Consider the following 72089-nt stretch of genomic DNA (forward strand, 5'->3'; position numbering starts at 1 on the left):
TCCTGTTCATGTTGCCAGCTATTTTACTATGTTCCCTCCATTTCCTTGTCTAAAAACATCTTCTGGTTTAATACTCATTAAAAATGTGTAAAACAGGATGGATATCAGGTAATTTTAAATGAACTCCTGTATGGAACAATGTATATTTGCCAGCAATTATGACATTTGTGGAATTTTAAGAATTGAAGCGGGTAGGAAGAAATAGGGTAGAGCACCTAATTTAGTGATTGATGGTTGGGATATGTTGGCAAATCAATATGGCTTGGGAATGGGATAAAAATTTGGATATAACCAGATTAAAGATACATTTTATAAGTTAAAGAGAAACAGATTTGATATTTATTTACATGAATTAATTAAATTTATTTGGAGGAACACATAGGAGGAAAAAGATTTTGAAGAACACTTACATAGATTGATAGCAATCAGTAGAAATGAGAAGTGCTGAAGCTTGTCCAGCTTTCTTTATTAGATGCAGGTGTAACACATAAACGACAATCCTTTCACTTTAACTAGCTTTTTCATAGCCTCACAAAGTGAGGGCCTCTCAGCAAATGGCCTAATCTCTGCGCATGGCTGGTCGCAGCCACTGATTGGCTGAGTGGCAATGTGACGCATTAAGCCTTGGTACTGGTCTTCTTCATGGGGCCTGTGCTCAATATGTCACACTGCTGCTCAGCAATCACTGGCAGAGGTGGCACACTGTTGTGGCCAGCAATTTGCTGAACTTCACTGTGACCTTCAAGGCCCCAGAACCAGTAGGAGGATCACACTGGAGGCCGTGACAGTGATACTGGGAGGTACCAGGGTATCGCGGGAGGTAAGTAAAGGTTTATTTTCTTCATGAAGGCAGTCTAGGCATATATATATATATTATATATATAATTACAAATACTTTTTGTACCCCTATAACTTATCTCAGCAACCCTTTTGTAATACATTTGCTTACAACAGCCCTATGACCACACTGACATATAATACTGTATATATTCATTATTTATTTTTGTTAAAGTTACAAACTTTTAATTAAAAACTTTATTTAATATGAAATGTAGATGTAAATGAGGATAGAAGTTATCCTCAAGCTGTTATTTCTGTTAACCCTACAGAGATTTAATCAACTGGGTAATGAAGATTTACATTTGTTAGATGACTTAAAGACATTTCTATCTATAACCTTCCTTAGAGTGTTAGCCTTTATATATGACTACACACCCCATAGTATAATCAGAGCTATACGTCAGATATCTCAGTGTGGGTTTCATAAGCTGTTTGTCATGCCATAGAGGAAATTTCCTGGACTCTGGTAGGAAACAACATTGGCATCAATCATTTATAAAATCCAAAACACTTTCTGAATGTCTGAAACTATATTTAAGATTTTTACAGAGGTGACGTTTTTATTTCCACAATGTTTTCATCATTTCTATTGCCGAACAAGTGATCTATACACAACTGGAAGTGTCTGCTTACTGTTAGGATAAAGATGTGAAAAGTGAAAGATTTCAGAGTAATTTTTTTATATAGATGAAGACATGGAATATTAAAAACATCATCAAAAATTCCTAAACAATTGTTTAAAAAAAAACTTGATTTAAACAAGAAGATCATATTTTGTTAACACATGCTATGGTTGTCTGTGAAGGACATATGCAAGGAAGAAATTCTTTAGGGGTATCTGTGCTTGCTTTTAGGGTTAATTTACATGTAACAGATTTGTTGCAGAAATTTCTGGACAAATATGACATATGTGAATTCAGATTACTTAACACTGAGGGAACACTGTGGTGATGTGTGGCTAATAATAAATGTAAAGTAACTATTATCATGGAATTTAGAACAAAGTCCAGCTTGGTAACTTGTTCTCTCCTTCACTATTGAGGGACAGTGGGGAGGCCACCTATCACATGTGATTGTTAGCCAATTCTGCCAAGATCAACAGGTTAGGCTTACTTTATTGTAATGAAAGTAGCCAGATTAAGAGGAGCAGCAGCTGAAAGGTCGAAACGTTCTGATTACATGTCAGGTTTTGGATCTGTTCAAAACTTTTTTAATGTTCCACCACCACAAGAAGCAAACTGGGGTTGCCTTGTCTCTTTGTTTTAATGTGGGAGCAGTAGTTTTAGATGGTGAGATGAAGGTACCAGTAATCTTTGCAGTAGGTGGCTCTTTAGGCTCGATTAGAAGAACTGTCATGGCAGGGATTTGATGGAATGGATTGTACTTTGTGATGACTGCAGCACATTAGCCCCATACACAGTTAGAAGAGATGCATGCTATGTGTGTCCTTCCTATCACAGCCAGCATTTACTTTTTTAGTAACTTGTGTTACAGTAGCTTTTCAGAGGGATTGGATCACATGGCTTGCCTTCTCTCCCCATGAATGTCAATAGGCTTTGGGTGTCCATAACGCTGTTGCCACTTTTTGCAGGAACTAACAAGTGCATAGTAAGGACAACTTTTAATACCTGAAATTTTGGAAGTGCTGTGGTCCAGTTCAGTATCCAGACCATTTTTATTAATTTTTATAATTTTTTTATTTTCAGGAATTCTGTGATAACCATTCCAATCTAACCATCACAATTTAGCGTCAACGTTGGTTAAATTCTTACGCTTGTCCATTTTTTACTTCCAACAAATCAATACCAAGACTGCCTGTTTCATACCTGTCTAATATATTTCACCCATTGACAGGTAGTGAGACTGCATGAAACAGACTGTCACCCGAGAACATCCCCTTTTCCATGCACCTGTCCGCTTCCCCATACTGCATTAAGTCTTCTAATATGAAATAAAAGAAGTCTTCCTGCAATTCTATGTGTGGTGAGTGTTCTGCTGTTATTCCTATGCTGAAAAAATTGTCCCTTACATACACCTAATACTGTTAGTAAGTAATGATTATGATAATCTGACTGCACAAAGTGGAGTGTGAATTTAAGTATATAAGTATTCCATTACACCATAAGTAACAGTGCCAAGTTTATGTTTTGTTTAAAAGGGAGATAATCAGCGTTATTCACTTTACCTGTCAGTGGTTTTAATGTCATGGCTTACTGATGTGTCTATACAGTAAAAGGATTTATAGTGTAACTCAGATTTACTAACATAAAGTTTTATCTAAGCATTACAAATGTTCAAAGTGATTTCCATTGGTGACACACTAGTTGTCTAGGCAGTAGTCCAGTTCTGTCCAGATGTGTGCCCGAATTTCCTCCGGTATATACTTCAATCTTTCAGATGCCTTGTTTCAGGTGGTTCAAATCTGGCGATCATGAAGACATGCACAACATTAGTGAATCATTGTTTCTGAAATGGCTGATTCAACGTTTCGGTAGAGTTTCATTTAAGTAGCGGAGAACATCCAAATAGAAATGTGGAAATGCACCATTCTGCTGATAAGGACAGATCTGCCAAACATAACCTACAGTATCTGTGGTTTAGCCATTCCTTGAACAAGTCCAGGAAGGAGGAATGTGCATATTTACCGAAACATTCTTGACAAAAATCTGCTGTCATCTACCAGGATGATGACGATGAAATGAGGGCGGGCATTTTAGCAATGGGGGAGATTTATTAAAACCTGAGTAAAGGAGGAGTGGTGCAGTTGCCCATAGCAACCAATCAGCTTGCTTCTTTCATTTTTAAAGAGGCCTGTGAAAAATAAAATACGCAATCTGATTGGTTGCTATGGGCAACTTCACCACTCTTCATTTACATAGGAGAGCAACACCTCAGCAGCAGTCCTGAAAAATGACCTCCAGCAGGCCACAAATGTGCATTTGTCCACTCAAACGGTCAGAAACATACTCCATGAGGGTGGTATGAGGGCCTGACGTCCACAGGTGGGGGTTGTGCTTACAGGACGTTTGGCATTTGCCAGAGAACACCAAGATTGGCAAATTCGCCACTGGCGCCCTGTGCTCTTCACAGATGAAAGCAGGTACCCACTGAGCACCCGTGACAGACGTGACAGAGTCTGGAGACGCTGTGGAGAACGTTCTGCTGCATGCAACATCCTCCAACATGACCAGTTTGGTGGTCGGTCAGTAATGGTATGGGGTGGCATTTCTTTTGCTGGCCGCACAGCCCTCCATGTGCTTGCCAGAGGTAAACTGACTTCCATTAGGTACTGAGATGAGATCCTCAGACCCCTTGTGATACCATATGGTGGTGCAGTTGGCCATGGGTTACTCCTAATGCAAGACAATGCTAGACCTCAGGTGGCTGGAGTGTCAGCAGTTCCTGCAAGAGGAAGGCATTGATGCTATGGACTGGCCCGCCCATTCCCAAGACCTGAATCCAATTGAGCACATCTGGGACATCATGTCATGCTCCATCCACCAATGCCACGTTGCACCACAGACTGTCCAAGATTTGGCAGATGCTTTAGTCCAGGTCTGGGAGGACCTCATCAGGAGCATGCCCAGGTGTTGTAGGGAAGTCATACGGGCACGTGGAGGCTACACACACTACTGAGCCTCATTTTGACTTGTTTTAAGGACATTACATCAAAGTTGGATCAGTCTGTAGTGTGGTTTCCACTTTGATTTTGAGTGCTACTCCATATTCAGACCTCCATGGGTTGATAAATTTGATTTCCATTGATAACTTTTGTGTGATTTGGTTGTCAGCACATTCAACTATGTAAAGACGAAAGTATTTAATACGATTAGTTCATTCATTCAGATCTAGGATGTGTTATCTTAGTGTTCCATTTATTTTTTTGAGCAGTGTATTTATTGAGAAAAATGGTGACGTGTTTAATACTTATTTTACCTGCTATATATATATGTATGGTAGACCTATAAGAGCATACATACAATATGTAAAGTATCACTGCTGCAATGTTTGAACATTTAGTAACATCAAACCCTTGTTGGATATGCCTGTTACACTACCCTTAAATTATACCTGTTGTTTAAAAATATTTTAAAATCAAGCATGACTTTATTAGATTAAAGGGGTACTCCACTGGAAAACAGATTTTTTTTAATCAACTGGCTCCGTAAAGTTATACAGATTTGTAAATTACTTCTATTTAAAAATGTTAATCCTTCCAGAACTTATTAGCTGCTGTATGTTCCACAGGAAGTTGTATAGTTCTTTTCTGTCTGACCACAGTGCTCTCTGCTGACATCTCTGTCCATGTCAGGAACTTTCCAGAGCAGGAACAAATCCCCATAGCAAACCTCTCCTGCTCTGGACAGTTCCTGACATGGACAGAGGTGTCAGCAGAGAGCACTGTGGTCAGATAGAAAAGAACTATACAACTTCATCTGGAAATGAATGGAGAAGGTGTCATCTCCTCTCATAGAGCCAGGGTCCAATTTTGGAGATCACGGGGGTCCCAGCGGTCGGGCCCTCCCCAACCATCAGACACTTATTCCCTTTGCTGTGGATAGTGGATATGCTTTCTTTTGCTGGAGAATCCCTTTAACTATTGACATGGCACATAGACATGTCAAAAGTCAAGATCAGTCATAGTCTCATTGCAGAAACCAAATTGGAAAGTTGTTTTAGCTGGGTGAAGCCCATGGCAGCACACATCCCTCCCTGGCTTGGTGCATGCTCCGACTGATTACAGGAGACAGACTTCATTACATCTCTTCTTAAATTGCTCGGACTGTGCACCAAGCTGGGAAGTAAAGCATGCTGCTACATGCTTCCCCTGAGATCATGTCTGTTAAGTTAATTTAAATGACTAACGCTTAAGAAAAACTGGTGTTTTTAATGCAAAACTGACTGGAAAAAAAAGATACATTTAAAATGGACCTGAAACCTTTTTGGATTATTGCTTTTGGTAAAGGGGGGGGGGGTTCTTGAGGGGGACATTACATACACGGACTTCATAGAAACGTAGAATGTGTCGGCAGAGAAGAACCTTTAGGCTATTCCATGCATCCACTCTCAGTAAAGTAATACTTCCTGATATTACAGCAGAAACCTTTGCCCCTCTAATTTAAAACTATGTCCTCTTGTGGTAGTTTTTCTTCTTTTAAATATGCTCTCCTCCTTTACCGTGTTGATTCCCTTTATGTATTTAAAAGTCTCTAGAATATCCCCTCTGTCTCTTCTTTCTTCCAAGCTATACATGTTAAGGTCCTTTAACCTTTCCTGGTAAGTTTTATCTTGCAATCCATGTACTAGTTTAGTAGCTCTTCTCTGAACTCTCTCTAGAGAATCTATATCCTTTTGGAGATACGGCCTCTAGTACTGCGCACAATACTTCAAGTGAGGTCTCACCAGTGTTCTGTACAGTGGCATGAGCACTTCTCTCTTTCTACTGCTTATATCTCTCTCTACACATTCAAGCATTCTGCTAGCGTTTCCTGCTGCTCTATTACATTGTCTTCCTACCTTTAAGTCTTCTGAAATAATTACTCCTAAATACCTTTCCTCAGATACTGAGGTCAGGACTGTGTCAAATATTCTATATTCTGCCCGAGGGTTTTTACACCCCAGGTGCATTATCTTGCACTTATCCACATTAAATTTCAGTTGCCAGAGTTCTGACCATTCTTCTTGTTTGTCTAAATCCTTTTCCATTTGGCGTATCCCTCCGGGAATATCAACCCTGTTACATATCTTTGTGTCATCAGCAAAAAGACATACCATACCGAGACCTTTTGCAATATCACTAATGAAGATATTAAACAAAATTGGTCCCAGTAGAGATCCCTGAGGTACCCCACTGGTGACAAAACCTTGCTCTGAATATACTCGATTGACTACAACACTCTGTTGTCTGTCACTCAGCCACTGCCTAATCCACTCAACAATATGGGAGTCCAAGCTCAATGGCTAGTTTATTGATAATTCTTCTGTGTGGGACAGTGTCAAAAGCCTTATTACCTTTTCCTTTTCTGGCCAATCACACAGAACAACACATACTCCTCTCTGCTATGCCATATCAGCGATAAAAGTGCTGGAGAAGCTGCACTGAACTGAACAAGGTGATCCTGTGCTGAGCTAATAATTTACACAGTACAGTACAGTAATACTTATCCCACCCCCACTTCTAGTATTTTGTCCTCTTCTATCTGTTATTAGAGGCAGATTTTCCCTGACAACCAACAGACATCTTGTAGATAAAACTTCAGAGCGTCTTTCTGAGGTAAGGAGTCATTTTTGGTTAATACAGTGATTTACACATAAGTTAGGAATCATGTTGGCTATCAAATAAAGGGAATTTGTCCATTTAGAGGGTTAATCCACCCACAGACATCTCATCCTCCTATCGGTGATGGTGGGTGTCCCACTGCTGGGACCCCCCGCATTCTCTGTGCAGCACCCTTGCCACACCCGACATTCTAAACAGTATGTTTAGAATACTGGGTTTCCACAGCCGTAGACGTGATGTCATGCCACGCCCATTCATTTCTATGGAAGGGGGTGTGGCAGGATCCCTTTAAATGGTGTACTATAAAAGGGGCACAAGTAGGTATACTTGCTTTCATTTTGCTTGTTTTTTTCTGTCTATTGTGCTAAGCATATTTACTGTACATGCATTATGCTATTTCTATAAAATGCTTTGTAGTAAGAAAACACATGATTGTGTATTCTTCCAGGAGAAGTTTTTGGCTATGGAAGGTAAAGGAAATCTGACAAAACCCCTCAGTAATTTTATTATTATAGGATTCCCTTCATCTAATCCTGTTCAGATTCTGCTCTTCTTTATTTTTCTCTTCATGTACATCTTGACCACAGTTGAAAATGTTCTTGTCATCGTCATCATCTGGAACAGTCGAAATCTCCATAAACCCATGTATTTCTTTCTTGGAAACTTGTCATTCTTGGAGACATGGTATGTAACGGTCACGGTTCCCAAGTTGTTATCCATATTTCTTACAAAGAGTAAACAGATTACATTTAATGCCTGCATGACACAACTCTTCTTTTTCCTCTTCTTGGGCTCTACTGAATGCGTGGCCTTAACAGTTATGGCATTTGATCGATATGTAGCTATCTGCAACCCTTTGCATTACGTCACTATAATGAACTGGCATTTTTGCTTTGCCCTGGCAAGCGGCACCTGGATCACTGGCTTTGTGATAAGTATTCTTAAGATTTACTTCATTTCCCAGCTTACTTTTTGTCAGTCAAACGTGGTCAACCACTTTTACTGTGATGTGTCTCCAGTACTCAATCTTGTCTGCACAGACAGGCAGCAAACTGAAGTCGTAGACTTTATCCTTGCCCTGCTTATCCTCCTAGTGCCACTCCTGCTTACTTGCTTTTCCTATATGTGTATATTGGCAACAATTATTCAAATCCCACATTCTAATGGGCGTAAGAAAGCTTTTTCCACTTGTGCTTCTCATTTGGTTGTTGTTGTCATCTTCTTTTCCACCACTCTTTTCATGTACGCTAGGCCAAGCAGGGCTCAATCTGTTAACTCCAACAAACTGGTCTCTGTTGTATACACGGTGGTGACACCTTTCCTCAATCCGATCATCTATTGCCTAAGAAACAAGGAAGTGAAGGAGGCCGTCTATAAACTTCTCTTTAGAATATGAATGGACAATAATTTTCCTGATAATGTCTGTAATAACCTAATAGATCCAGATTTATCAAACTGTGTGAGAGGAAAAATGGAGTGATTTTTCCCCAAGAACCAATCACAGCTCAGGTTTCACTTTACCAGAGCTCGTTAGCTGAGCTGTGATTGGTTGTTGTGGGAAAATCACTCCACTTTTTCTCTCTCACAGTTTGACAAATCTTGGCCAATGTGTTTAGGATTCTAAATTTGCAAAAACATAGTAAATGTACAAATGATTTACTGTCTATAACTACGTTGAATTATACTTGAAAGTACTAAAAAAAAAATCTACGATCTTATCATGATAACCCCACCCCCCCTTTTTTTTATTTTTTATAAAGCGTGGCTATCAGTATAAATATATGTAAGATGAACTATACAATAGGTGGCTCTGCCATGTCTGCAATGGTGAGATATATACTTTGATAGTAATTTTCCAGTTTGATCTAATGCATTACAAAGCGATAGGGATATTGCATGTTGACATAAGGTGTCTTTGCAGTGTGCTTTATTACCGTTCTTTATAACTACTGTAGGTCTAGTATTAACACAGTTTTGTTCTGGCTTTTTCTTAGAAAACTGCCACTGTAGTTTTGAGCCAAAGAAGTGGATTCAGTAGAAATGGATAATATAAAGAAATAACTTCTCCTTCCCGCTGGATACATTTCTCACTTTGGCTCAGAAACTGCAGTGGCGTTTGTAAATAAATAAATAAAAACAAAAAAAAACACAAATGTGTGTGGAAACCTTCCATTAGTGTTGCTCCCACAACAACTAGTGTTATAGTGACATGGTATATTGTTTTATAATTTCTTCCCTAGAATCAATGCTCTAATAATAAAGCATCCAGTGAAGTATTTCACAATCAAATCCAAAATGAATCTGACAGAAAAATCCTCTGTATCCCTGAATATGAAATGAGAAGCAACCCAGTGTAAACTGGGATGACTATGAGCATCATCTTATGGCTTTGTATACTGTATCTCATAAGTTACAGTGGGCCTTAATATACTAGTCTGGTTAATATTGTAATAAAGCATTTAATCCCTCTCCAACATCTGATATACATGTACATTAAAAATATGTGGCAGCCAAGATGGTACAATAGAGGGGACTCTATGGGATGGCTGAGGCTCGTCCTCATACTTGTTCTGATATCAATAGTCACAATCGGGGAGATTTATCAAAAAAAAATGAAAAAATGAAAAAGAGGGTGCAGCTCAGCTCACCTTCATATAACTTACAGTGTTACTGTTACTGTCTTGGCCCCTATACCCAAGGAGTAAGACTATGTAAACAAAAAACAGTCCTCTAAGTTATGTTGAAAATCCCTTTTCATGAATATTTAATCTTAATAATATTACAAATAACAAAAAAAACATTTGTTAACCCCTAAACGACGCCGCAGAACGTAAATGTACATCCTGGTGAGGTGGTACTTTGCAGATAGCAGCCAGGGACCCACCAGTAATGGTCGACATCCGCAATCACGCGGATGCCCACCATTAACCCCTCAGATGCCATGATCAATATTGTTGAGCGGCATAGGCCATATTCGAATTCGCGATATTTCGCGAATATATGGACGAATATATTTGCTAAATTCGCATATTCGTAATATTTACGTTTTTTTTCCGCATATGCGAAATATTTGCATATGCAAAAATCTGCATATATGAAAATTTGCATATGTGAAAATTTGTGAACTTTATAGCAAGTATACCAGTGTAACTTGATAGAAGCAGCAGAAGGGAGGGATCAATATTCGCGAATATTCGCATTTGCAAATATTCGCCCAGCAGTCTCACACAGTATTATTAGAGCCTTCTGTTGGCCACACAAGCTGGAAGCAAAGAGGGATGATCACTGTGATGTGTACTGTGAAAAAAAAAAAGGGAATATTCGTAATTTCGAATATATAGTGCTATATTCGCGAATATTCGCGAATTCGCGAATATGCGATATTCGCGAATAAAATTTGAATTGCGAATATTCGCGAGCAACACTAGTGATCAATACAGATCACAGCATCTTTGGCAGTGCGGTCACTAAAATAGATGATCGGATCGCCCGCAGTGCTGCCATGGCGATCTGATCATCCAGAACGGCAGCCGGGGGTCCCCTCACCTGCCTCCGACCATCTCCTGGGGTCTTCTGCTCTGGTCTGAGATCAAGTAGACCAGAGCAGCAGAAGTCTTTGCATATCCACCATTGAAAAAGGGGATGCTGCTTTCCGAAACGCGTCTGGTCCAAGACTGCCTTTGCACAAGAAGTCGGGACTATTTTGATTATACGTCCACCACTATTGGTCTTTTAGTGCCCTCTCAGCTTCTACCCGCGCCGTCGGGGTAGAGAGGGATCCCACACCAAAGACCTCCAGCGCTGCCACACACTACAAACGAACGTTACCTTTTCCAGCGGACTACGCAATAACCATCTGTACCGGACATCTTCACCTCTCCTACACCTTCCCCATGCTGCCCGGGCTGAGAGGCATCAATCCGGATCACCGTTAAGCGCTGTTATGCGCATATGACTGCTTTCGCCGGAGCCGGTTAGAGGCACTAAGTGCCTGACTTTGATCTATTTTCCCTCTTGTACTTTGTCTCCGTGCCGTCGGGGTATAGAGGATAGATCTTTAGCGCTACTATGCACACAAGTATACTCAGTGGGCTCGTAACTGCAAGCCTCCAGTGCTGCAAAAACTGTTTATTGGACATATACTATGACAAACTTTGGACTATAAACCCCCGCCATTGTCCCACCGTTTAAGTGCAATACTATTTTAACGTCATGTTTTAAATGTTTATAACTAACTTTTACCATTCTATTTTAGTGAGCTGTCTGCGGCAAGGGCCCTGCCCCAGACCTCACAGTATTATTCAATAAATGTAATTATATTTTATATCTTATTATCTTATTATCAGACACTTCCTTTCTTTCTTATTTATCCCTACTTATTCTGTCTTATTCTAAATTTTCTTCCTAGCCTAGTAGGACTGCTATTTTTCCAGTTTTTTAGATCAGAGCAGAAGATAGCTGATAATACTGATCAGTGCTATATCCTATGCATAGCACTGAACAGTATCAGAAATCGAATGATTGCTATAAATAGTCCCTTATGCTGACTATTAAAGTGTAAAAACAAAAGTAAAAATAGCAAAAAATATAAGTAATAAAATGTGAATAATCCCCTTCCCCAATAAAAATGTAAATTGTCAGTTTTTCCCCATTTTACACCCAAAAAGTGTAATTTTCTTTTTAACCTTTTAAGGACCAAGGACATATGAGTATGTCCTTGGTCTTGCTCCCGTGATATAACGCGGGGTCCCACGGTGACCCCGCATCATATCACGCCGGAACCCGCCGCTAATAGTGCGCGGCACTAATCGCGGTGCCGCGCGCTATTAACCCTTTAGCCGGGCGCTCAAAGCTGAGCCACGCAGCTAAAAGTGAAAGTAAAAAGTGCCGGTTAGCTCAGTGGGCTGTTCGGGATAGCCGCGGCGAAATCGCGGCATCCCGAACAGCTTACAGGACAGCCGGAGGGTCCCTACCTGCCTCCTCGCTGTTCGATTGCCGAATGACTGCTCAGTGCCTGAGATCCAGGCATGAGCAGTCAAGCGGCAGAATCATTGATCACTGGTTTCCTATGAGAAACCAGTGATCAATGTAAAAGATCAGTGTGTGCAGTGTTATAGGTCCCTATGGGAGCAAAAAACAAATAATAAAGAATAAAGATAATTTAACCCCTCCCCTTTTAAAAGTATGAATCACCCCCCTTTTCCCATAAAAAAAACACAGTGTAAATAAAAATAAAAATAAACATATATGGTATCGCCGCGTGCGGAAATGTCCGAATTATAAAAATATATCGTTAATTAAACCGCACGGTCAATGGCGTACGCGCCAAAAAATTCCAAAGTCCAAAATAGTGCATTTTTGGCCACTTTTTATATCATGAAAAAATGATCAATAAGTCCTATCAATGCAAAAATGGTACAGTTAAAAACCTCAGATCACGGCGCAAAAAATGAGCCCTCATACCGCCCCATACGCAGAAAAGTAAAAAAGTTATAGGGGTCAGAAGATGACAATTTGAAACGTATTAATTTTCCAGCATGAAGTTATGATTTTTTCCAGAAGTACGACAAAATCAAACCTATATAAGTAGGGTATCATTTTAATTGTATGAACCTTCAGAATAAAGATAAGGTGTCATTGTTATCGAAAAATGTACTACGTAGAAACGGAAGCCCCCAAAAATTACAAAACTGCGTTTTTCTTTCAATTTTGTCTCACAATGATTTTTTTTCCGTTTCACCATAGATTTTTGGGCAAAATGACTGATGTTATTACAAAGTAGAATTGGTGGCGCAAAAAATAAGCCCTCACATGGATTTTTAAGTGCAAAATTGAAAGAGTTATGATTTTTTAAAGGCAAGGAGCAAAAAACGAAAGTGCAAAAACGGAACCCCCCCGGTCCTTAAGGGGTTAATAAACAAATTTGGAATCGATACATGCATAAATATCCAAACTATTAAAATATAATGTCAATCATGCCGTATGGTGAACGGCGTGAACGTAAGAAAACATATATATTTATATCATTTTACTCCAAATAAAATTGATTAAAAAAGTATTAAAAGTTTTATATATGCAAATGAGGTATAAAAAAAATTACACTTCATGGCGCAAAAAATGAGCCCTCATACCCCAGCTTATACGGAAAAATTAAAAAGTTATAGGTCAACAAAATAGAGGGACTTTAAAGGGGTACTCCTGTGGAGAACTTTTTTTTTTTTTTTTTTTAAATCAACTGGTGCCAGAAAGTTAAGCAGATTTGTAAATTACTTCTATTAAAAAATCTTAATCCTTCCAGTACTTTTTAGGGGCTATATACTACAGAAGAAATGCTTTTCTTATGGGGATTTCTCTGATGTCACGACCACAGTGCTCTCTGCTGACCTCTGCTGTCCATTTTTGGAACTGTCCAGAGCAGGAGAAAATCCCCATAGCAAACATATGCTGCTCTGGACAGTTCCTAAAATGGACAACAAAGGTCAGCAGAGAGCACTGTGGTCATCTTGACATCAGAGAAATCCAAAAAGAAAAGCATTTCCTCTGTAGTATACAGCCAATAAAATGTATTGGAAGGATTAAGATTTTTTAATAGAAGTAATTTACAAATCTGTTTAACTTTCTGGCACCAGTTGATTTAAAAAACAAAAGATTTCGACGGGAGTACCCCTTTAAACGCACAAATTTTGTTAAAAAGTGTGCGATTTTTTTTAAGCAGTATAATAATAGAAAAGTATGTAATCATGGGTATCATTTTAATTGTATTGACCCACAGAATAAACAAAACAAAAATTAGCAAAATTGCGGTTTTCTTATCAATTTCCCCACACAAATAGAATTTTTTTCGTTGCGCCATAAATTTTATGGTAAAGTGAGTGATGTTATTACAAAGGACAACTGGTTTACGCAAAAAACAAGTCCGTGGATGAAAATATAAAAGAGTTATGATTTTTAGAAGGCGAGGAGGAAAAACAAAAACGTAAAAAACCCCTGAAGAGTCCTTAAGGGGGAAAAAAAAATGTATTATGTTGAAAGGTTTTATTGTGAGTGATAGACCACAGGGCCCTTGAGGTCGATTCAATCACCAATATGTATATGACAAACAAAAAATAAAAAGATGAAATAAAAAATTTGGAAAAATGCTCCTATCAATAAACTACAACAGATATATTAGTATACAAATAGATTTAAATAATAGTGCACAAAGTTCTGTTGCTACAATAAAGTTTATCAAAATAAATATTGCAGCAATATTATTTACATCTATTTATATATTGATTTATCCATATTTTATTGTTAGTAGCGTTTTTCCTCATTTTTCATTTTTTTGTTTGTTTGTAACATATATATTGGGGATTGAATCGACCACAAGGGCCCTGTGATGTATCATTCACAATAATTCCTTTCAACATAATATATTTTTCAACAAATATTTTATTATTTGTCTTTTTATAAACAATACAAATTTGTGAAAAAAGGATTTTTCATATAGCTTAGAGGACTGTTTTTTTTTTGTTTATAGAGATTTATTAAGACCTGTGCAGAGGAAAATCTGACCAGCTGCCGAAAGTAACCAATCAGATTGCTCCTTTCATGTTCCAGGGACCATTTTAAAAATTAAAGCAATCTGATTGGTTGCTATGGGCAACAACACCACACAGTTTTTGTTCAATCTCCCCCAATGGTTTAAAGGGGTACTCCGGTGAAAACCTTTTTTCTTTTAAATCAACTGGTGGCAGAAAGTTAAACATATTTGTAAATTACTTCTATTAAAAAATCTTAATCCTTCCTGTACTTATCAGCTGCTGAATACTACAGAGGAAATTCTTTTCTTTTTGGAATGCTCTCTGATGACATCACGACCACAGTTCTCTCTGCTGACGTTATTATAATAATAATAATAACGCTTTGTTTATTATTGTCCTTAGTGGGATTAGAACCCAAGTCCCCAGCACTGCAAGGTAGCAGTGCTAACCACTGAGCCACCATGCTGACCTTAGCATACATCTGCTATGCACGGTTGCTGAAATGGAAAGAGATGTCAGCAGAGTGCACTGTGTTCGTGATGTCATCAGTGTTCCAAAAAGAAAGGAATTTCCTCTGTAGCATTCAGCAGCTAATAAGTACTGGAAGGATTAAGATTTTTTTAATAGAAGTAATTTACAAATATGTTTAACTTTCTGCCACCAGTTGATTTAAAAGAAAAAAGGTTTTCACCGGAGTACCCCTTTAAGGGCTTCCAAAGGGATTGGACTGAAGTGCTGGCAGAATGTTTTGGGGTGCCGTTGATGGTTCTTTGCAATGATGGAGATGGACATAGTGGTTAACTGTAACATCTCATGTTTTTTTTTATGAAAATAAGCAAGTTCCCCTAAAAAGGGGGTACAATTCCTGAACAGAAAACAGGAAAGCTTTGCAATGGAGCAGGATAATCCAAAGTGTTGGATCTCTAGGGTACCTTGACCTGGTCCCCTTTATGTAATATGTCAGCAATACAGTGGATATGAAATGGAGGGAAGTTGTTTGAAACTTAAATGATGATTTAAGTATGTTTATGTTTATATACAAAGTTATACTTTTCATCACTCTTTCTATCAAGGGATTTGACTTTTGAGACAAAGGCATTTTGGAAATGTGCGTAAACTTGCAGCCTATGACAGTGTACCCCAGTGACCATGTTACATTACAGTGAGATAATAAAATTTTCTTACAGTAATTCTGTATCCAGTAGACCAGGAACATGAAGATTGTGTACAAGGTGTAAACCCCCTATTTCAGGTAAAATAGCTTACACTTACATTACATGAATATATATAATATCAGATTTTTGTTTTTTGCATGGCTATAATCATAAACACTTTATATTTTAAAGATGTCTTCATATCAAATATTATTCTGTAAATGTAAATCAGGAAGAAGGAACAAATACTGAGGAGCGTTATGAAGACATATTAGACTTGTCAGTGAGATGTATTGAGAACTATTTGTTCCATTGATCATTACTTCCCTGAAAATATTGGACTGACTGAAACCTTTAGAATGTTTTGTAATCACTAAAGTGTGAACATAAAACGTGGTGCATAATATTTCTGTATATATCATCATTGTTGATCCTCATTATCCTGCTATATACATATATATGGTTGTAGCTATAAGAGCTCTGCAGAGGTCGCAGCCACCCAACACTGCCCCCACGCACATGAAAAGACATCAGTATAACTGTGAATGAAGGAGATTTGCTGCAAAAATGATTTATAGTTGTGATTTGACTGTACAAATCAGTCGCATGCGTCTTACATTGACGACACGTGTGACTTAAGACCAAAAACTATACAGTAACTCCCAAAAGTGAGTACCAGTGAGTACATATCTGTTCATGTGACAACACTGAAGGAAGGATACTCTGCTACAATGTATAAAGTAGTAAGTGCACAGCCTGTATAACAGTGTTTAATGTTGTGTCCCCTAAAAATATCTCAACACACAGCCATTAGTGTATAAACCCTGCCAAGAAAACTGAGTACAGTGGCCACCATTATTTTCCAACACTGCCTTAAAGGGGTACTCCGCCCCTAGACATCTTATCCCCTATCGCGTCTGATCGTGGGGGTTCCCAGATCTCTCCTGCAGCACCCCTGTCATCTGGTGCACAGAGCGATGCAGGGGCCGGAGGATCGTGGTGCCACGACCCTGCCCCTTATCATGCCTTAATTCAAGTCTATGGGAGGGGCGTGGCGGCCGTCATTCCCACCCCCATAGTCTTGCATTGAGGGGGCGGGCATGACATCATGATCCTCTGGCCCCTGCATCGCCAGTCATCGGGCACGGAGCGTAGCTTGCTCCATGCACCAGATGACAGGGGGTGCTGCAGGAGAAATCGCGTCAGAACCCCACACGATCAGACAATTAATCCCTTTTCCCCTAGCCCCAGACTATGAAACTCCCACCACCATGCATGACTGTAGGCAAGACCCACTTCTCTTTGTACTCCTTACCTGGTTGCTGCCAAGCATGCATGACACCCTCTGAACCAAATAAGTTTATCTTGGTTACAGTAATCCATGTCTTTAGTCTGCTTTTCTTCAGCAAACTGCTTGTGGGCTTTCTTGTGCTTCATCCTTAGAAGAGGCTTCATTAAGGGTTGACAGCCATGCAGACCAATTTAATGTAGTGTATGGCATATGGTCTGAGCACTGACGGCTGAACACCACTCCTTCAACCTCTGCTGCAATGCTGGCAGCACTTCTCTATCTTTAGATATGATGCTGAGCATGTGTGCTCAACTTCTTTGGATACCACTATTATATATCTGACTGAAAACACTACACTATGAACATTTAAATACAGCTTAGAAATTCCTCTTCTGTAGCAATATTGTAAGGGGTGACTGGACAATCCTCCTGGTATGTAGCAGACATTTTATGGTGCAAACAGGAAACCTTTATTTTTTTTTTACATAGAGGCACAACACGTGATGGTTTCTGTTAAAGATGTAATGAATATTGTCCATAGAAAAGGTTACACAGCTGCTTCAGAATAGTTTTTGAACAGCAGAACAGAAGAAAATGTTTCTCCAGTCTTTATTATGCCTTAGCTGAAGTTCTGCTCAAACCATTTGTCTAAATGAGGCTACCCTGTAACATGCAACATGTCATGCCTAGGCATTGTTCATGGGTTTGTACCACCAACCTGTTTGGGATCCTACATGACTACATATTGCTGGAGTCACCTTGGCTGCATACAATAAAATGTGCATATATACACATGTAGAGAATGGTCTCTTTAACACAGTCCAGGCCCACAGTCTATGAAAGGGGGGGGGGGGGGGGCAGGAGGGTGAGGTAGGGGGACACTGCTTACCAGTACTACTTGAGACAAAATTCTAAGTTCAACTTAACCATGATATTCTTCTCACAACTCCGCTCAATGCTACGTAGGCACCTCCCAGTCCAATGGATAACCAATCCTTTTGCAAAGCCCTTTGCAAATGATTCTCTCAGCTTCACCTAACTCTGTGGCTTTCTCACAATCTCTATGGACTTCTTTCTCCAAGTCTCTAAAGTCAAATTCTCTGGCTTTCCGTCTCTCAAACCTCTCTGATTAGGCCTAGACCTCTGTTACTCTAGGCCTCTCTCTCTCTGCTACTCATGCTCTTGCTGTTCACACACACTATTGAGGTGCCAAAATCCTCATGACTATATGGATGCAGCTCAACCCCACCTAGAGGATGCTGCAACATAGCTCTGTAATGTCCATCACCTAGTCAGATGCAAGGCACAGTGTAATGGCCCATCCTGGCTGTCATCATCTCCTCATGCAGGATGGCAGGCATGGAACAATGATCCTAGTGTCACCAACTAACACAAGAATGGTGATACCATTCAAACGAAGGCTCATTAGTTCTGATGTGCCAGGGGTTACCTCAACTCTGACCATTATAATATAGTCACATTCAATTAACATTACCATCTCCTCACATTAAAAGCACAGAACACATTTCTCAGCAATTTTTCGCAACATAACAACATTGCAACTCAGAGAGGTGCAATAACAGATACTTACAGTTCACTTCTCTTACAATATCTTGTTCTTCCAGTTACCATAACACGAGATATTTCGAGGCTCTATATGGATATACAAAACATATTAAATAAATGTTGTTAATTTGGTGGCACTTTATGGGCACAAACTATGGTGCAGTTAATAGTGCCCTATGCTTTCTTGGCATAAATATTAAAATATTGAAATCTGCTATGTTATGTCTGTGTGACACACGCTCCGTGCCTGGCATAATACAAAAAGATTCTCACTGAAGCTTTCAGCTATTTTGTCTGGACCTGAGACATATTCTCCTTTCATGTAACCATCACAGACGGCTAATGATCACAGCGGACTTGAGTCATATGTTCAGATATCACCACAGTACTGCTTATTAGAAAGGTATAGTATAGAGTGTTTCATTTGCATAATTTAGTAAAAAAAAGCTCATATGCTACCATTTAATCCCTACTTTAGTGCTGCTGATGCTCCATATTCTTACACTGTTCTCGGTTGTTATGCACTTTAACCTTCAGTTAGTAGGTTATTTAATTACTGCAGGGGATAGAGTCACTTGCTGGTATAGAATGTCATATCTCCAGATTGTATGTGAACACATGCCAAAGAGAGCACATAGGGGCAACACTGGAGCTACAGGGGATTTTTTTTTTACATCAAATTATACCACGTGCAGGTCTTTTTTTTTTTTTTTTAAAGCCTAATATTATGATAGGCCATCAAAGTTGATCATTAGAGTCACACATTGCATACCTGTCTTTGTTTATACAGGCACAGCAGGTCATCTCACACAAGGTACCGCAGTCATGTTCGTTTTAATCTTTTGGAATCTCTGATCCCTTGACAAAATGAGCCATATATATATATGCGGTGAGTTTGTCATCAGGGAATATGAAGTAAGCTCAGGAGCTGAGCTCACTTCATATACATTGAGTACTGTCTGCCATCAGCAGCTGGGACTCACTGCTAATGAAGGACATCAGAGATAATGCTGATATCCATCATTTGATCCTTTAGATGCCATGATCAATGTTGACCACTGCATCTTGACCAAGTAAAAATGGCAGGTTCCAGGGGGTTTTGGGCTCTCATTGGACCCCTGCAGCATAATGGTGGGTGTTCAATAATTTAAGATGGCTGCCGAAGACCTCCTGTATACCCCAGTGCCAGGCCAGTCACTCCGCTAATACAAGCACATAAAACAAGCCATGAAATGAAAGAGTTATATCACATGAGATGGAGGGAAGGGAAAACTTAAATCTCAAAAAAGAACATTCGCTGTATCTTAAGTCCTAGAAAACCCTTTTGATCCATTGTTTTTAATATTTTTGACAATTTTTCCACTTCTCTGTTTCTTAGGAAATTAGGACAGTTGTTCTGTTGCTTTTCAGGAATAATGCCATTTGATGTATCTATATATGCTCATATTCATAGATAATAAGGTGCGACAAGAACACTTATTCATAACCGATTAGTTGACGACTTCTGGATATCTTGACAGTCTGAAGAGTTAACGATGAATATGACAGAAGGTGTGAATAACTTTTTTCTTTTAGGCTTCCCCACAAACAGGCCTATACAGGTCTTACTTTTCTTTATCTTCTTTTTAAGTTATCTTTTAACCACGCTGGAAAATCTCATTATTGTTGTCATCATCTGGAATGGTCCAAAGTTGCACAAACCAATGTACTTCTTCCTGGGACAGCTGTCATTTTTAGAGACGTGGTATGTCACAGTCACAGTCCCAAACTATTTGCAATATTTCTACTAGAAAGTTGAAAAATCTCATTCACTGCTTGTATGTCACAATCTTACTTCTTCCTTTCATTGGCCTGCACAGAGTGTGACTTGTTGACTGTTATGGCTATTGATCGTTTTGTTGCTATTTGTAATCCATTATGATACATTAACACTATGAACTGGAATTTCAGCAATTCATGTATGCCAGACCCAGCAGAGCCAAAGCATTAAGTTACAACAAATTAGTTTCTGTATTATACACTGTGGTAGCACACTTGCTACACCCCTTCATTTACTACCTAAGAAATAAAGAAGTAAAAGAAACTATATAGAAACTTTTTATTAAAATATAATCTATATTATCCATTCACTCACAAATGGTCACACTGCCCATTGACTTTTTTTCTCTTCTTATTGTACGTTAAATACCGAATCTTCAATTTTAAGAAATGACTAAAATACTAACTGAAAACTTCTAGAGCCTCTAACAACTCTTGTCATGCAGACACTTTGTATAAATGTATTCCTGCTTGTTACGCCGAGCGCTCCGGGTCCCCGTTCCTCCCCGGAGCGCTCGCCTCATCCTCGTTGCTGCAGCGCCCCGGTCAGATCCACTGACCGGGTGCGCTGCGGTCCCGCCTCCAGCCGGGATGCGATTCGCGATGCGGGTGGCGCCCGCTCGCGATGCGCACCCCGGTCCCCGTACCTGACTCGCTCTCCGTCGGTCCTGTCCCGGCGCGCGCGGCCCCGCTCCCTAGGGCGCGCGCGCGCCGGGTCTCTGCGATTTAAAGGGCCAGTGCACCTATGATGGTGCCTGGCCCAATCTTCCAATTAGCTTAATTAGTTTCCACCTGTGCACTTCCCTATATCACCTCACTTCCCCTGCACTCCCTTGCCGGATCTTGTTGCACTTGTGCCTAGTGAAAGCGTTCCCTTGTTTGTTCCTAGCCCGTGTTCCTGACCTCCTGCCGTTGCCCCTGACTACGATCCTTGCCGCCTGCCCCCGACCTTCTGCTACGTCCGACCTTGCTTCTGCCTACTCCCTTGTACCTCGCCTATCTTCAGCAGTCAGAGAGGTGAGCCGTTGCTAGTGGATACGACCTGGTCACTACCGCCGCAGCAAGACCATCCCGCTTTGCGGCGGGCTCTGGTGAAAACCTGTAGTGGCTTAGAACCGGTCCACTAGCGCGGTCCTCGCCATCCCTCTCTGGCACAGAGGATCCACTACCTGCCAGCCGGCATCGTGACAGTAGATCCGGCCATGGATCCCGCTGAAGTTCCTCTGCCAGTTGTCACCGACCTCCCTACACTGGTCGCCCAGCAAGCCCTAAAGATCGCCCAACGAAATCAACAGCTGGCATACTTGACCTCCGTGACACTGCATCTTCAGTCACAGATACAGCAAATTCAGTCACAGCTACAGCTGCAACAACCATCTCCTCCGCCGGCTCCTGCAACTCCTCCGCAGCAACCGGCCGCTCCTAACCCCTGCTTGTCCCTGCCGGACAAATTTGATGGGGTCCGCAATGATCCTGCCACAGCCACAGTCCAGTCCTACTTCGCTGAGGTCCGTGGTGTCTTCGAGGAGCCTGCCCGAGCCTCTTCTGCCAAGACTGCCCTGCTGAACCTGGTCCAGGGTGTTTCTTCCGTTGGCGAGTACGCCATTCAGTTCCGTGCTCTTGCTTCCGAGTTGTCCTGGAATAGTGAGATTCTCTGCGCGACCTTTAAAAAAGGCCTATCCAGCAACATTAAAGATGTTCTGGCCGCACGAGAAACTCCTGCTAACCTGCATGAACTCATTCATCTTGCCACTCGCATTGACATGCGTTTTTCCGGATGGCGTCTGGAGCTCCGCCTGGATATGGACTTTGTTCGCACGAGGCGTTTTTTCTCCCCGGCTCCTCTCTCCTCTGGTCCTCTGCAATCCGTTCCTGTGCTTCCCGCCGCGGAGGCTATGCAAGTTGACCGGTCTCGCTTGACACCTCAAGAGAGGACACGACGCCGCATGGAGAATCTTTGCCTGTACTATGCCGGTACCGAACACTTCCTGAAGGATTGTCCTATCCGTCCTCCCCGCCTGGAAAGACGTACGCTGACTCCGCACAAAGGTGACACAGTTCTTGATGTCAACTCTGCTTCTCCACGCCTTACTGTGCCTGTGCAGATATCTGCCTCTACCTTCTCCTTCTCTACTATGGTCTTCTTGGATTCCGGATCTGCAGGAAAAATTTTTTTGGCCTCTCTTATCAACAGGTTCTACGTCCCTGTGACCAGTCTCGCCAGACCCCTCTATAGCTATTGTATTAACAATGAAAGATTGGACTGTCTCATGCGTTTCCGCACAGAACCCCTCCTAATGTGCATCGGACCTCATCACGGAAAAATTGACTTTTTTTTCCTCAGGTTCTTTGGCCCCAAGAAGAGGGGGAGACCCAAGGGGGGGGGGTACTGTTACGCCGAGCGCTCCGGGTCCCCGTTCCTCCCCGGAGCGCTCGCCTCATCCTCGTTGCTGCAGCGCCCCGGTCAGATCCACTGACCGGGTGCGCTGCGGTCCCGCCTCCAGCCGGGATGCGATTCGCGATGCGGGTGGCGCCCGCTCGCGATGCGCACCCCGGTCCCCGTACCTGACTCGCTCTCCGTCGGTCCTGTCCCGGCGCGCGCGGCCCCGCTCCCTAGGGCGCGCGCGCGCCGGGTCTCTGCGATTTAAAGGGCCAGTGCACCTATGATGGTGCCTGGCCCAATCTTCCAATTAGCTTAATTAGTTTCCACCTGTGCACTTCCCTATATCACCTCACTTCCCCTGCACTCCCTTGCCGGATCTTGTTGCACTTGTGCCTAGTGAAAGCGTTCCCTTGTTTGTTCCTAGCCCGTGTTCCTGACCTCCTGCCGTTGCCCCTGACTACGATCCTTGCCGCCTGCCCCCGACCTTCTGCTACGTCCGACCTTGCTTCTGCCTACTCCCTTGTACCTCGCCTATCTTCAGCAGTCAGAGAGGTGAGCCGTTGCTAGTGGATACGACCTGGTCACTACCGCCGCAGCAAGACCATCCCGCTTTGCGGCGGGCTCTGGTGAAAACCTGTAGTGGCTTAGAACCGGTCCACTAGCGCGGTCCTCGCCATCCCTCTCTGGCACAGAGGATCCACTACCTGCCAGCCGGCATCGTGACAGTAGATCCGGCCATGGATCCCGCTGAAGTTCCTCTGCCAGTTGTCACCGACCTCCCTACACTGGTCGCCCAGCAAGCCCTAAAGATCGCCCAACGAAATCAACAGCTGGCATACTTGACCTCCGTGACACTGCATCTTCAGTCACAGATACAGCAAATTCAGTCACAGCTACAGCTGCAACAACCATCTCCTCCGCCGGCTCCTGCAACTCCTCCGCAGCAACCGGCCGCTCCTAACCCCTGCTTGTCCCTGCCGGACAAATTTGATGGGGTCCGCAATGATCCTGCCACAGCCACAGTCCAGTCCTACTTCGCTGAGGTCCGTGGTGTCTTCGAGGAGCCTGCCCGAGCCTCTTCTGCCAAGACTGCCCTGCTGAACCTGGTCCAGGGTGTTTCTTCCGTTGGCGAGTACGCCATTCAGTTCCGTGCTCTTGCTTCCGAGTTGTCCTGGAATAGTGAGATTCTCTGCGCGACCTTTAAAAAAGGCCTATCCAGCAACATTAAAGATGTTCTGGCCGCACGAGAAACTCCTGCTAACCTGCATGAACTCATTCATCTTGCCACTCGCATTGACATGCGTTTTTCCGGATGGCGTCTGGAGCTCCGCCTGGATATGGACTTTGTTCGCACGAGGCGTTTTTTCTCCCCGGCTCCTCTCTCCTCTGGTCCTCTGCAATCCGTTCCTGTGCTTCCCGCCGCGGAGGCTATGCAAGTTGACCGGTCTCGCTTGACACCTCAAGAGAGGACACGACGCCGCATGGAGAATCTTTGCCTGTACTATGCCGGTACCGAACACTTCCTGAAGGATTGTCCTATCCGTCCTCCCCGCCTGGAAAGACGTACGCTGACTCCGCACAAAGGTGACACAGTTCTTGATGTCAACTCTGCTTCTCCACGCCTTACTGTGCCTGTGCAGATATCTGCCTCTACCTTCTCCTTCTCTACTATGGTCTTCTTGGATTCCGGATCTGCAGGAAAAATTTTTTTGGCCTCTCTTATCAACAGGTTCTACGTCCCTGTGACCAGTCTCGCCAGACCCCTCTATAGCTATTGTATTAACAATGAAAGATTGGACTGTCTCATGCGTTTCCGCACAGAACCCCTCCTAATGTGCATCGGACCTCATCACGGAAAAATTGACTTTTTTTTCCTCAGGTTCTTTGGCCCCAAGAAGAGGGGGAGACCCAAGGGGGGGGGTACTGTTACGCCGAGCGCTCCGGGTCCCCGTTCCTCCCCGGAGCGCTCGCCTCATCCTCGTTGCTGCAGCGCCCCGGTCAGATCCACTGACCGGGTGCGCTGCGGTCCCGCCTCCAGCCGGGATGCGATTCGCGATGCGGGTGGCGCCCGCTCGCGATGCGCACCCCGGTCCCCGTACCTGACTCGCTCTCCGTCGGTCCTGTCCCGGCGCGCGCGGCCCCGCTCCCTAGGGCGCGCGCGCGCCGGGTCTCTGCGATTTAAAGGGCCAGTGCACCTATGATGGTGCCTGGCCCAATCTTCCAATTAGCTTAATTAGTTTCCACCTGTGCACTTCCCTATATCACCTCACTTCCCCTGCACTCCCTTGCCGGATCTTGTTGCACTTGTGCCTAGTGAAAGCGTTCCCTTGTTTGTTCCTAGCCCGTGTTCCTGACCTCCTGCCGTTGCCCCTGACTACGATCCTTGCCGCCTGCCCCCGACCTTCTGCTACGTCCGACCTTGCTTCTGCCTACTCCCTTGTACCTCGCCTATCTTCAGCAGTCAGAGAGGTGAGCCGTTGCTAGTGGATACGACCTGGTCACTACCGCCGCAGCAAGACCATCCCGCTTTGCGGCGGGCTCTGGTGAAAACCTGTAGTGGCTTAGAACCGGTCCACTAGCGCGGTCCTCGCCATCCCTCTCTGGCACAGAGGATCCACTACCTGCCAGCCGGCATCGTGACACTGCTCCACAAATATTCACAACAGCAGCCTTATCATTTCCTTAAAGGGGAACTCCGGTGGAATTTTTTATTGACAAATCAACTGGTGACAGAAAGTTAAACAGATTTGTAAATTACTTCCATTAAAAAAATCTTAATCCTTCTAGTACATATTAGCTGCTATATTAAACAGAGAAATTTGTGAATTTCTTTTCTGCCTGACAACAGTGCTCTCTGCTGACACCTCTGTCCGTGTCAGAAACTGCCCAGATTAGAAGCAAATCTCCATAGAAAACCTCTCCTCCTCTGGGCAGTTCCTGACATGGACAAAGGTGTCAGCAGAGAGCACTGTTGTCAGGCTGAAAAGAACTTCACAAATTTCTCTGTAGTATATCTGTAGTATACAGCAGCTGATAAGCACTAGAAGGGTTAAGCTTTTTAAATAGAAGTAATTTACAAATCTGTTTAACTTTCTGGCACCAGTTGATTTGTCAAAAAAACATTTCCACCAGAGTTCCCCTTTAACCCCTCATATATTAAAGGGCATTGGTCTTCAGCATCAAACACTTTAACCTATTAGTACAGGGTTGTACTAGGCATTGGGTGATGCTGATGACATTGGTACTTACAGTTTAATAATCAGTTCCTCTGGTTCCCAGATATTCCCAGTTTTCTGCATATGCAAATGAAGGCTATTGATGCACCTGGGACGTTCCCAAGCCCTGAGTGCACCGTGACGGGAGGAGAGGGTTAAAATGAGAATGTCAGCCGGATGTCATGATGCACTCAGGGCTTGTGAACATGCATCAAGCTCCTAAATATGTATATGCAGAAAACTGTAACTATTGGAGTAACAGAGGTACTGATCATCAAACTGTAAGCACCATTGTCAGCCTCACTTTCACCCACCTATACCAATAGATTGGTGTGGATTATGCTAATGGAAGATTCCCTTTAATACATAAGACATTTACACTTTGATCCATTGCATTTGCATAATCCTCCATATCTTTGCAACAGAAATGCTTCTTACATAAAGTAGTAATCAGTGAGTAGTGAATGAATGCTAAGAAATTGAGGGTTATGGAAATGCAATGGACTAAATAGACTAATAGACTAACGTCTATTATCCAACTCTGTATTATTATTATTAGTAGTAGTATTATGCTTTTTGCAGCAATTATTTATCTAGGCTATGTTCACATCTGCCTTAGAGGCTCAGTTGGGTTAGTGGCTAGATATTACTATGACATATATATATATATATATATATATATATATATACATACAGGGTGGGCCATTTATATGGATACACCTTAATAAAATGGGAAGGGTTGGTGATGTTAACTTCCTGTTTGTGGCACATTAGTATATGTGAGGGGGGAAACTTTTCAAGATGGGTGGTGACCATTGCGGACATTTTGAAGTCGGACATTTTGAATCCAACTTTTGTTTTTCAATAGGAAGAGGGTCATGTGACACATAAAACTAATTGGGAATTTCACAAGAAAAACAATGATGTGCTTGGTTTTAATGTAACTTTATTCTTTCATGAGTTATTTACAAGTTTCTGACCACTTACCGCAGGAGAAATGCTAGCACAGGCTTCCAGTATCCGTAGTTTCAGGTGCTGCACATCTCGTATCTTCACAGCATAGACAATTGCCTTTAGAGGACCCCAAAGATAAAAGTCTAAGGGGGTCAGATCGGGAGACCTTGGGGGCAATTCAACTGGCCCATGACGACCAATCCACTTTCCAGGAAACTGTTCCTCTAGGAATGCTCGGACCTGACACCCATAATGTGGTGGTGCACCATCTTGCTGGAAAAACTCAGGGAACATGCCAGCTTCAGTGCATTAAGAGGGAAACACATCATCATGTAGGCCACTGGATATGCGAAATTACTACATGATGATGTGTTTCCCTCTTTATGCACTAAAGCTGATATATATGATATATATATATATATATATATATATATATATATATATATATATATATATATAATATATAATAAATAAATAAACTGCATAAAAGAAAAGTACAACAAGTCCTCAACTGTGTGGGTTTTCTCGCCCAGGCTTATTAGATGTAACATGGCGTGGCAGTGCTTGATTTTGAACAGATGAATGGATCGAGGAGGAGGAGGGTAAGTTATGCTCTGCCTGTGGAGGACTGAGAGATTTCCATTAAAGAGGACCTGGATGAAGAGGTGGATAGGCAGCACTTGTTAGAAGTTGGTCTGGATTAGTGCAGCAGTGGAATTGTCAATACTATTTCCCGGGCTTATTGTGGTGAAGCCTCGATGTGCAAGATGTTGACCCAATGGGCTGTGAAAGACATGTATTGGCCCTAGCTGCTACTTCATGTATCTACCATGGCATACACTGTGCTGGACACTGAAAACTGCATGGAGTGGCCCACCCTCTTCTACACATTGCTTTTTTGGCAAAACAATGGCAATAGTTATGTGCCACCTCGGCTGGGCACACCCAATTAGTGGCCTAAAGGTGGTAAAGTCAACAAGATGGTGTGGTAGTGTCTACATCACCAACAACTTGGCCTGGTGTGAATTATAAGGGTGACTGACAAAATAAAAAATGTAACTGACAAAATAGAGGAGAAGGAGGAAAAGTACATGACATTGATAGGGCCAAGATGGAGAGTGTACTGTGGATGAAGCTTGGCTGCTATACAGATGATAGGGATTAGGATCAGCAGCAGCAGGGACAAGGATTTCTTTACATTATGGGGCATCTTGATTGTCCCACTTGCCTTTTTGATGCCACTCCATGTAGAGACATATACTCGTATTCTGGCCATGTCTCACATTGTGTTTGCAGAGACAACACTGTATCTGATTTTCGCCATCTGGTAAGATAGAAAATAATTTCCACATGGCAAAATACCAATATAGAGAAAGGTACACCACCACTGACCGTACCTCTCCACTGTAAGGCTTTTTTCTGAAGCCTACAAATGCAGCAGTGTCACTCCTGAGCTAGCAGGCCTACGTCTGAAACATTTAATATACATTCTAGCTCTACCTCTGCTCTGCTTATTATTGCTGACTACTACCACTATTACCCTCCTGCTCTGAACATGTCAGCTTCTTGTCACCTGGTTCACATGTCCTGTCCAAAACTACATCATAATAATCATGCTCCTTTTTATTGTCCCCACCACTCCTATCAGTAGCTCCTTGCTCCCCCCCCAGCATATCCACCATGATGCCTTACAATATCACCACGCCTATCACCTCCAGTCCCACTATGCTCAACAGCTGCTTCCACCTCCAACTGCTCTGTAACACACTTCAAAGGCTGACTTTCCTTACACAACTCCTCCTTGTGGCTATCATTCTGCTTAGCACTATGGGTTGTGGGGGGAACAAAGACAGAAATGATAGAACAGACTATTTAGAAAGGCCTCTTGTACTATTCCACATAACTGTAGAGGAAGAGAAATCCACTAACACCTAGTTCAATGCCATATCCTCAGACTCTTCCTCCTCCTCAGATGACAGAGAACGAGACAACCAGTCAACAATGGCCGTATTATACTTCAAAACAATACAGTTGGCCAGTTGCCCATAGCAACCAATCTGATCACTTCTTTCATTTTGCAGAGGCCTTGTTTAAAATGAAAGAAGCAATCTGATTGGTTGCTATGGGCAACTGGGCAACTTTTCATCTACACAGGTTTTGATCTCCCCCATACAGTTCAGTATTTTTTCTTTTTACCAGTCAATTGCAGAAAACAAAACCAGCATTCTATTTCCGTTATGTAATCCACCTCCTTTATGTTTCTTGTGCTCTTTCCATCTCTTGTTTTTGCCTTGAAGACACATGCTTTTTTTCCTCTACACCTATTAATCCCTTCCCGACCCATCACATGTATGTCATGGGTCGGGTGAGGGGAATATGGTGCAGGCTCACAAGTTGGGTCTGTGTCATGATCAGCAGATGCCCGCTGCTATCAGCAGCTGATGGATCAAAATAGCATTACATTGGTCTATGTAAAGATAGGGTCACACATAACGGATCCGCAGCATATTATATGCTGCGGATCTGTCAGATACCTAAACCATAGTGTGCTTCCAGCTATTGCCACCCCCCCACCCCCACGCGACCTCGCCCTGATCCCTGGCCTGCTTGCAGCAAGCCACACAGGGGCTCTGACATCGTGGAGCAGCTGCTATGTCTGAGTACACTGCACATGCATGCGGCAACTCGCAGGCCCCTGTGTGGTTGCTCTGAGGGGTGGATTGCCACTGCGAGCAGGCCAGGAGGCTGCGCTGGGATGTGTTAACAGCTGGAGGCACACCATGGGTCGGGTCACCGGCAGATCCGCAGTGTAAAATACACTGCAGATCCGTTACCTGTGACCCTATCCTAATTCATCTAATGATGGCTTCTGATAGGCCCCTAGGGGGTGTTACACACTGCACCCCAGCCGCAAGCACCGGCCAGGACTGCAGTGACCCCGGCCGCTGGCAGGGCCGGGATTCACATCGCGGGACGTGCCCACATTTGAACCCCGGCCTGTCACTCACCTAATCCTGCTCCTGCAGCTTCCTCACTCCCTCAGCTCCGGCGCACGCGTCCCCGTCCCATAGGCGCGCGTCCCGGAGCTTTGAAATTTTAAGGGCCAGTACGCCCATAATTAGTAAATGCACCTGACAGCACATTATAAGTTGTTGCACCTCCCACACACCCCTGCCAGATCTTCAGTGCCATTTGCCTGAGAGAAAGCATTCCCATTGCCTGTCATTCCCATTTTGCCATTCCCGTGTATCCAGACATTCCTGCTACGTTTTTTGACTATGAACTTTTGCCGCCTGCCTAGACCTTCTGCTACGTTTGACTACGCTACAGCCTCATCCTTCGGTACCTCGTCTTGCCCAGTTACTTGTGTGGTCGAGCCGTGTCGGGGGTAGCGACCTGGGTGTCGCCTGCAGCAGCAAGTCCATCCTGCCTTGCGGCGGGTTCTAGTGAAAACCAGCGGCACCTTAGACTCTGCTCCCCGATACGGTCCGAGTCATCAGCCATACAGGTGGAGGATCAACTTCCAGCTTCATTACAGCCTACATCCAGGTACTCGACAGGGGGGGCCAAAAAAATTTGTAAAAAAAAAAAGTTTATAAAATGTTTTTAAAAATATAAAAAATTCTCCCCCAATAAAATATTTAATCACCCCCCTTTTTCCACTATTCAAATAAAAGACTGTAAAAAAACATATTTGGTATCGCCTCGTGAGTAATTGTCCAAACTATAACATTTTCATGTTTCTGATCTTGTGCAGTGAATGGCGTCAACGCTAAGAAACTCCAAAATCCAAACGCTGATTTTTGGTCACATCACATCACAAAAAACAAAAACATAATGGAAAGTGATCAAAAAGTCACATGTACACACTGGTACCATTAAAAACTAAAGCTCATGAAGCAAAAAATAAACCCTAACACAGCTCCGTAGGTGGAAAAATAAAAATAAAAGTTATAGGGGCAATAAAAAGTTTTTGTTTTTTGTTTTTTCAAGTTTTCCATTGTTTTAACCATTAAACAAAGGAAAATTATCCACCTTTGGTATCATTGGAATCGTACTGACTTATAGAATAAAGTTAGCATGTCAGATTTACTGTATTGTGAACTCCAAAAAAATGATTGCCCTACAAATTTGCACAATTCCTTATTCTTTTCAATTTTGCCTTATATATATTTTTTTCTACCTTTGTAATACATTATACGATAAAATAAAGTGCACCAATGAAAAGTACAACTTGTCCCACAAATAAAATAAAAATGAATAAAATAAAAAAATTTGAATGTGAGGAGGAAGAAAACATAAGCCAAAAAAAGAATCGCTAGGTCAAGAAGGGGTTAAAGTTTTGGACAATCCCACATGTGACAATACCAAATTGGTTAATTTCCTTATTTTCTTTTATTTTAACCCTTTGGACCAAACCCATTTTCACTTTAAGGACTCAGCCCTTTTTTGCAATTCTGACCACTGTGCATTAAGCATTAATAACTCTGGGATGCTTTTACTTTTCGAAATAAATATAATGAAAAAACAGTCCTCTAGGTATATAAATCCTAAAAATGCACGAGATATGACCAGTTATACATACAGGTAAATTTTAAGATAGAATATAAAAATAAAGTTAAAATAGTGTTCCGACAAGGCCCATGTCAGAAACACACATAATACTATATAAAATATATATGCAAAATAGTCTGACCACATATGGAGAGTATTACTAGTAACCTATAGGTAAGTATGGCTAATAGTCTTATAATATATGTCTCTCAATATAAGTCTCTACATATAGGAATCCACTGTGAGATCCGCAATAGGATGTAGATAAGGATAGAAAGTTAGTAAAAGTTCACCGGTGCGCTGCACCTCTCACCACCCATGGAAATGCTATGTGGTCTCCGCATGCAAAAGGTCGTGCCATGTTCTCCAAGTTGAGCGCAGACTGGCATGGACCAGTGGCCATCCTGGATGGATAGATATCCGCGTGTACGGACAAACGCTGGGTACCTTTGGTGATGATGTTCCTGCGGATTGGCACAGAACAGCGTCTGGCCAGTTCTTTAAGGTGGTGGTTGGTTGAGTGCCGGGAAGCAGCGTCCTCATGCAGTTGAAGTAGTACAGTGGTCCAAAAATGCTGGGGTTCCAGCTGTTGCAAGTACAAATATGTGGATATATGTCTCTTTGCAAGGTGGTATGTGGTCTGAGATGCAAAACGCATTTCAGGGGGTCCCCTTCTTCAGTGGAAATGTATGTGCACCCCTGCCACCTCCCTTCTATCCCTTCAGGGGAATCAGTCTTACTTTCTGGGTCACCGAAGACCCGTATGACCCGGAATCGCTGCAGATTGCTGGTCTGAATTGGTCTCAGGACCCCCCCAGGCGTCTGCACGGGATGCCTGCTGAACGATTTCAGCAAGCATCCTGTTCTGTTTACCGCCCGGTTTCTGATGGTGAACGGAGACGCAGAGGGAGTACAGGTACGCCCTTGGTCCTTAAGTCCCAGGATGCGATGGTGTGCCTGTATGGCCTTGGTCCTGGTGGGGTTAATGACGTGGCCTGTTTTGGCCTCAATGACCAAGCCTCAATTTTCAAATCTGACATAAGTCTCTTTATGTGGAATGCTTTTACTGATCCAAGCGATTCTGAGATTCTCTTTTTGTGACATATTGTACTTTATATTAGTACTAGTAAACTTTGGTTGATTCTTTTTTAGGACGTTATGGGACTTAGAAGTTTGGCAGCAATTTTCAAAATTATAGAGAACATTTGAAAATCTGATCTTTTTAGGGATCAGTTCAGTTCTGAAGTGGATTTTAGGGGCCTATATGTAAGAACCCACTATAAATCACCCCACTATAAAAACTGCACACCTCAATGTAATCAAAATGACATTTGGGAAGTTTATTATTTTAGGTGTTCCACAGAAATTAAAGCAAAGTGGAATTCAAAAAATTTTTTTTTTTCAAATGTGGGTGCTGACAGGAAAATACAACTCTATATTTATTCCCCTAATTCTGACATATTTAGAAATATCCCATATGGGGTCTTTGTGCGCTACATGACTCACACACAGGCCTCAGACATGACGGAGCACTGTGTGGATTTTGGGTCTTCCTACTTTTTAGTTAGTTAGTGTCACCTTATTCTAAGATCTTTAACGTTTTTATTTTTTCACCAATGGAACAGTATGAGGGCTTATTTTTTGCAGGATAAGTAGCGGTTTTGAATAGTACTATTTTGGGGTATGTCTGACATTTTGATCACTTTTTTATTAAATTGTTAGTGAGGCAGAATTACCAAAAAGCCGTAATTTTGGCAAGATTATTATTATTATTTTTTTTACAGTGTTCACCAAGCAGTATCAATGACATGGTAATTTTATTCTGCAGGTTGGTACGATTTTGGTGATACCTCATTAATGTACTTTATTTGATGGTTTATCATATTTACACTATAAAAACTATTTTTGATTACAAAAAATCTTGTTAGTGAATTGTTTTTTCTGAGAGGTGTATTTTTTTTTAACCTTTTATACCAACAATGTTGTGCGATAGCTATCGTATTTATCGGGGTATACCACGCACCGGCCTATAACACGCACCCTCATTTTACCAAGGATATTTGGGTAAAAAAAGTTTTTTACCCAAATATCCATGGTAAAATGAGGGTGCGTGTGTGCGCGTGTTTACCCCGATACACCCCCAGGAAAGGCAGGGGGAGAGAGGCCGTTGCTGCTCGCTTCTCTCCCCCTGCCTTTCATGGGGTCTAGAGCCCTGCTGCCGGCCCTTCTCTCCCCCTGGCTATCGGCGCCGCTGCCCGTTCTGTCCCCCTGACTATCGGTACCGGCGCCCCATTGCCGGCACCGATAGCCAGGGGGAGAGAAGCGGCGCTGACAGCCAGGGGGAGAGAAGGGGCAGCGGCACCCATTGCCGGCGCCGCTGCCCCGTTGCCTCCCCCCATCCCCGGTGGCATAATTACTTGCAGCGCATAGCAACGACGAAGGGGATGCACGCCGGAGGCCTGCAGCAGCGCGGACCCGACTCAGGTAATTATGCCACCGGGGATGGGGGGAGGCAACGGGGCAGCGGCGCCGGCAATGGGTGCCGCTGCCCCTTTTCTCCCCCTGGCTATCGGCGCCGGTACCGATAGTCAGGGGGACAGAACGGGCAGCGGCGCCGATAGCCAGGGGGTGAGAAGGGCCGGCAGCAGGGCTCTAGACCCCAGGGAAGGCAGGGGGAGAGAAGCGGGCAGCGACGGCCTCTCTTCCTCTGCCTTTCCTGGGGCGGTATCGGCGTATAACACGCACATAGACTTTAGGCTAAAAATTTTAGCCTAAAAAGTGCGTGTTATACGCCGATAAATACGGTAATTTTTTCCATGAGGAGTTGATGTTTTTAGTGGTACAATTTTGGGGTACATTGGATATTTTGATCCTTTTTATTTTAGTTTTACAGAGGCGGCACTGATATAAAGCCATATATTTGGCAAGGTTTTTATAAAAAAATGTAAGTCGTTTATCATGCGAGTTGAATAATGTGATTGCTTGGGTTGTTATGGACGTGGCGATACCAAATATGCGTATATAATTTTTTTTTGGGGGGGGGAGGGAAACGGAACTTGTGTTTGTTTATTTATTCATTTGTATTTATTTATTATTTATGTGTATTTTTTATTTATTATTTATTTATTATTTATTTAGTGTATTTTTTTTTTTTTTTACTGTTCCACTAGGGGACTTGACACCTATAATACACTGATCTGTACTGCAGTGTACTATGCCTATCAGTTTAAGGCTGACAACTGTCAGTGTTTCAGTGATACACATAGCAGATAAGGCTTTGCCTCTGGCATAGCCTGATTGGCTTCCATAGCCAGGTAACCAGGGGCCTTTTGGAGGCCCCTGGTTGCCATGGCTACCAATGAGACCCCGTGATCGCATCGCGGGGTCTCATTGGAGAGCAGAGGGAGCTTCCTCCCTCTGTCACCAGCGCTCCTGACAGTTGCAGAGGGTGCCCAGCAATATGCGATTGCCGGCCCCCACCGCCGATCACCGCCCGCACACCTGTGGTGACGTGATCGAGAATGGACATATATACTTCCATTTGCATTAAGTCACGGGTAAAATGGATGTTTATATGTCCATTTATACATCCATTTTACCCGTGACTTAATGCAAATGGATGTATATATGTCCATTTGTGGGAAGGGGTTAAGCATACTAATTATCTTACAAAAAGTTATACATTTTTTAAACGTCGTAAAGAAAAACAAAACCTATGTAAATAGGATATTATTGTAATTGTGTGGACCTACAGAATAAAGATAATGTGTCATTTGTACAGAAAAGTGCACTGCAAAGATACAGAAACCCCCAAAAGTTGCTACATTGCTTTCTTTTTTTCAATTTCTACCTACAAATATTTTATATTATATATTTTTTATTTCGTTCTAGATTTGGTGGTAAAATGAGCTATGTCTTTACAAAGTAATGTTTGTGGTGCAAAAAACAAGCCCTTATATAGGTCTGTAAGGGTAAATTTAAAGTGTTATGGCTATTAGAAGGTGAGGAGGAGAAAACTAAGCCTTTCCCCCAAAAATTGGCCCTGTCTTTATGGGGTTAAAATTCTTCCCTGTGACCATTCGGTACCCTAAGTTTGTTCACAATAAATAGATGAGGCCCATACAAAGTCTTGCTCCGCAGTGTTATATGGAGTAGGCTGGAGCTCTCAATAAGTCCGCAAACAGATCTCAAGGTCTCTTATCAGCATATGAGTTCAGGGTGTCCTGTTCTGGGAAAGGGAAAAAGGGTTTCAGGCTTACCCTTACGCGCTATAAATAATGTTAGTCCAGCTTTAAGTTCAATTCGCTGCTCACAGAGGCTTTCCTGCTGCCAGCTTTGGATCTTGTTCAACCTGCTAGCAGCTGTTGTGGCAGGCACTCTTTGAACCAGTATCCCTCTGTGTCCTCTGTCTCTGCTTGCTGGGCTAGAACTGAAAAAAAAAATAATCCAAGATGGCTACAAGCACTTGATCACAAAACTCCTCCTTCCCCAGCTATAGTCACTGTAGAGTTAATTTGCTTGTGCACTCAATCCCAGGGGGTTACTTATACTATAATGATCATATTCAGGGGCATTTATCAACCCTTTTACCCGAGTTTTTCTGTGTAAATTTGTCACAAAAAAGTCGCTACTGCGACACTGTGACTTTTCGTGCGACAATCATCTATGCGAGCAAGAAGAGCAAGTTTTTTTTTTTGACTACGGAACGCGGGTTTGAAAACTTTACTTGGTTTAGTCAGGTATTTATTAACTGAGACAGTCGCAGCTGCGCAATAAAATGTCGCAACGGCCGTAAAAATTGACTAAATTTACTCCAGCTCCAACATGGAGCAGGAAAAGCTACTGCCGCCCGTGTTCCGACATACTTTCTCCCCGTTACCTTCACTTTGCTACAGGGACACTGCAGTGATTTACATCCCCCCCTCTCACCTGCCAGCACCACACAACTCCCATCTGTCTGCTAACTGTTGCAAGACTACAGGTCCCAGCATGCCCTTACAGTGAGGACACGCTGGGAGTTGTAGTCCTGTAGCAGCAGGAGCTGAGCGGCGCGGGCGGGAGACAAGGGGGGATGTATATCAGTGTCCCCATCATTATTAAGTGAGGGTAGCGGGGAGGCCATATGAGGAGCCCGGGCGGCTGCACTGTAATGTAATAGGGGGGACCCTATGCGTTTAAAAAAGAAAAAAAATAATAATTAAATATTTAAAAAAAAACACATAGGGCCCCCCTATTTTTATTCTCAGCCAAATACCAACCAAACAGTAACAGCCTGACGTTACCAGGGTGGGCGAGGACCATTGTTACTGGCCCTCCCCAGCCTAAATAACGCCAGCCTGTTACCGCCTAGGCCCAGGAGCGCCATTTTTGAAGCTCCGGGCCTGTTGGTACCGGCTCTTCCCGGCACCCCTGTGGTGTTGGGTACTGGGGTAATAATTGGGGGTTAGCGCTAGCTGTTTTTGTGGCTAACGCTAAGCCCGACTTAGTAATGGACTCCGTCTGTAAGACAGCTTCCATTACTAAGCCTGTCCAGTAAGTAAAAAAAAAAAAAAAACACAACAGGTTTAAAAAAAATTTCATTACAAAAAAACACTCCCCCACAAGCCTTCGTTAACCATTTTATTAACATCAAGCAAAGAAAAACGCTGGTCATCGAAGTAGTCCACCGAATCCGAAGGAGTCCACAGGATACACGGATCTGTAGAAGAAGTAACAAAACAAAACAAAAAAAAAATGAGTAAGAACATTTAGGGAGAAAAAACAGTGTTAAAAAAATGTAATAAACACACACACACACACATACACACATATATATACACATTTTTTTCCAAAGCTGCAAAGTGGTGTTCTGTAGCCATAATTTGGTTTTTGCTTCTGTGTGCTAAAAAAATGGTATTTAAAAATGATTTCTTGGTTTTTGCTCATGTAAGTAAAATTTATCAACCCCCTGTGATAGTATGATAAATATGTCATACATAAGCAAAAAAATTGCAAGGAAAAAATGACTACAGAACTTGCTTACCAAAGCAACGATGATAAATGTCCCCGAAGGTCTTTCTTGTGTTTGTTCTATTTAAGTTCTTCATCTGTCTTTGTTGCACTCATTATTATTTTTTTTTAACCGGTAATTAATTTGTCTCTGTATTATTGTACATTGCACTATGAATTTTTGCCAGACCAAATGTTTAATTTATCAACTCTATTCTTTGCTCTCTTAATATGAGATCAATTTTCCAGAAAAAGCTTGGGTAAAATACCTTCACAGACTAGCAATAAGTACCCAGATGTACCCAGAATTTACTCTCTGGACATTCTCTCCAGTGTCTCAGCTGACCCGATAGGGTGTCACTGTGACATATAGTATGGGAGAACACTCGATGGTAATCATTTTTTGTGGTTCAAAATGGAATAGCTTATAGGAACATATAGCTTTTTTTTTTTAAATTAAATATGCTGTGTATCCACTAGGAACAGATACAGGGTCTTCCCTACCGGAGCCTCGTGTCTGCAATAAGGTTCGGAAGCCGACCGCGTGCACCGGCATAACTGTGACGCGCTGCCAGCTCCAGAACCTTATTGCAGACACAGGGTTGTAGTGTGGAACTTTTTATATGCTGTTACTGATGTAATTAAAGGCCTTTTGTAATATGGTTGTTTAAAATATTTAATAAAGAAAATGGCTCCTGAAAATCCCACCACTAGGGGTCCCCATACCTACTGGGACACTAGCTAGTCCTGCAGGAGCATCAGGCTTGTCCATGAGTCATGGATAAGAGATGACTCATGGACAAGGCTACATGGGCAGACACACCAATCACCTCCCACCACCTCAAGGAGGGACATGCCCCCTTCCCTGAGAGGATTTCTAACACTATGAGTTAATGAAAAGAGTTTTTTTTTTTTAAATAATAAATATAGGTGATAGAGGCATAAAAATTACATAATATGGTAAGGATTAGGTACTGTGTAACATATTTTTTTGTGGGATCTGACAGGTACACTTTGAACAATCAAAAACACAACTGTAACAGTCTTTAAAATATTTACAGTTTAAGGGTACGTCCACAGGTACGCAGATTTGATGCGCAGGATTTCATGCACAGTATTTTCTGCTGCAGATTTCAATGTAAACTAAATGCCCGAGCAATGCTTCTAATCGGCAGTTTCAACTCCTGCGCATCAAATCTGTGCAGGATCATGTATGTATGAACGTACTTTAATCTGTAACGTTCGGGTTTGAAATGGTGTGGAATAACTGTAGGTGGATATCGAGAGTTCCAGTGCAGCAAAACATCTAACTTTACTTATAACATAGACTCAGACACAATCAAGAATAATAAAGAAGGTTGCATCATTAGATACACTGCTAAAAAAAAATAAAAGGAACACAAACATAACACATCCTAGATCTGAATTAATAAACTAATCGTACAAAACACTTTTGTCTTTACATAGTTGAATACTCTGACAACAAAATCACACAAATATTATCAATGGAAATCAAATTTATTAACCCAATGAGGTCTGGATATGGAATCACACTCAAAATCTAAATGGAAAACCACACTACAGGCTGATCCAACTTTGATGTAATGTCCTTAAAACAAGTCAAAATGAGGCTCAGTAGTGTATGTGTGGCCTCCACGTGCCCGTATGACCTCCCTACAACGCCTGGGCATGCTCCTGATGAGGTGGCGGATGGTCTCCTGAGGGATGTCCTCCCAGACCTTGACTAAAGCATCCGCCAAATCCTGGACAGTTTGTGGTGCAATGTGGCGTTGGTGGATGGAGCAAGACATGATATCCCAGATGTGCTCAATTGGATTCCGGTCTGGGAAACGGGCGGGCCAGTCCATAGCATCAATGCCTTCCTCTTGCAGGAACTTGCATTAGGAGGAACCCAGGGCCAACTGCACCAGCATATGGTCTCACAAGGGGTCTGAGGATCTCGGTACCTAATGGCAGTCAGGCTACCTCTGGCAAGCACATGGAAGCCTGTTCAGCGCCCCAAAGAAATGCCACCCCACACCATTACTGACCCACCGCCAAACCGGTCATACTGGAGGATGTTGCATGCAGCAGAACGTTCTCCACGGTGTCTCTAGACTCTGTCACGTCTGTCACATGTGCTCAGTGTGAACCTGCTTTCATCTGTGAAGAGCACAGGGCGCTGGTGGCGAATTTGCCAATCTTGGTGTTTTCACTGGCAAATGACAAACGTCCTGCACAGTGTTGGGCTGTAAGCACAACCCCCACCTGTGGATGTCGGCCCTCCTACCACCCTCATGGAATCTGTTTATAACCGTGCAGTGCTCCTCCTGCTCCTTCTTGCACAAAGGCAGAGGTAGCGGTCCTGCTGCTGGGTTGTTGCCCTCCTATGGCCTCCTCCATGTCCCCTGATGTACTGGACTGTCTCCTGGTAGTGCCTCCATGCTCTGGATACTACGCTGACAGACGCAGCAAACCTTCTTGCCACAGATCGCATTGATGTGCCATCCTGGATGAGCTGCACTACCTGAGCCACTTGTGTGGGTTGTAGACTCCGTCTTATGCAGCCACTAGAGTAAAAGCACCGCCAGCATTCAAAAGGGACCAAAACATCAGCCAGAAAGCATAGGAACTGAGAAGTGGCCTGTGGTCACCACCTGCAGAACCAATCCATTATTAAAGGTGTCTTGCTAATTGCCTATCATTTCCACCTGTTGTCTGTTCCATTTGCACAACAGCATGTGAAATTGATTGTCAATCAGTGTTGTTTCCTGAGTGGACAGTGTGATTTCACAGAACTGTGATTGACTTGGAGTTACATTGTGTTGTTTAAGTGTTCCCTTTATTTTTTTAAGCGGTGTATTTTCACAGTGTCCATAAGCATATAGTTGCAGTTCCCCACTATTAAGATACATTATTGGAGACAGTTACATAGAATATATTGAGTTCACACAAGCTTAATGGTTCTTACAGGTAGTAACAGTTCTAAGTTACAAAGTTGAATTGTTGTTTGACTTTGCTGTATTTCATTCATGTTCTTCACCCATTCCAGTCACTGTCCATCCAGTCCAGCACTCACTATGACAGCTGGGGCTCTCAAGCAGTCAGGACCCAATTGCACAATGGTGTTCCTTGCTTAGGCTCCTGTCCACAGTTTAGACTGATCTAGATCTCAATGTAGAGACCCTCTACAGTGATTACATATAGCCAGGTGAAGCGCACAACAGCATGCTTGACTACCGAGCTGGCCATCTGATCTGACCAATGGAGCCCATTTCCTGCAATCATTTGGATGAAGCTGCAAGCCGGGGAGTGAAGCGTGCTGCCTCACCCTTCACCCTTCACCCTGCTATACTGTATCCTATTGCAATAAGAAGATCGCATTTAAGGGTAAGGAATCATTTGTAAAGTGTTCAACATATTTATAAAAATGCCATAGGGGCACAATTGTAGCCATTCACACACGAGTACCAACTTTATTGTTCTTTGTTTTTCTCATTTTGGAACTTCTGGATTGTTATTTATTAGCTGTCTAAATTATGTCCCACAGCAGCCAAGACGTAGTGAACAGTATAACTTACAGCCAATAACCAGTAAGCTGAGGGAGAATACATTGCAATAAATACATGTGTGATTGATATTCACCTGGCTTACTTGTTTCCTTCTTGGATAACTCAACATGTATATTTGAATTTCTATTTTAATTTTAGCAAGTGTAAATTTGCATATATGGTTCTCTCTTATTATTTCTTAAAAATGTTTTTGTCTACACTATGGTAAGTCTCATTTCTCATTTTCCTTAGGCTTCAGGTATACAACTTGTATGGAGGCACAGAGAGTCCCTGCTACTCTGTACTAAAGAGTTTGAGACACTTCTTATGACACTGTATGATGCCTTTTTAGGGCACTGTATCATACAGAAATTATACTCTTGTAGGAATATTTCTTAAGCTATTCATTGTAGTAGGCCTTCTAACGGGGCAGGTGACTATCTTTTTCTGTCATATTTTATATGCATCACACAGGAAAACCCTCTCTGTGCCTCTACAGAAACTGGAGATATACAGTAGAACCTCATATACTTCTGTGCATGCTGTATTTTTGTTTCTTACAACTTGGAGCTTGTATAAAGGCATCACATGGAAATGTACATGAATATGTATTGTGATAATATTAAAGGGGTTACACAAACGAGCTGCATCCATTCAAAAGCCCTGTGTTTTCTAACCAGGGTGCCTACAGCTGTTGCAAAATGATCTCTTTCCCATCCAGCAGTCGCTCCACCCATTGAAGCAGGACTGGCTCCCTTTGAACACCTGACTAGTGATGTCACGTCTCGACGCTCTGCAACCTGGGAAAATCCGAGACCTGAGTCATTTTGTACGCTGTTAAAAATAAATATTGGGGTGAAAATCTGAAGATTGCGAGACCCCCGTCACACACAGGTACAAGCACTATATTATGAACTACACTAACTTTACAGCCCCTGTATCATAGTCAAATAAATCCTGGAATACCCCTTTAACTCTTTAAGAACACAACTCTTTTGAGTCTTAAAGAAGTTATCTAGATAACTATTTTTATATATGGTGGATGAAAAACAAAACAAAAAACAAAACACTGCTACCTGCCACTGATCTTGCACGAGGGCCATATTGATGTTGCTGATCACCAGTCACCACTGCTGAGCACTTCCTCTATCCTGACACATAAGAAATGTCCATTCAGCCAACCAGTGGCTGCAGTGGTTACCCACCTCTACCCACCTACATTTCATGTGTTTTTGGATGGAGAACAGTAGTCTTTCAGCAGCTGGGACCTGCACCATTGGAAGACACCAGTACAGAATTGGTGCAGGTAAGTATCAGCCCCCCCCCCCTCTCATTTTTAAACATAAAGACAACCCCTTTCAGGATGAAATGTTTTTTTTTCCTTCATATAATTTAAATAGCCATAACTTCTTTTCAATGCCACCATAACTTTTATTAAAAGGGTTTCCAGGATAAAAAAAAAAACCAAAAAAACAGCTGTTTTCATACAAAATTAAAACAGCACACCTGTGCTGAGGTTATGTGTGCAACTCAGTTCCATGGAAGGGAATGGAGCCAGGGTGTGGTGGTGTTCTTGAAAGAAAGTAAGGCTGGGTTCACATATATCCGGCATCTGGCATAGTTTCCCTCCGTCGTGCACCGGAGGGAAACTGATGCTAGAACTGATTCCATTCATTTGAATGGGACAGTTCACAATTATCCAGCATCTCAATTTTTATGCCGGATGGTTGGACACCGGACAGGGAAATGCAGCTTGCTGTGTACCTCTGAATGCAGCTTGCTGTGTACCAACTTGTCATCAGTTGTGGCATCAGTTGCGTCGAGATCTAGGCTGAGTTCACCTATGCCGGATGCCAGACATATGTGAACCCAGCCTAACTTTGCTTTTCTATTCCTGGATAACTCTGTTAATGCTTTCTGGGAGAAAGGGAAAAAACAGCAATTCCACCAATGTTTCTTCACATTTTAAATTTTGTGTTGTTCACTGTGCAACAAACATTAGATGGACATTTGGTTATGTCTTAATCATATTGACCCACAAAAGAAAAATAATATAGTTCTTTTTATTACTTTTTCACAATAAAAACGTAAAAAATGATTTGCTTTTTGCATCACCATATTAGTTCTCTTGAAAAATGGAAAACAACTCCAATGAAACTAGAAGCATCAGCACCTTTATTCTACTAGGATTCCCCACTTCTCGTCCAGCTCAAATTCTTCTCTTCTTGATTTTCTTTCTAATTTATCTTTTAACCGTTGTGGAAAACCTGCTTATCATCATTTTAATCTGGAGTTATTCCAAGTTACATAAGCCAATGTACTTTTTCCTTGGCCACCTTTCCTTCCTGGAAACATGGTATGTTACTGTTACTGTGCCCAAGTTACTTTCGATATTTGCAGTTGAAAGTCGAGAAATTCTTGTAAGTTCTTGTATGATACAGCTATACTTCTTTGTTGCCTTGGTGTGCACAGAATGTGTTTTATTGACTGCTATGGCTTTTGATCGATATGTAGCCATCTGCAGACCCTTGCATTATGTCACCATCATGAATTGGAATGTATGTTGCCTCCTGGCTCTAGGATCGTGGTTCACTGGTTTTTTTATATCACTGATTAAAGTTTATTACATTTCCAGAGTAACTTTTTGTCATTCAAATGTTATAAATCACTTCTTCTGTGATATCTCACCCATACTGAATCTTGCATGTACAGACATGAAGTTAGCTGAACTTGTTGACTTTGTACTCGCTTTACTGATACTTTTGGTACCATTGCTGCTAACATGTGTGTCTTATAGCTTCATACTGAACTCTGTTCTTTCAATTCCAACCTCCAGTGGGAGACAAAAGGCCTTTTCCACTTGTACATCCCATTTGGTTGTAGTTATAATATTCTATGCAGCCACCCTCTTTATGTATGCCAGGCCAAATAGGGCCAGGTCTGTTGATTTCAATAAACTGGTGTCTGTCATCTACACAGTAATAACACCTTTACTCAACCCAATGATATACTGTTTGAGGAATAAGGAAGTTCAGCAAATTTTACGCAAAATGTTGTTTTCCAAAAATTCAGAACCATGAGCACATTTCATAGCGGTCCTTGCTGCACACAGAAGTTTTCCAGGCGGGCACTCCACCATGTGAATGGGTCTTAAGTCTGTGGGAATAGATAGTTTCCCGGGTGGATAATAATTTTTTTAAACTCTTCCTAAACTTTCTAAACTCTTCTAAATGCTTGCTATTGTGCAGTATGTATTTAGTTGATACATCTGATATCCTATTTACCCATTGAATACACAACACGTTTTCATTAAATTTTGTCTACAGAGCCACGAGTGCTTGTTTTCTGCAGGAGTAATTGTATTTTGTAATGACATCTTTTATTTTCCCATAAAATGTAATGTAAAAACAGAATAAAATATTAGTGAGTTAAAAGTGAAAGATAAATGCAATTTTGCTAATGTTATCTGTAATCAGAAGGGTATGATTCCAACAATACACATTTTATATACCGTATTTTTCGGCATATAACACGCATTTTTAGGCAAAATTTTTTAGCCTAAAGTCTATCTGCGTGTTATACGCCGATAAGCCGCTGCAGTTCAATGATTTAAAGTGGGCACTTTAAATCAATGAACTGCAGCGGCTTTTGCAGGTCCAGAGACCTGCCGTCGCTGCCCGCTTCTCTGCCCCTGCGTATTCTGGGGTCCAGAGACCGCCACTGCCACTGCTCCATTGCCTCCCCCATCCCCGGTTTTATAATTACCTGTTCCCGGGGTCCGCGCTGCTTCTGGCTCCGGCGGTCTCCTGAGTTGTTGCTATGCGCTGTGCAATGACGAGTGACATCCTCAATGCGACTTCACCATCAGTGGCCCAGCGCAAGAAGCAAGAAGCAGCGTGGACCCCGGGAACAGGTAATTATAAATGTGAGAACTATCAAAATATAATGTTAATGATCTTGTACGGTGAGCTGCTTAAATGTAAAACAAAAAGGTCCAAAACTGCAGCTTTTTTCACATCACATTCCAAAATGTTTTTCTGAAAAGCAATTAAAAAGTTACATATACTTAAAAGTAGTATCATAAGAAACTACAGATCATGGTGCAAAAAAGAGAGCCCTCACACAGCCCCATATATGGAAAAATTAGAAAGCTATAGGTGGTCAAAATAAGCCATTTTAAACATACTTTTATTGAAAAAAAAGTTTGTGTTTCTTTTTTAATCAGTAGAATAATAGAAAAGCATGAAGAATATAGAAAAATAAGTAAAATAATATTAACCTCTTAAGGACCCATGACGTACATGTACGTCATGAGTCTGCTCCCGATCTATAACGCGGCGTGGCCCTTCGTCATAGCAGGTCGGGCTCGGCCTCTAACAAGGGCCGGGACCCGTGGCTAATAGCGCATGCCATTGATCGCTGTGCCAAGCACTATTAACCATTTAGACGCGGCGTTCAAAGTTGAACGCAGTGTCTAAAGTGAAAGTGAAAGCATGCCGGTTAGCTCAGGGAGTTGTTTGGGATCGCCGTGGCGAAATCTCGGCATCCCGAACAGCTTACAGGACAGCCGGAGGGTCCCTAACTGCCTCCTCGCTGTCCGATCGCCGAATGACTGCTCAGTGCCTGAGATCCAGGCATGAGCAGTCAAGTGCCAGAATCATCGATCAGTGGTTTCTGATGAGAAACCATTGATCAATGTAAAAGATCAATGTGTGCAGTGTTATAGGTCCCTATGGGAGCTATAACACTGCAAAAAAAATGTGAAAAAAGTGAATAAAGATCATTTAACACCTCCCCTAATAAAAGTTTGAATCACCCCTCTTTTCCCATAAAAAAAAACCAGTGTAAATAAAAATAAACATATATGGTATCGCCGCATGCTGAAATGTCCGAATTATAAAAATATATAGTTAATTCAACCGAACGGTCAATGGCGTACGCGCAAAAAAATTCCAAAGTCCAAAATAGTGCATTTTTGGTCACTTTTTGTATCCATGAAAAAATGGGACCGCTAAAAACTTCAGATCAAAAAATGAGCCCTCATACCACCCCATGCGCGGAAAAATAAAAAAGTTATAGGGGTCAAAAGTTGACAATTTTAAACGTATTAATTTTCCTGCATGTAGTTATGATTTTTTCCAGAAGTATGACAAAATCAAACGTATATAAAATAGGCTATCATTATAATCGTATGGACCTACAGAATAAATATAAGCTGTCATTTTACCGAAAAATGTACTACGTAGAAACGGAAGCCCCCAAAAGTTACAAAAAGGCATTTTTTTTCTCAATTTTGTCTTACAATGATTTTTTTTTTCCATTTCTCCGTAGATTGTTGGGTAAAATGACTGATGTAATTACAAAGTAAAAATGGTGGCGCAAAAAAGAAACCATCATATGGATTTTTAGGTGCAAAATTGAAAGAGTTATGATTTTTTAAAGGCAGGGAGGAAAAAACGAAAATGCAAAAACGGTAAAACCCCGGGTCCTTAAGGGATTAAACAAATAAATAACTACAACAATCAAACATGAACACAACTCATAAACAACCCAACACATAGTTCAACACAAATTATATATTGAGTGTTTTTGCCACATTCAACACAAAATGCCACTCTCAATGACTAGGTGAAACTCTAGGGCTGATTTGCTTCCTCTTGCACTAGAAAACTACAGTGTGTGGTGAGCAATATGGATTCTTGATACTGTAAGTATATAGAAATCAAAGCACAAATTGTTTTCTGTAAGGGAGCTGAAGCTTTCAACAGGACAATGACAAGCATACATCAAAGTATACCAAGGCATGGTTTAAAGAAAAGTCATAGAAAATTATGGAGTGGCCTTCACAGTCACCTGGCTAAGATTCTTCAAGAATGCTGGTGCACAGCTATGCACCACTTTGCAGCAGGTCATAACAGCAAAAGAATGCTAAATACAGTTGAATTGGTCACATCAGAAATGGAATATTGCAGCCTAGAGATCACCCACAACTACTTTCTCTTCCTACTTGATGATCCTTCCTAGACAATGGACCCTAAACTGGGCGATGTTCCCTACCCTGGATAAGTGCTGGGCATTAGTGATGAGCGGCAGGGGCCATATTCAATTTGCAATATTTTGCCAATATATGGACGAATATTCATCCTATGTTCGCAAAATTCGCATATTTGCTATGTTTGTTCGCACAGTGCGCATGCGCAATTATATCTTTCACCTAAAAGAAGGGAGGGATCAGTTTCCAGTCTGGTGCCAATATTCGCATAAATATTTGCATAAAATTTGCATTAAAAATTTGCATATCAAAACAAATAATCATCATTATGAATATATAACTATATTCTAAATATTCATGAAATCGCGAAGTGCGATTAGAATATTTGTGCTGAAAATTTGCATTTCAAATATTCGCACTCAACACTACTGTTCATAAGAATATTCAAACAAACCAGAATAATATCAGGAACCAAGTCAGCAGGAAAATGGTAACAAGAGAAAAGCCAGGCCAAGTTCAGAACCAGGAAGAGCAAGGAAGTATAAAATAACAAGGCAAAGGGATTGTTAGGTATGCGCAATGGTCAAAGAGCAAATCAGACAGGGAGAGCACAAACAATAGGAAAGGGTATGAGCCACAATCATGAGCAAACTGAAATCACAGTGCAGAGTCTCTTCCAGGAAGGCGTATACAAACAACTTCACACTGACTGGCCCTGTGCTTCTTCAGCTGATAGGACAGGAGTGCTGTCATTCTACCCGTTAAGAACCAAGCCCCTTTTGGCCTTAAGGACCAGGCCAATTTTTGTTTTTGCACTTTCATTTTTTTTTCTCCTCTCCTTCTAAAAATCATAAGGCTTATGCAGCCCTTAGCAATCAAGCGCAGATAGCATAGATCAATGTAATGCAATAGCATTATTTTGATCTATGTAAGCCCAAAAAATTGGAAGAAAATAAAGTTACATTTTTTTTAACATCTTAACCTCTTAAGGACTCAGGGCGTACCTATACGCCCTGAGCCAGGTCCTGGTGTGAAAAACAGGGTCACGCCGTGACCCCGCATCACACCGGGTCGGTACCGGCTGCTAACGATAGCCTGGACCCTTGGCTAACAGCACGCGGCACCAATCGGTGTGCCGCTCTGTTAACCCTTCAGACGCGGTGATCAAAGTTGACCACCGTGTCTGAAAACTAAAGTAAACGCTTCCCGGCAGCTCAGTCGGGCTGATCGGGACATCGCGATAAAATCACGATGTTCCGATCAGCTGGGCCGCAGGCGGAGGTCTCCTTACCTCTCTCCATGGTGTCCGATCATCGATTGATTGCTCCAAGCCTGAGCTACAGGCTTGAGCAATCAAGCCCCTATCTGACTGATCCGTGCAAAGCTATGGCTTTGCAGGGAACAACATAGGAGATCAGTGCGTGCAGTGTTATAGGTCCCTATGGGAGCTATAGCACTGCAAAAAAAAAGTGAAAAAAAAAAAAGTTAACAAAGGTCATTTAACCCCTTCCCTATTAAAAGTTTGAATCACCCCCCTTTTCCCATAAAAAAACTGTGTAAATAAAAATTTACATATGTGGTATTGCCGCGTGCGTAAATGTCTAAACTATCAAATGATATAATTAATTAAACTTCACGGTCAATGGCGTATGCGCAAAAAAATTCCAAAGTCCACAATAGCGTATTTTTGGTCACTTTTTACATCATAAAAAAATGAATAAAAAGCGATCAAAAAGTCCGATCAATACAAAAATGGTACCAATATACACTCCAGAACACGGCGCAAAAAATGCCGAAAAATTAAAAGTTACAGGGGTCAGAAGATGACAATTTTAAACGTATACATTTTTCTGCATGTAGTTATGATTTTTTTCAGTAGTGCGACAAAATCAAACCTATATAAGTAGGGTATCATTTTAACTGTATGGACCTACAGAATAAAGATAAGGTGTAATTTTGACCAAAAAATGCACTGCGTAGAAATGGAAGCCCCCAAAAGTTACAAAATGAAATTTTTTCTTCAATTTTGTCGCACAATTATTTTTTTTCCGTTTCACTGTGGATTTTTTGGTAAAATGACCAATGTCACCGCAAAGTAGAATTGGTGGCGAGAAAAATAAGCCATCATATGGAATTTTATGTGCAAAATTGAAAGCGTTATGATTTTTAGAAGGTGATGAGGAAGAAATGAAAATGCAAAAACGGAAAAACGCTGAGTCCTTGAGGGGTTAAAGGATCAAGCCCATTGTAGCCTTAAGGACCAGGCCAATTTTCCTATTTGCACTTTTTTCCTCCTCACCTTCAAAAAATCACAGCACTTTCAATTTGCCCATGCAGACCCATATAAGGGCTTGTTTTTTGCATCATTTATTGTACTTTGTAGTGACATCAATCAACAAATACCCAAAAAACAAATACAGTATTTGTAGGGTGAAATTGAAAAAAAAAAAAAAAATTAAAATTAAAATAAAAAAACAAATACAGTATTTGTAGGGTGAAATTGAAAAAAAAAAGCCATTTTGTAAATTTTGGAGGCTTCCATTTCTACGCAGTGCACTTTTTGCTAAAAATGACACCTTATCTTTATTCTGTAGGTCCATAGGCTTACAAGGATAACCAATGTATATAGGTTTTATTTTATTTTACTAATTTAAAAAAGTTATAACTACATTGACCAAAATTAGTATGCTTATAAAAACGTCCTGACCCCTATAACTTTTTTTTTTTCTTTCTATACATACAGGGCTATATGAGGGCTCATTTTTTGCGTCGTGATCTGTAGTTTTTATTGGTATCATTTTTGCTTTAATGGGACTTTTTGATAGTTTTTTGCGCAATTTTGGACTTTGGTATTATTTACGTGTATGCCACCAATCGTGCAGTTTAACTAACCTTATGTTTTAATAGTTTGGACATTTATGCACTCAATGGTACCACATATAATTATGTTTATTTTTTATTACATTAATTAATTTTTAAAAATGAAAAAAAAAGGGGAGGGGTGATTCAAATTTTTATGAGGGAAGGGATTCATTCAGTCTAAAAAGGTTAATGCCGGGCATCGGCCCGATTGGCAGTGTACGGCATTAACCATGGGTCCTGGCTGCTCATAGAAACTGGGACCCACCAGGTATGAAGAGTGCTCAGCTTGTGAGCACTCTTCAAACTACGATAACAGAACCAAGGTGTACAGGTACGTCCTCGGTCCTTAAGTACCAGGACACAAGGGCATACCCATACGCCCTGCTTCATAGGGAGTTAAAAGTGTAATTTTGTGTTGAATTTGGAGAAGCTACTTGTTATATTAGACTTTTTGCAGATAACTGAAAGTTTGTATATTTTGCAAATAAACCGAATTGGCAATGTGGGTTGTATCATTTTAATTGCAATTGTAAAAAGGAAGGGTGTTGTATATCTATGTATAGGTGTGCCTGAATGTACATGCATATTTGTAAATATATGTGTGTGTGACAAATCTCTCTCTCTCTTTCTCTCTCTCTCTCTTTCCATATATATATATATATATATATATATATATATATATATATGTATAAATATATATGCATATATATATATATATATATATATATATATATATAAACTCAACATGTGAGTGTATGTATGTATGTGTGTTCCACATACATACAACATTAGCCGCCATACTTTCCTGACGAAGCTGGGGAGCCAGTGAAACGTTGGAAGGGAGGGCTAAATTTTGGTGATTTTAATAAGCAGTAGCCACTGGCTCCCAATAGATAGGAGATTGAGCTACCCACACTCACTCTGTAGCATTCAGGAGCTTACAAAAGACAAGTACAGGAGTCAAGGAGTACGGTGGCAACTGTGGTTTTAAAAGTTAGTGGTGGTGTCATTACATCCACTTGCAGAATCACATAATTATGTGCATCACAATCTATATTTTAAATGGAATAATAAAAGGTATATTTTAATTGGGGGGTATTTAGTTTAGGGTTCCCCTAGGGGGGTTCCCCTAAAATTGTTGTGAATGTATGTGTGTTCCAGCATAACTTCTAAATTAGATAGTTTCCAGAAACCTGATACTCATGTTACTTACAGTATGTGTAAACTAAAGTAAGTCCAAGCCCCATTTGTGAGATGCAAGTCTATGGGACTTTAAATGGGCACTGTCATGAAGTACAAAAATTGATATGTTGTAGTCCTTAAGTACTACAACATATCTCTAATATACTTGAAGACTGGCAATGAGTCGAAATTCAGGCACTGCGGTGCTCGCTCCCGACTGTCAATCAAACAGGTGAGAGCGAGCACGCTAATAGCTGGGGCTGCGCGCATTGGCCAGCTCCACTGGCCTCGCGCACGGCCCCGCCCGCGCGAGGCCAGTGGAGCTGGCCAATGCGCGCAGGCCCCGCCCGCCCGCATGCGCAGTACTACGCAAATATCGTAGGGCTAACGCCAGGCTCCTAGCGCTGCCTACATTAGCCCTACACTATTTGCGTAGTGCTGCGCCTGCGCAGTACTACGTTAGCCGCGCTCGAGGCTTTTAAATCTATTCCCGTACCCTGAGACTCTCAGGGTACGGGAATAGATTTAAAAGCCTTGCGCACGGCTCTTTTAAATCTGTTACCGTACCCTGACAGCTGACAGGGACGGGGAACAGAGCCGCGCTCTGCATTCTTTTGACACCACTAGTGGGCACAGGGACCCTGCTAGCGGTGATCGTAGCGCTCGCGGGGGGCACATTTGACACCGCTAGTGGGCACAGGGACCCCGCTAGCGGTGATGGTAGCGCTCGCGCTCACGGGGGGCACATTTGACACCGCTAGTGGGCACAGGGACCCCGCTAGCGGTGATGGTAGTGCTCGCGCTCGCGGGGGGCACATTTGACACCGCTAGTGGGCACAGGGACCCCGCTAGCGGTGATGGTAGCGATCGCGCTCGCGGGGGGCACATTTGACACCGCTAGTAAGCACAGGGACCCCGCTAACGGTGATGGTAGCGATCGCGCTCGTGGGAGGCATTCTTGTGACACTATGACATTAGACAATAGGGTGCCTCCAGCTGTTTCACAACTACAATTCTCAGCATGGCCTGACAGCTAATAGCAATCATGGCATGCTGGGAGTTGTAGTTGGGAAACAGCTGGAGGCACCCTATTAGATAAATAACACTCATGCATAGACGATGTGAGGGCGGAAGCAAGCGCCCAGCAAGGCGTCAGTGACATCGCGCCTGTTGGGAAGTGCTGCTTCCTGCCCTGCTTTATAGAGCAGATTTAGAAGCACTAAATCTGCTCTATTAAAGCGATTAAAGCATTTTTTGAAGCCAGGTAGGGGGTTAGGGCTAAATTACTACTAGGTAGGGACATATTAGATTATATAGTACTTGGTGGGAGCTACACTTTAAATACATCTAGAAGAGATTGCCTGGGACTTTCAAACATTCTGCTGACTATCTAGCAGGCAGGTGCCGAGAATAGTAAGTGTGATAAACAGTGGCATCGCCAGAGGCGGGCTGATGGGACTTAAGCCCCCTGTCTGGCATAGCCCCGGGTCTGAGGCAGCAGCCAGCTTAGACAGCAGTGGCCTTTGTGAGCTGGGATGCAGTGCTCAACCGGCAGGGCAGATGTTCCATGAGCCAGTCTAGCCAGTTTCTCATAGGACGGCAGAGCAGTAACACATTCCTGTCCTACAAGTTCTGTACTACAAGTCTCCCCTGCACACTCAGTCTCCCCGGCCTCTGCTCCTCTCAGGCTGTGTGTTACCTCTGCTGTCCTGACTGAGGAGAGAGGAGAGGCTGAGAGCATGCGGTGGGCTGTGAGCGAGAGAGCGCATAGCAGAGGGATATGACTCAACTGGAGGCTTAGTAAGTGGCCATGTGTCTCTATATGTGTTTGTGTGTATGTATGTGTGCATGTGAGCAGGGTGCCTCCAGCTGTTGCAAAATTACAACTCCCAGCATACCTAGACAGCCACTGTTGTTGGTTGTAGTTTTTCAACAGCTAGAGGCCCCCTGCTTGGGAAACACTGTGGGGGAGATTTATCAAAACCTGAGATTGAAAGAAGCAATCTCAATGGTTGCTATGGGCAACTGGGCAACTTTTCCTCTGGACAGGTTTTGATAAATCTCCCCCTGTGTGTGCGGATGTATATACATGTGTACATAATTCTGAGTCTATGTGATGTGCCTATTTGCTTTGTGTGTAAATCCTGAGGATGAGTCTATTTAAAGGGGAACTCCGGTGTAAGAAAACATTTTCAAACCCACTGGTGCCATAAAGTTAAACTGATTTGTAAATTATTATAAACACAATGGAGAGGCTCCTGTCTGTCTGACCGTCACTGAGGACCCGAGCAACCCAACAAACACCTATACCCACGGTGTATAAAAATAGGAACAATATGTAAAAATAAATGGGGCTCAAGGGTCAAAGATATCTGGTTTAAAATAATTAGTATTATTAATATAAAATGCAAAATAGACTAAATAGGGATGTACAGGGCCCTTGTACTTCCCTAATTAATTAAATACACAATAAAATATAATATATGATAATCCCAATATAAAAAACTAAAAATAATAACAACTATAAAATTAATATGCGATTTGAGCCTGTGATATCAATATAGCGATCTACTGATCCTGAGGAACAGCACAGTACAAATGTTCATTCAAATGCTCTTGTTTCCAGAGATCTTCAATATAAAAAAGATACAATGTAGCCGCTACAGATACCAGTTAGTCAATTGATGCGGTGGTACTGTATCTGTCCAAATATTGGCAACTAGATCCCACCGACACAGTGATACAATGTGGCACTTTGTGAACAGTGAACAGTCACTTGAAATCAATCTTTAAGCATCTCTGCGTATGCCATACATCAAAATAGCCAGTTTGCAATAAATTCCATATAATGCTCACCACTCCGGGGTGTCACGGATCTCCCTTCAGTGTAGTCCTGGGGGCCGGCTGTATAGCGTCTTATGCCCGGTGCCTTGCTTCAGTCCGGGATCGTGCTGCTGGAGTCTCGGCCAACTCCTAAGAGCGCAGCACTCAGTGGTGGGCACAGTTTGGGGGGACTGCAGCGCTGTCAAGCGGAGTCCCTTGGTCGGACCAACTTGGAATGATGGTGGTCTGTAAACCTCAAGTCCTTATTGTAGATGGCCCGATTGGCTTCTCACTAGTAGTTGTTATAACGGCTGTATGCGGTAAGCAGAGTGAGTAACCCGGCGGCGTTCCTCGTGCACAGGTCGCGCGCTCGGGAGATGGTTCACTGTAATAAATGCCTTGGATCTGGCGAATGATCGCTAATATGTCAGAAGAGTGTTCTATATTAACAGGCTCAATATCGCAAAATTAAAATCGCTGGACGCGTTTCAAAACCTTCCTCGGTTTTTTCTTCAGCAGCGGAACGTGTGAACTATAACATACTAGTGGTTTATATACCTTAAATAACGCCCCTTCATAATGACCTAACCTATGACCTCACATCCTGAGCAAAAAATCTATTGATTTCCATTGTGAACACTACCCAAATATAAAAAGAAGAAATAAATAAATAAACACCGTTTTATGCTTGTCTGTGAACATATCAACACTTATATACAAACTATATAACCTCATAAACCATATATAATTATAATAATAAAAGACATAAAGGAAAGATCACAATCCCCTGCTAGGACTATTAGTACTATTAAATATCAGTAAATATGCCACTGTGACTGATATTAAAGTAGTATAATATCTAATTTTAAAAAGAAAAAATGAAATAAAGTATAGAAAATAAAATAATGGAATAAAATGCAGTAGTAAAAAAAAAAAAAAAATATAAAAAAAAAATATATATATATATATAGAAAATAATAATAAAAATTGAAAATAAAATAAAAATAAAAATAGAAATAAAAATAAAAATAATAAAAATAAAAATAGAAATAGAAATGTGAACATAGAAAATAGATATATTACATGGACTATCGGGCATCTCTAAATAATAATGTGCATATAAGACAGCAAAATGGGACACATAAAGACTCAAAAGTGTATACCATTTGTACAAGCAGATTTAGGGCTACTAACTTTTATCTATAGTGGAGTTGGGAAGGGCCCGACGAAGGGTCTGTCGGAGTACTGGGAAACAGTCAAACGCCGACAGACCGTCCAAAGGGACCAACCCCACTTTCAGTCCAAAAATCCAAAAATTTCTAGATCGCTGTTCAGACCTCTAGGAGCCAAGGTGCCGAATTCGAAGATTTTCCTCGACTCGGCTCTTGACATTTTGTTAATAAAATTACCCCCCCTCCAGTCATATTGAATTTGTTGTATGGCCATATATTTAAGATTATTTGGGTTCCCTTGATGGTATTGTTTGAAATGTGCAGAAAGGGGGTGTTTCTCATTTTGTTTCTTAATATTGTAACGATGTTCCAATATTCGGGTTTTGAGTGCCCGTGACGTGCGTCCCACGTATTGTTTCTGGCACGGACACTCAATTATGTAAATAACCCCCTTACTTGCGCAATTCAAAAATTCATTAATCTTAAAAACAAAATCATTTGTAAATGATTTCACTGATAAGGTACGTTTATCAAATTTGGTTGCTTTACAACTGGGGCATTGCCCACATCTAAAAAAACCTTTGAGGTCTATTAATGTGGAAGATGCTCTTGTGTGCGAAATTTCTGCTCGAACAGTTGGTGCAACTTTAATGCTCAAATTAGCTGCTTTTGTATAAATGATTGGTGGTTTGGGTGGAAGAATATCCCCCAAAACTTTTATCTTGTTGTAATATTGGCCAATACTTAGTAATGATACTCTCAATTTTTTTATGTTGGGTATTGAAGGGTATGATCAATTTAGACTGTTCTAACTCATCTATAGATCTTGGAATTGGATTTTTGGGTATAAAAAATGTAGATCTATCTACCTTACGTACTTTCTCTAATGATTGCTGGATATTTGTCAAGGGGTAATTTTTTTCTAAAAATTGATTAGTCAGAGTAATAGCTTCTGCTTCAAATTGTTCGTTATGTGTACAGTTACGTTTTAATCTACGAAACTGGCTTGTTGGCACGTTAATTAGCCACTGAGGTAGATGACAACTGGTGTGTAATATGAATCCATTCTTGGCTACTGGTTTATGGTAAGTACTACTAATTAAGCTAGTGTTACTGGTGGTGATAAGTAAATCTAAAAATTCAACAGAAGTAGAGCTGATATTAGGAGTGAATTGTAAATTACTTCTATTAAAAAATCTTAACCCTTCTAGTACTAATCAGCTGCTGTATACTACAGATATACTTCAAAGAAATGTGTGAAGTTATTTCCAATTTGACAACAGTGCTCTCTGCTGACACCTCTGTCCGTGTCAGGAACTATCCAGAGCATGAAAGGATTTGTTTGGGGATATGCTTCTAATCTGGACAGTTCCTGCCATCGACAGAGGTGTCAGCAGGGAGCACTGCTGTTAAACTGAAAGAACTTCACAAATTTCTCTGTAGCATACAGAAGCTGATAAGTACAGTGGGGATCAAAAGTTTGGGCACCCCAGGTAAAAATTTGTATTAATTTGCATAAAGAAGCCAAGGAAAGATGGAAAAATCTTCAAAAGGCATCAAATTACAGATTAGACATTCTTATAATATGTCAACAAAAGTTAGATTTTATTTCCATCATTTACACTTTCAAAATAACAGAAAACAAAAAAATGGCGTCTGCAAAAGTTTGGGCACCCTGCAGAGTTAATATCTTGCACTACACCGTTTGGCAAATATCACAGCTTGTAAACGCTTTTTGTAGCCAGCCAAGAGTCTTTCAATTCTTGTTTGAGGTATCTTTGCCCATTCTTCCTTACAAAAGTCTTCCAGTTCTTTGAGATTTCTGGGCTGTTTGTCACGCACTGCTATTTTAAGGTCTATCCATAGATGTTGAGGTCAAGAGATTGTGAAGGCCATGGCAAAACCTTCAGTTTACGCCTCTTGATGTAATCCCCCATGGATTCCGAGGTGTGTTTAGGATCATTATCCATTTGTAGAAGCCAACCTCTCTTTAACTTCAGTTTTTTCACAGATGGCATCAAGTTAGCATCCAAAGTTTGCTGAAATTTTATAGAATCAATTTTTCCTTCTACTTGTGAGATGTTCCCTGTGCCACTGTCTGCAATTCAACCCCAAAGCATGATTGACCGACCCCCATGCTTAACAGTTGGACAGAGGTTCTTTTCATTAAATTCTGTTCCCCTTCTTCTCAAAACGTACCTTTGCTCATTCCGACCAAAAAGTTCAATTTTAACCTCATCGGTCCACAGAACTTGTTTTCAAAATGCATCAGGCTTTTCTATATGTTCATTTGCAAAGTTCAAACATCTTTCTGGAGGGATTGTGCAGTCAAACGTGGGTTTTGAATAGTTTTTCTCACAATCCTGCAAGCTGTTCTGTCTGATATTTTTCTTGGTCTTCCAGATCTTGCTTTAACTTCCACTGTTCCTGATGACTACCATTTCTTAATTACATTCCGAACAGAGGATATTGGCATCTGAAAACGTTTTACTATATTCTTATAGCCTTCTCCAGCTTTGTGAGCGTCAACTATTTTTAGTTTCAGATTTCTAGACAACTGCTTAGAACAGTGTTTGACAACCTTTTTTGGGTCGTGGCACATCTCGGGAAATTTTTTTTCCGAGGGGCACCGCTACCGAGGTTGACGAGCAAAAAAAAAGGGAAAAACGGTAAAAAATGCAATGCACTATATCTATTTATCAGTGGGTATGTAGTTTAAAGTGCTGCTTTATACAGCAACTCACAAATTACATCTTCTCTAATTTGCATCATTGCCTTCTCTTCTCCATCTGGTCCGGGCCATCATCACAATTTCTTCCACACACAATTCTTCACTGTTAAACCTGCAAAACAAAACCTAGTAGGCTCCGCACTTTTTTTTAATTTTTTTTTTACATGGGTGTCAGAGGGGTGTAGAAGAGTGTATATGGGTGACAGAGGGGTGTAGAGGGGTGTACAGAGGGGTGTAGAGGAGTGTACAGAGGGGTGTAGAAGAGTGTACAGAGGGGTGTAGAAAAGTGTACATGGGTGACAGATGGTTGACATGGGGTGACAGATGGATGTAGAGGAGTGTACAATGGTGACAGATGGGTGTAGAGAAGTGTACATGGGTGACAGATGGATGTAGAGGAGTGTACATGGGTGACAGTTGGGTGTAGAGGAGTGTACATGGGTGACAGAGGGGTATAGAGGAGTGTACATGGGTGACAGAGAGGTGTAGAGGAGTGTACATGGGTGACAGAGGGTGTACATGGGTGACAGAGGGGTGTACATGGGTGACAGAGGGGTGCAGAGGAGTGTACATGGGTGACAGAGGGGTGTAGGAGTGTACATGGGAGACAGAGGGGTGTACATGGGTGACAGAAGTGTAGAGGGGTGTACATGGGTGACAGATGGGTGTAGAAGAGTGTACATGGGTGGCAGAGGGGTGTACATGGGTAACAGAGGGGTGTAGAAGAGTGTACATGGGTGACAGTTGGGTGTAGAGGAGTGTACATGGGTGACAGAGGGGTATAGAGGAGTGTACATGGGTGACAGAGGGGTGTAGAGGAGTGTACATGGGTGACAGAGGGTGTACATGGGTGACAGAGGGGTGTACATGGGTGACAGAGGGGTGCAGAGGAGTGTACATGGGTGACAGAGGGGTGTAGGAGTGTACATGGGAGACAGAGGGGTGTACATGGGTGACAGAAGTGTAGAGGGGTGTACATGGGTGACAGATGGGTGTAGAAGAGTGTACATGGGTGGCAGAGGGGTGTACATGGGTAACAGAGGGGTGTAGAAGAGTGTACATGGGTGACAGTTGGGTGTAGAGGAGTGTACATGGGTGACAGAGGGGTATAGAGGAGTGTACATGGGTGACAGAGGGGTGTAGAGGAGTGTACATGGGTGACAGAGGGTGTACATGGGTGACAGAGGGGTGTACATGGGTGACAGAGGGGTGCAGAGGAGTGTACATGGGTGACAGAGGGGTGTAGGAGTGTACATGGGAGACAGAGGGGTGTACATGGGTGACAGAAGTGTAGAGGGGTGTACATGGGTGACAGATGGGTGTAGAAGAGTGTACATGGGTGGCAGAGGGGTGAATAGGGGGTGGACATAGGTGACAAGGATGTGGTCAGAGGGGTGGACAATAGAGGGTGTACATGGGTGACAGGGATGAACAGGGGTGACAGAGGTTTGGATGGGGGGGGTGGACATAGATGACAGGAGGGTGGACACGGGAGACAGGGGGTCAGAGGGGTGGACAAGGGTGACAAGGGGGTAAAAGAGGGACAGGAGTGACAGAGAGGGGTGGACTGGGGTGACATAGGGACAGATGGGTGAACAGGAGGGTGGACATGGGTGACAGGGTAGAATACGGGGGTAGACGGGGGGGTAAACATGAGTGACATGGATGTACAGGGGAGTGGACAAGGCAGACATGGATAACAGGAGGGTGGACATGGGTGAGAGGGGGGGTGGACATGGGTGACGGGGATGATAGGAGGGTGGACATGTGTGAGAGGGGGGTGGACATGAGTGACGGGTGGGGTGGACATGGGTGACATGGGAGGTGGACATGGGTGACAGGGGGGGTGGACATGGGTGACAGGGGGGGTGGACATGGGTGACAGGGGGAGTGGACATGGCTGACAGGGATGGACAGGGAGGTGGACAAGGCGGACATGGATGATGGGGGGTGGATATAAGTGATGGGGGGTAGAGGGTGGTCCTGGGTGACGGTGGTGGTGGGGGGTTTAGACAGGGTTGAGAAGGGGTAACAGAGGGGTGAAAAGGGTATAGTACCTTAAGCAAGCCGGCCCGCGCAGCTTGCGGTTCCACGACAGGCACGGGAGAGGGGGATGGGGGGGACGCAGGGGAACAAAGGGGACGCAGGGGGACACAGGGGGACGCTGTGTGCGCAGTGCGCACGCAGGCTTCCCTTCCCCCCTGCGCCATCAGGCCGGGCAGGACATTGTTTTTTTTAAATCACGGCAAAACCTGCGGTGCCATGCCACTGCGGTTGGGAATCACTGGCTTAGAAGAACCCATGGTGCTGATTGTTGGGGCAACGTCAGATGAGTCTGGGCATTTAAAAGCTTTTGAGATTGACATCACCTGGTCTTCCCAGATGATGATTGAGAACAATCCATGACACTGGTAGGTCTCAGCTTTGCAAAGGGGGCAGTGCATGCTATAAATTCTGCAGGGTGCCCAAACTTTTGCAGACGCCATTTTTTTTTTCTGTTATTTTGAAAGTGTAAATGATGGAAATAAAATCTAACTTTTGTTGACATATTATAAGAATGTCTATTCTGTAATTTGATGCCTTTTGGAGATTTTTCCATCTTTCCTTTGCTTCTTTATGCACATTAATACAAATGTTTACCTGGGGTGCCCAAACTTTTGATCCCCACTGTACTGGAAGGCTTCAGATTTTGAAATAGAAGTATTTACAAATCTGTTTATCTTTCTTGCACCAGATGATTTAAAAATATTTGTTTTTCCACATGTTTCCACCCGGGCTCCCCTTTATCCCCTTAGGGACTCAGCCCCTTTTCACCTTAAAGAGTAGCTATCACTAACATAAATGTCCCTGATTCCCATCCCCATCTGTCCCTGACACTAACTACATCTATCCCTGTATTTATTTTTATCAAAATCCCCATAAAAATACCTTTTTTAGATCAGCTTCGGTAGCTCTGAGTTGAGCTCTCTGCGGAGGGCAGGAAGTGGGCGGCCCCGGCAGGCGCAACGTCATCTGAAGCCTGGCCGGGGCTCGCTTCCGCCCGTCTCCTCTCTCTCCTGCAGCTCGCGTGCTGCAATGAATGAGGAGAGGGAGATGCATGGGGGCGGGGATATTTAAATTCCGCATGCGCACGAGTGCTGTGCTCGCTCTTTGCCTGTGTAGGAAACAGGCAGAGAGGAAGTACAGCGCTCGTACGCGCGCAGCGTGCAAAATTTTAATATCCCTGCTCCCTGCATCTCCCTCTCCTCATTCATGTGAACGCGCATTCCGGACCACCCTGTGCCACGCTGCCCGGCCAGCATTGGTCCGAATGTGATCAACGTCAGGGGGGGAAAAGTAATCCTGAGCCGTATAGGGTGACACCTAGTGGCCAGGTTTTCAAATGTAAAAATAACATGTATAACATGATTTTTTTTTAAATAAAATATATTACAAACATTTTTATTTTTACATAATCTAGTTTTTTTAATTAGAGTACCCATTTAAGAACTGCTTTTACCTTTTATTCTGATTCCGAGAATGTTTTGTCGTGACATCTTCTACTTTAACATAGTGGTAAACTTTTGTCGTTACTTACATCCTTTGTTGGTGAAAAATCTCAAAATTTCATGAAAATTTAGAAAATTTTGCATTTTTCTAACTTAGAAAATTTCTGCATGTAAGGAAAATGGACATTCCAAATAAATTATATATTGATTCATAAATACAATGGGGGATATTTATCAAAGCTGTCTATGTCCTGCATCAATATAGACCAAACTACAGAGCGTTAGGCTGGTCTATTGTGAGCCTAATTTATCAAAAGGCTCATGGCTCTTGATAAATTCTGTACACAGACTGCATGATCTATGCTTTAGACTATATTTAAACCTGCTCCAACATGGTCTGGCGTACTTTTAGCCTATGTGACTTGTCACTGAAAAGTCGCTTTTGATAAATTCAGCACCAATGCATTTTTCAATGCATTTCAGTCTAAAATAGACTTGCATGCATCATGTTCTAAAAATCCTCTAGAGCAAAAGTCACAGAAAAGTCGCACAGATTTAGACTGCGATTTTCTGTGCGACAAATTTAGACAAGAAAAACCAGTCTAAATCCTTTGATAAATCTCCCCCAATATGTCTACTTATGTTGGCATCATAAAGTTGACATGTTTTTACTTTTTGAAGACATTAGAGGGCTTCAAGGTATAGCAGAAATTTTCAAAATTTTCAGGAAAAATTCAAAATCTGAATTCTTCAGTGGCCAGTTAAGTATGAAGTGGATTTGAGGGGCCTTTCTGTGAGAAATACCCCATAAATATCCCTATTATAAAAAGTGCACCCCTCAAAGTATTCAAAATGATATTCAGAAAGTTTGTTAACCCTTTAGTTGTTTCCCAGGAATAGCAGCAAAGTGCAGGAGACAATTCAAAATCTAAATTTTTTACACTAGCATGTTCTTGTAGAGCCTTTTTTTTTTATTTTTACAAGGGGTAAAAGGAGAGAAATCCCTCCCCCCTCAAAAATACTATTCCCCACATGGCATACTATTTTGGAAACTACACCCTCAAGGAATGTAACAATGGGTACAGTGAGCCTTAACACCCCACAGGTGTTTGGCGACTTTTCGTTAAAATAAATCTGTCAGTAATATCACCTGGGGTTATCACCGACTAGGAAATCACTTACATAGTTATGTGATCCTATGTTATCGTAATGATAAATGTCAAGAGGATCTAAGCAAGAAAAGTCACCGAGAAGTCGTCCTCATGATCAATACAAAATATTGTTTAAAATATAACTTTTAATGTACTACAGACTAAAATTAGAAGATAACAATTGAACTAAGGTATGTGCTACTTGTACTAAATAGTGCTAGGGAGCCCGGGGGTGTGCAGACCCAAATCTTGAGGATAGATAAGTGAACCACGCCTATAGTAGATACAGATGGATGGTCTAAGATAGGAGCGACTAAGTTCCTGAATTAGAGGATGTAAATATATGATTATTCAACAATGAAATAATTCAAGGATTAGAGAGATGGAGGGATATGTGCCCACTATGATAAATATACCCATCCCTCTTTCCCTGCCTTTTGAGGGACCCACCTCCTTAACAGGGTGGCCTCAACCACGGTGACGTTCCCTGCTCTCACTAAGTGAGGGGAAAAACAACAAAATGAGACAATAGATAGAAGGGAATAGGGCTGCACAACCCAAGGCTCCAAAAACAAAGTGTGTGTGATAACCACAATAGTGCAAAAACAATCAAAAAATAACCCAACTCCAACGCGTTTCACCTGTCAAATTTAAACAGGGTCATCAGGGAGAACAGTGGCACCAAACATAAATATTAGTGATAGTGATAGCACCAATTTTTAAAAACAGGGCACTTATGATGACCAAGTATTCCCTCAGAACGCAGCGAACCAAACCCAGATAGTGGCTAATTCCTCCAAGTTTGCCCTCCTAGTGTGGGATGTACACTAGGTGCATGAGGTATGCCACATATATTAAATTGTGCCCTATGCAAAGTAGAGGCTATTAATAGCCATGATGTTTACTCATTACAGCCATGTACACAAACAAAAAAAAAATTTTTGCATAATTTGCTAGCATAGATATAGATGCAAAAATATACATATACCTAAGTCCTCTGGATTATTAAAGTAGATACAGGTGGTGACGTAATAGACAATATCACCATTAGCCATTACCAGTAAATATGCATAGGTACCATGAAGTAGTTGTGATTGGTCAGGGATACGGCAGGGGGTGACTTAGTGTTAGTGCACTAGTAGATGGGTGCACTACACACAATGGTAGCAACGCGATAGGAGCTACCACTAAATAAACATAGATACATAAACTGCCTAGCCTGTCAGGTATATTGAGTATAGCCAATAAACCACAAACTGGGACCAAAATGTTGGATAGCTGGCATAGATATTCAAGATATTCAAAGATGTAGAAAAAGGCTAGTGGAGTGTAATGGCACCCCAGCAGCAGGTATACTTAGCACCCCCTGACGTTGGTACACTTAGGGCATCCGGTCTTACTGGGCTGGCGACATGCTCAGATGTGTTAAACAGAGTGTACCAGCTGGTTTTAAATAGTGCGCATCTTACCTGGCGACCAGTCAGAGCCAGTGGCGCATAATGTGACGTCAGACGCCGGGCGCAAGCAGCGCGTCACTGATCTGTAGATGTCAGTGAAGCGGTCACATGCGTTTACGAGGATGCGGCACTATGGCGCATGCGCGGTATAGCCACGCCTCCAAACAGAAGCTGAATACAATCCAGAGACGCATCACGTGACCTAATTAGGTCACGTGAGGGTTCCAAATGCCGGAAATGGGTTCCGGAAGGTATGTGACATGTAAATAAAGCAAATATTAATTCCATAGCCACCCAAATTATGCAATCCTATATTTGGAGCTAATGTTTTGCATAGAGATAAAAAATTGGTGTTGTTATGTGAATGATCGCTGCTATAGATGATGTACTTAAAGTACAACAAAAGTTATTAAAAGATAGACTGACCAGACAGTGATGTCAGTCAGTAGGTCCCTATTTTTTAGTGTGATAATAGGATAAAAAAAGGGGGACAATTCTAGATAAGCTGTCAATAATAGTTAGTTATGATGAAATATCAATCTTAAAAATGATAATCCAAGAGGGAGGTCTAGCTATGAGCATCTAGTAAATACGTATATATGTATTAATTGATGACCAAAAAATACTAAAAGATTGGGGGATTACTCCCCAATATGAGAAAGAAGGGGGGGGGGGGCAAATTTAACCAGATAAAGGGATTGCCATCTGTTAGGGTGTATTATCAAATAAAGGAGGTAAATGACAAATGTTCATTCAGCCCCTCAGGGGATACAGTCCCCAATCTGTAAATCCACTGGGTTTCTTTTTGCAGGAGGCGACGATCAATGTCGCCACCCCTTACATTAGCGTGTACTACCTCCAACACTTGGAAAGAAATAGCACAAGGTGTAGACGCATGTACAGATCCCATATGATTAGAGATGGGTTTGTCTCTCTGATGATTAATGTCTCCTATATGCTCTAATATGCGACGGCGTAGTTCTCTCTTAGTTTTTCCCACGTATACAAGGGGACAGGGGCATAGGCATGCTTAGATCACATTAGAGGTTTTACAATTAGCAAAATCCCGACTAATGTATCTTTGTCCATTATGTGGGCTCTGTAGATATTTTGTCACCGTAATGTACTCGCAGCCTTTACATTTACCACATCTATACGTTCCTACCACTTTCCGATCAAGCCAGGTCCCTTTGGCTGATGGTGGTGTAAAGTGACTATGTATCAATCTGTCACCTAGGTTTCTACCACGTCGATAGGTGATCTGTGGGCGTTCACCCACCAGACCAGATATCAACGGGTCTGATGTCAAGATGGGCCAAAACTGAGTGATAATGTTACGTATAGATGTGGCTGCTGTATCATACGTCCCAATTATTCGGAGACAGTTGTTCTCTTTTTTAGGGCGAGGGATAAGTAACGAACTTCGATTACATTTCCTTACTTCATTATATGCTTTAGTAAGAATATTGTTGGGATATCCCCTCTCTCTAAACCTTCGTCTCAACTTATTGGATTCTGTTCTAAAGGATGTGTCATTTGAACAATTTCTCTTCATGCGTAAATATTGAGCCTTAGGGATACCACGTTTTAGAGGCACTGGGTGATGACTGTCCCATTTTAGAAAATTGTTACCCGCTGTTGGTTTTCTATAAACACATGTATCTATTCTTCCCGAGGGGTTCCTGCTCAACACTACATCAAGAAAACACAGACTGTCTTTGTGTATTTCATAAGTGAAATGGAGGCCTATCTGATTTACATTAAGTTCATGTACAAAAGAGATAAAATCTTCTCCCTGTCCTGACCAGATGATGATAATATCGTCAATATACCTTCCCCAGAAGGATATTGACGGCTGATATTTTTCAAGGGTGTCACCAAATACAATCAGACTCTCCCACCAACCCAGATAGATGTTAGCATAGGTGGGCACTGCTGGACTGCCCATGGCAGTCCCTCTGAGCTGGTGGTAGATCTTGGTGTTGAAAGTAAAGAAATTTCTGGTCAGGACAAAGTTGAGGAGTTGTAGAACGAATTCATTATGTTCTTTTAGATGAATACTTCTACTGGACAGGAATGATCTAACAGCCTCAATACCACAGTTATGTGGTATGGAGCTATAAAGGGCCTCCACATCGATGGAGCAGAGCCAGGAATCATTATCCAGTGAGACGTCTTCCAGTTTTAGTAACAAGTCGGTGGTGTCCCTGATATAGGAAGGGAGCGATAATACAAAAGGACGTAGTATTTGATCAAGGTAGACCCCCGCATTTTGCGTGAGGTTATTAATGCCTGATACAATTGGACGGCATTTCAGGGGTGAAAGCCCCTTGTGTATTTTGGGCAATCCGTAGAACGTTGCCATAGTGGGATACATAGGGTAGATGAAATCATATTCTTTTTTATCAATGAGATTGGAGAGTAAAGCTTTGTCAACAATGGCCTTAAGTTCTTTCTGAAAAATCATTGTGGGATCCCTATCCAGAGTCCGATAGCCTGTTCTGTCTTTGAGTGCGTTTAGGCACATAGTGACATAGTCCCCTTGATCCATAATGACCAGGTTTCCTCCTTTGTCGGAGGATTTAATCACTATGGTTTTATCCTCCTCCAGGTTTTTTAGGGACTGTAGTTCATCCTTTGTTAGATTAGTGACCTGGTGATGATCATTTCTCACCGTGTCCTCTATGGCTCGGATAACTACTCTTAGGAATGTATTAATACTATCCTCTTCATTAATTGGAGGCATTCTAGTGCTACGGAGATGACATGAAGAGAATGGACCCTTCCCTGGGTCTCTCTCGCTATCGTCCAAGAGAGACACCAGCAATTGTGCATCGGTGAATTCATCAGGAGATAGGCCATGTTCCATACCAAGTCTCAAATCACGCATTTTAAAGAATTTTTTCCAACGTAAGGATCTGGCAAAAAGATGGAGATCACGTACCCATCCAAAAGAGTCAGGTCGATTTGTGGGTATAAATGATACACCTTTATTAAGAAGAGAGATTTCAGATTCAGAAAAAATTCTTTTAGATAGGTTTATAATTCGTTTATTGTCTGGTGAGGGGGAAAACAGCGGGTCATTTGATGTCGATGCTAGCCCTAGCTCTGGGTCAGCATCGGACCCTTCTCCCTTCTGAACTAAACCTGTTACACAGGCTTGTAGTGTGGTTGATGCTGATTAAAACGTTACTCACATTGTGTAGATTCACCCAGCCGTTTTGCCACAAATTGCGTTTTGCTATATATATATGCTAATGAGGGCCTTGGAGCATGGTCGGAGCTCCGATGTGAGCTTCGGGCACCCTGACATCATCTTTGCCAGGCTGCCGCTACACCCTCCCGCTGCGCCCGGCTTATCAATATTCATAAACCCCTTCCCTGCTCCTTTGGCCAGGTTATAGTACTGAGCATGCGCCGCTTACTGTGCAACAACGTCTGCAGCTGTGAAGCCGAGAGGAACGCTGCTTCCAGGAAGACACAGTAAGTGGAGCATGCGCAGAACTATAACATGGCCGAAGAAGCAGGGAGGGGGTTTATGAATATTGATGAGCCGGGCTCTGCCCGGCTCCGCCCATGCCCCTAGGCCCTCATTAGCATATATGGAAAAATGCAATTTGTGGCGGAATGGCTGGGTGAATCTACACAATGTGAGTACTGTTTTAATCAGCATCACCTGCACTACAAGCCTGTGTAACAGGTTTAGTGCGGGTGATACTACTGACAGATTTCCTTTAAAGTCAGATTTTTAACTGAAAATGTTTTTTTTTCACTAAAATGCTGGTTTTTCCCCACATTTTACATTTTCACAAGGGGTAATAGGAGAAAATGGCCCCCAAAATTTGTAACCCCCTTTCTTCTGAGTATGGAAATACCCCATGTGTGGACATCAAGTGCTCTGCTGGCGCACTACAATGCTCAGAAGAGAAGGAGTCACATTTGGCTTTTGGAAAGCAGATTTTGCTGAAATGTTTTTTTGGGGGCAAGTTGCATTTAGGAAGCCCCTATGGTACCAGAACAGCAAAAAAAAAAAAAAAAAGGAAAACCCACATGGCATACTATTTTGGAAACTATACCCCTCAAGGAATGTAACAAGGAATACAATGAGCCTTAACATCCACAGGTGTTTGACGGCTTTTCATTAAAGTCGGATGTGTAAATAATAAAAAAAATTCACAAAAATGCTGGTTTTTCCACAAATTTTACATTTTTACAAGGGGTAATAGGAGAAAATGCCCCCCAAAAATTTGTAACACCGTTTCTTCAGAGTATGGAAATACCCCATATGTGGATGTAAAGTGCTCTGCAGGCAAACTACAATGCTCAGAAGAGAGGGAGCGCCATTGAGCTTTGGGAGAAAGGATTTGTTTGGAATGAAAGTTGGGGGCCATGTGTGTTTACAAGGCCCTCATGGCTTTGGAGAAGGAGTGCCATTGGGCTTTTGGAGAGAAAAATTTGTCCTGAATTGAAGGCCACGTGTGTTTACAAAGCTCCCATGGTGCCAGAACAATGGACCCCATTTTAGAAACTACTACACTCACGTAATGTAATAAGGGGTGCAGTGAACATTTACGTCCCACAGGTGTCTGAAAGATCTTTGGAACAGTAGGCTGTGCAAATGAAAAATGAAATTTTCTTGTACCATCTGTTAGACACCTGTGGGGTGTAAATGCTCACTGCACCCCTTATTACATGAGAGGTGTAGTTTCCAAAATGGGGTCACATGTGGTGGTGGGGGGGTTCCATTGTTCTGGAGCCATGGGGGCTTTGTAAACACACAAAGGGATATGCAGGGGGACGCTGTGTGCGCACGCACAGCAAAGCGCACAGATACTTCCCTTCCCCCCTGCGCGCCGTGAGTCACAGGCGCGCAGGCCGGGGCGGGAAAAAAAAGTGCAAATTAGCGTTCCGGTATGCTAAAAGTGCGTTCTGGGCACAGGGAGAGGTGCTGGTACTGTCAATAGGCATTTTTGGAAGTGGCGGTACTGAGTACCGCCGCGTTCCGGCCCACTTAAAGCACTGGTCTTAGTAAAAAAAAAAAAAAAAGTCTTGATTTTTTCCACCCCCCCCATCGGCTGCGGAGTCCTTGCGCCCCCAAGCGGACGCTTGGTTTGCCTAACGGCAGAACCGGCCCTGGATGGATAGAACACTGTGTCACAAAGCCTCTACACAGCTTGGGATCTCCGTCATACTTAGAAGGCAAGTACAAACGAAGCTTGGTCCCAGGAGAAGCTGCAAACACAGGAAGAGTTGGCTGCTGTTGTTGCTGCTGAGCAGCAAGAAGCTGTTGCATCATGGCTGAGAGTTGATTCAGTTGTTGCGCCTCATGGGCTAACAGTTGCAACTATTGAGCCAGGACGGTGCAAAGATCCTAGACATCTGGCAAAGGCACCCCAGCCAGACCCATGGCCGGATCTTACTGTAAGGTCACGGCAGGTGGGCCTGTGTGGATGATGATGTGAGCCGTGCCAGGGAGCGGAGTCTAAGGTGCCGCTGGTTTTTACCAGAGCCCGCCGCAAAGCGGGATGGTCTTGCTGTGGCAGGCGGCACCCAGGTCACTACCCCTGGCATGACTTGTCCATACAGGTTGCTGGAATGTGGCATGGCACAAAAGGAAACTGGCAAGACGAGGTCAAGGTAGCAGTACGTCAAGGCAGGCGGCATAGATTCAGGGTCAGGTAACGGAACAAGGATCAGGAATACGGATATCAGGGACACAGGAACACAGTATACATTCACAAGGGCACAAGGCAACAAAGATCAGGCAGGGATACAAGGGAGGAGCTGATACTTAAAGACAGGGTACTGGCCCTGTAAATGTAAGAGCTCCGGCGTGCATGTGCCCTAGGAGGCAGAGGCACGTGCTCCGGGGCTGCGAGAACAGGAAGACCAGGAAGGCGAGTGACGAGCTGGGATTCGCATGCGGGCGTGTCCCGTGATGCAAATCGCAGTCACATGCAGTCCTGGGGCATTGCAATTAACGTCAATATCGAGGCTGTTTGTTGACAATAACTGATAATACAATAGAGTCTCTGTATCAATGTCCATACATGCTCTGCTAGATTTGTTTCAGTGAAAATAACCATGGAATTGCTGGAGAATAAGGACTATGTATAATAATGACAACATACCTATGACTATAATATGACTTATGGACTATGACTATGCATTTTATGACATTCGACTATGCATATTATGACATTTGACTATACATATTACATTTAACTATACATTTAACACTCTATACATTACTAGACATGACACTGGAGGATTCAGTTGCCGGAGACTCTCTGATCATTGCCTTGGCTACTGGGGTTCCTTGGCATTTTTTTCAGATGACATTTGACTTTTGAATTACGTGCTTTTGTGGGAACAGGAATACCTTCTGGCCAGCAAAGTATCCTGAGCACGTGAACACTAGAAAGGTGCCAACCCCCCTCACTTTTTAGACATAGGAGACATTGGTATGGACTGTTTAGTTGTGAGTGTTACAGTCCTAATGTACAGTGGATATGTGTACATGACTTTATGTGTACTTTACTTTGTACATGATGCTAGCGATTGGGTGACATGTTGCTTCTCCTGGTTGATTCAGGACATCCCTTCAGAAAACTACCAGACATCAGGGAATACGGTAAACTATGACTCTTTTGGTGTACAACAAATTATATGCATTTTTATTATACTATAACAATTATAGTGCAGGACTGAAAATATTTCCCTTGTGCATAACAGTGAGCAAAATATATTACTATGGCAGTATTTACACAGATGTTCATTTACACTATGGAGTTCAAGTTCTAAGAGCTCAGGCTCTGTCAGGTTCCTGAGGAGACTCTCGGCCATAGCCGGGCAAAACACTTATGAGATTGGTTACCACAAAACTTTCTTGAGTAGTTCGTCAGGCACTGTGCTTAAACGTTGCTTGAAAACCTGGAACAACAAATATTGTGCTTGCACACAGAAGTCAGTTAGTCATACGACCAAATTTGGTAAAGTTACTGTACACAAGACAAATAGAACATTTCTTTTATGTAGGTACCTCGTCGGTCAGACTGTAATCTAGGCTGTGACATATACCTAGGACCGCGAGGACCGCGAGACTGGGCCCCCTCCATGGGGTTGACATGTGTGTTCCATGAGACATGGGGCAAACAGGATTCAGTTATGGTCGGACTCACTGTGACCACCACTTGTACAGCAGCAGCTTGCGCCACTGGGGGAATGACAGTTGGTGCCTGTTGGGCCGGCCACACCTCCTGAACAGCTGGAGCAGGCCGAGGCACTTTTGTTGGTGCCCGCTGGTCAGGCCAAACCTCCGGGGCAACCAAAGAAGGCCTGGGCACTTTCGTAGGAGACCCTTGAGGCAGATACTTGGGGTCCATAGCAGGTGGCTCCGGATACTCTTCCTGAAAAACTGCTCCCTTTGTGCTTGGTGGCAGGAGACCAAATGGATCTGAGTCCCAAACTTCAGAGGGGAAATAAGCGAAGGGGATTTGTGTGGGATTCTTAGGTCTGGGGACGGCTGCTGCCCATTCCCCTCGCAGACACTGCACAGGTGTGTACTCCACAATCTCCCCGCTCATCAGAGATTGCATAGCTGGGGGGAGATAGTCCCTTTGTACTACTGCCCTCCTGTTCACTAGAAGGAGGGCAGTACAAAAAAGAAAAAAATGTTCTCTGTAGTATACAGCCCCTAAAAAGTACTGGAAGGATTAAGATTTTTTAATAGAAGTAATTTACAAATCTGTTTACTTTCTGGCACCAGTTGATCTAAAAAAAAAAAAGTTTTCCACAGGAGTACCCCTTTAACCTCAGGATCTAAGAGAGTGTTTGTAGTACCTCCCCCTCTTATAAAGGGGGGCTGAACAAGGAGCCCAAAGGCTAGCTGCGGGTGTTCTGGTCACCTGCTGCTCTCTGGGCAACAAAACATATGACTTAAATATGTGACAATATTTATCATGTGACTAACAACCATGTGACCATATCAACGGTCCTCTACACTAAATATACACCTGATACACAATATGGGGGAACACTGCAGATGAGCCCTGAGGACGTACAGGGACTCAACCTGACAGGACTGTAGGAGCATATCCCGTACTGGGATATCA

At 42.4% G+C, this 72089-nt stretch overlaps 2 protein-coding genes across 2 annotated transcripts; both read left to right on the plus strand.

Moving 5' to 3' along the window:
• Positions 1-7583: 7583 nt before the first annotated feature.
• On the plus strand, positions 7584-8516 carry LOC130368579 (olfactory receptor 6B1-like). The gene has a single exon (XM_056572471.1). The coding sequence runs from the start codon at positions 7584-7586 to the stop codon at positions 8514-8516; it is 933 nt and encodes a 310-aa protein (XP_056428446.1).
• Positions 8517-43252: 34736 nt separating this feature from the next.
• On the plus strand, positions 43253-44197 carry LOC130368618 (olfactory receptor 6B1-like). Its single transcript, XM_056572588.1, has one exon. It carries the CDS (start codon positions 43253-43255, stop codon positions 44195-44197), a length of 945 nt encoding a protein of 314 aa, XP_056428563.1.
• The last annotated feature ends 27892 nt before the right edge of the window (positions 44198-72089 follow it).

The sequence above is a fragment of the Hyla sarda genome, chromosome 1 (genome assembly GCF_029499605.1).
Source record: "Hyla sarda isolate aHylSar1 chromosome 1, aHylSar1.hap1, whole genome shotgun sequence".
In the NCBI taxonomy this organism is placed as follows: domain Eukaryota; kingdom Metazoa; phylum Chordata; class Amphibia; order Anura; family Hylidae; genus Hyla; species Hyla sarda.

What these genes read in the sequence shown, in the direction of transcription:
- LOC130368579 (XM_056572471.1), top strand. Translation starts at nt 7,584, where the DNA reads ATGGAAGGTAAAGGAAATCTGACAAAACCCCTCAGTAATTTTATTATT.
- LOC130368618 (XM_056572588.1), top strand. Translation starts at nt 43,253, where the DNA reads ATGGAAAACAACTCCAATGAAACTAGAAGCATCAGCACCTTTATTCTA.